This window comes from Loxodonta africana, chromosome X, assembly GCF_030014295.1.
Source record: "Loxodonta africana isolate mLoxAfr1 chromosome X, mLoxAfr1.hap2, whole genome shotgun sequence".
NCBI lineage: Eukaryota > Metazoa > Chordata > Mammalia > Proboscidea > Elephantidae > Loxodonta > Loxodonta africana.
The window spans coordinates 51,930,041-52,002,129 of record NC_087369.1 but is presented as its reverse complement, the minus strand read 5'-3'; positions in this window follow the sequence as shown (position 1 = coordinate 52,002,129).

The following is a 72,089-nucleotide window of genomic DNA, read 5'->3' as shown; positions in this document are numbered from 1 at the left end:
TAGCTTGTCCTCTGTTGTATTTTGAATGTCTTCCAACCTAAGGGGCTCATCTTCCAGCACTTTACCAGACAATGTTCCGCTGCTATTCATAAGTTTTTCACTGGCCAATTTTATCAGAGGTAGACTGCCAGGTTCTTCTTCCTAATCAGTCGTAGTCTGGAAGCTCTGCTATAACCTGTCCACCAAGGGTGACCCTACTGGTATTTGAAATACTGGTGGCAAAGCTTCCAGTATGACAGCAATGTGCAAACCACCACAGCATGACAAATGGACAGACATGTGGTGGCATATGGCCTTAGCTGGTATTTATAACTACCTTCCTATACTGTTATTGTTGTGTGCCATCAAGTTGATTTTGACTATAGCGACCCTCTAGGACAGAGTAGGTCTATCCCATAGGGTTTTCAAAGATGTAATCTTTACAGAAGCAGATTATCAGGTCTTTTCTACCCATTCCATATTCCTTTTGCCCTCAAAAAGCACCTCAGCTCTGCCTGTTGGGGTGATACCAACCTTCATTCCTGAAGAGTCTGGGCCATTAGTAGCCGTGCCTGAATTGGGCTGCTGTAGTTTTTCTTTGACTTTATTCACAGGACATGAGCATATTAAGAGTCACCTTAGAGAATCTCCTGCATTCTCAACCTTTTTTTCCTCACTCTCTTTTGGGCAGCTAGAATCCAGTTTCCCCTTGACAGTCAAGATCGAATACAGTTACACTGTTCTTCATCTTTTGATTCAGAGGCATGAGAGGCCCAATGTGGCTGGGTAGCAGTCTTAACTTTCAGTTGAATGGAATCCCTTTTATGTTCCCTGTGGACACATTCCCCCCTTTGCAAAGAAGACTTCTAGATCAGCAGAGTGTAACGTCATAGGGATAAGAAGCAAATATTTTGCTAGTGAATCACTAGGGGTAATAATGAGTGGAGCTACTCTCATTTTCACCTTTTGATTCCTGGATCTGTGAATCTTTGGCTATAGGAGAAACAGCACTATGTATTAGATGCCAATTTAGAGCATATGGTTTGTTAACGAAAAACATGTGACTTCACTACATGACATTGAGGAAGAGTCAGATTTATTTATTTTGCAGTTGATAGAATAGGTAAAAATACATCACTAGTTCTTGCTGTCTTATACATTGACAAGCCTTAGTAAGGAGATATAGAGCCAGAATCAGACCCATTATTCCTGACACCTGAATGTATACTGTGTTCTCTTGTCTTAAGAGTAACAGCATGGGTTATGTCAAAGTGACCCTGAGGAGCCAAAGAGACTGGAACATAATTAAAATTTTCTGCTCATTTTCCCAGAAGACCTTGAATGTTTTCTCTTTTCTGATGACAATTATGTCAAGTTATCAAGTTTCTCTCTGGATGTTAGCTCTCAGGGAGCTCAAATCCCCCCCCCCCCATACCAATAACTATGGTGGCCCTTATTACTGGCATCCAACACCTGTCTTTCAGTTTGTCATACTGAGGTGGCTTGTGTGTTGCTATAATGCTGGAAGCTATACCACTATTATTTCAAATACCAGCAGGGCCACCCATGTCAACAGGTTTCAGCAAAGCTTCCAGACTAAGACAGACTAGGAAGAAGGGTCTGGTGATCTACTTCAGAAAAATTAGTTAAGGTAAACTCTGTGCATCACAACAGAACATTGTCTGATTCAGTGTTGGGAGATGAGCCCCCTATGGTGGAAGGCACTCAAAATACACAGTGGCCACATCAATGGACTCAAGTATACCAATGATTATAAAGATGATGCAGAACTGGGCAATGTTTTGTTCTGTTGTATATGGGGTCACCATGAGTCGGAGCTGACTTGATAGCAACTAACGTTATTGGCATACTTGTGGTCTCACCTTTTTTCTCAATTGTTTTCCCCATTCTTGCATTTGTCTCTTTTTGTTTGCCAATTTGTATATGTTTCCAGGAAGAGTTAAAGTAGAAATTAAATAAACAAATAGATAATGATCCTAGTTGTAATCAGCTTTTGGCTATCTTTTTACATAATATAGGTTTATAATGGCAGGACATATTGTTTTCCTAAGAACAAAGAAACCCTGGCTGAACAATGTTTACTTTTTAAAGGGGCTTTATCAGCCAGGGCTCAATTCAAGAAGCAGAATCACCAGGAATAAATATATATAAATATAAAGGTTTGTTACAGAGATTTATACTTACGCAATTGGGGGAGCTGGTATAACATTCTCTGTAAGGTTGCTGTCTCCACATCTGGTGCTGGAAATTCAAGTTCACAGGCAACCAGTTAGGAGGAAAAAAATGGATGTAAATTGGGGGAAGAGCAAGAACAAGCTGGGACCTACAAGCCCAAGCTGGAACACACTAAGGTGGACTGAAATTCATTTTATTTCTTGTTGCCTCTGATCTTGATGGAGCAGTTGCAGTCACTGCCTCACATCAACAAGGTGAGCCAGAGGATAATCAACAGCATTTGTGAGTTACAAAAAGGCTGCTACTTTAGCACAAGAATCTCTTTTATGACCCACCCTAACTGGAAACATAGAGGAAAGGGAATACTGGGAAATGTACTTCAGCCTAGCCAAGTTGATAAATTACAAACCCACCATAAATGCTTTTTTTTTTAATCAACTTTATTAAGGTATAATTTATAATAAAATGTACCTATTTTAAGCATACAGTTTGATGAGTTTGGACAAATGTGTACACTTGTATAACCAGTTACCATCAGTACAATCAAGATATAGAACATTTCCATCCCCACGAAGAAGTTCCCTCTTGCCTTTTCTTAGTTAATCACCCTCAGCTCTAGGTGACCACTGATTTGTGTTCTGTCAATATGTTCTAGAATTTCATATAAATCGGATTATATAGAATGCATTGTTTGTGTCTGGATATTTTCACTCAACCTAGTATTTTTAAGATTCAGGCATCAGTAGTTCATTCTTTTTCATTGCTGAGTTACTACAGTTTGCTTATCCATTCTTTATTGATGGACATTTGGGTTCTTTCCATTATTTGACTATTATGAATAGAGCTGCTATGTACATTTATGTATAAGTCATTGTATGGACATATTCTTTCTCTTGGATAAATGTCTAAGAATGCAATTCCTGGTCCTTCAAACATTTTGCCCATTTTTTATTTGGTTGTTTTGTTTCCTTATAATTGAGTTGTGAGAGTTCTTTAGATATTCTGGATAGAAATCCTTTGCCAGATGTATGAATTGTGAATATTTTCTCTTAGTTTGTGGTTTGCCTTCTAATTTTCTTAAAGATGTCTTTTAAAGAGCAGAAGTTTTTAATTTTGATGAAGTCCAATTTATCAATATTTTCTTTTTATGGTTAGTTCTTTTTGTGTCCTAAGAAACCTTTTCCTACTCCAAGGTGCACAAATGTTCTCCTATTTTTTTTTCTATAAGTTTTATAGTTTAACTTTCACATTTACATCCATCATCCAATTAGAGTTAATTTTATATATTGCATGTGGCAGCATCCTTTGTTGAAGAGACTATCCTTTCTCCATCAAATTACTTTGTTACCTTTTTCAAAGATCAAAATTGACCATACACATGGGAGTCTATTTCTAGAACTCTTATTCTGTTTCGTTTATCTGTATGTCTGTCCTTAGGCCAATATCATACTGTCTTGATTACTGTAGCTTTACTAAAAGTCCTGAAATTGGATACTGTAAGACCCCCACATTTATTCTTCTTTTTCAAAATTTCTTTGACTTTTTGTGACCTTTTTGCATTTCTATATAAATTTTAGAATTGCTTAACAATTTCTACAAAAAAAGCCTGCTGGGATTTTGATTGGGATTGCATTGAATCTATAGATCAATTTGGGGAGAATTTATGTCTTAACAATGTTGAATAGTATAGACCATGATCATAGTTATCTCCTCCATTTATTCATGTCTTCTTTAATTTCTCACAGCAGTATTTTATCATTTTTAGTGACAGATTTTACACATTTTGTTAAATTTATCCCTATGTATTTTATGTTTTTGTTGTTATTCATAAATGGTATTTTTTTAAATTTCAGTTTTCAGTTGTTTATTGGAGGTCAATCATCTCTATTCTTTATCATTTCCTTTCCTTTTATTTCTTTGGATTTAGTTTGCTCTTCTTTTTCTAGCTTCTTATGGTGAATATTTCTATCATTTATTTTAAACCTTTCTTTTTTCTAAAATAAGATTTATACCTGTAAATTTCTCTCTAAGCACAGCTTTAACAGCATCTCCAAATTTAATGTTTTATTTTTATTTCCATTCATGCTGAATTTCCTTTTGAGTTCTTCTTTGATCCATGGATTTCTTAAAAGTATTTTGCATAATTTACAAAATTTGGGAGATTTTCCAATATTCCTTCTGTTACTGATTTCTAATTTTATTCCATTGTGGTCAGAGGACATATTCTGTATGATTTCAATCCATTTAAATTTATTGGGACTTTTTTATGGTGCAGCATATAATCTGTCTTGGTTACTCTTCCATGTGCACTTAAAAAGAATGTATATTCTGTTATTCTTGGGTAGAATGTTTTATAAATGTCAATAAGGTCAAGTTGGTCGACGGCATTTAAGTCTTCTATATCTTTACTGATTTTCTGTCTACTTGTTTTATTAATTACTGAAAGAGGAGTGTTGAAATCTTGAATAATAGTTGTGGATTTGCCTATTTCCCCTTAAAGTTTTCTACTTTCACATTATGTATTTTGAAACTCTGCTGTTTGTACACATACACTTAGGATTTATGTCTTCTTGATGAATTGGCCCCTTTGTATTATAAAATATCCCTCTTTGCCTCTGATAGCATTTTTTTTTTAATACTGATGTCTTTGACTATGTTTTCAGCAAGGATCTGTTAATAGTAAACTCTCAGTCTTTGTCTGAAAATGTCTTTATTTAACTTTCTTGATTAAATGATAGTGTAGTTGCATATTTTTTGGGTTTAGTTGGATATTAGATTCCAACATGATGGTTATCATCTCTCAACACTGTGAAGATGATATTGCATTATTTTTTGGCCTCTAATGTTGCTACAGAAATATCTCTTTTCAGTTTAATTCTTTTTTAAGTGCTCTATAATTTCTCTCTGATGGCTATTTTTTTAATCTTCTATTTAACTTTGGTAATTTGGTAATTTGTGTCTAGGTTTGGGTTTCTTTTTACGATTCCTAGTTGACACGGGTGTGCTTCTTAAAATTGGCTATTTATCACTTTAATTAATACTGAAAAAATTGTCAGCCATTATGTCTTAAAATGTTGATTCTTCATTTCCCCACCAACCCCACAATCTTTCTCTTCTCTCCTTGGGGTGTTTCTGGTAGAGATATATTTGACTATCTCATTCTATCCTTGATATTTTATAAGCTCTTTTTCATATACTCCCTAATTCGTATATTCCATCTCTTTATCTTGCTGTGCTGCATTTTTAGTAAATTCTTTAGGTCTATTCTCCAGTTCAGTAATTCTCTTCAGCAATGTTAAACCTGGTTTAAAAGGCCACTGAGTTTTAAATTTCAATAATTATATATTTCATTTCTAGGAGGTCAGATTTATTCCAACTCTTCTTGCTATTTTTAAAATAGTGATTTGTTTTCAGGGATTACCGTGCTTCTTTTATGTATTTAATCATTTCAAACATTTTATCTTTTCCATCAGGTTGTTCTAGTATGTGAAGCACTTTGGGGATATAAAACTGCTGTTCATTTGCCCACTTATACCCATAGCAGAGTCTTTTTCTCTTATGCTTTGTTATTTGGATTTTAAGCTCCATGTCAGTGGAGCTTTACCTGTGTAGTTATGTGTATCTCAGACTTGGGATATGAGCCTTCCAAGAATTTTTTCATTTGTTTCTGCCTTGTACCATAGACTGGGAAGACTTTTATGCTAAATTTACAGTTTAGGGGTTCCTGGATCATGGAGACTGTGTGGCACAGCACATGGTTATACATCTTCAGGAGGGACTTTTTTTCTTTTCCTACCCAGAGGCCAGGCAGTGAAAGGCATTCTTCATTGTCAGCTTGTGCCAGTAGATGGGTTTTTTTCTTTTCCCAACTTTTACTATTCGTTCATCCCTGCAAGGACCTGGATTTATGTAAAAGGTGACAATTCTAATTTCTTTCCTCATGCAAGTCAAAGGAATTCATTACGAAGCTAAGCCATAATCCAATCAAGAAAGTTAAATAAAGACATTTACCTGGTAGAAATGCAAAATGGTACAGCCGTTGTGGAAGACAGTGTGGTGATTCCTCAAAAACTAAAAATAGAACTACCATATAACCCAGTAATTCCATTCCTAGGTATATACCCAAAAGGCTTGAAAACAGAGACTCAAATGGATGCTCGTACACCAGTGTTCATTGCAGCACTAATCATAATAGCCAAAAGGTGGAAATAACCCAAACGCCCATCAATGGCATGAATGGATAAATAAAATGTGCCACATACATACAGTGGAATAACTGCTCAGCCAGTAGGAGAAATGAAGTCTTGATACATGCTGCAGTATGGATGGAGCTGGAAGACACTGTGCTGAGTGAAATAAGTTAATCACAAAAGGACAAATATCATATGATCCCACTTATATAGGAGCCCTGGTTGTGCAGTGGTTAAACGGTTTGAAGGTTGGTGGTTTGAAGCCAACAGCTTCTCCTCAGGAGAAAGATGCAGCAATCTGCTTCCGTAAAGATTACAGCCTTAGAAACCCTATGGGGCAGTTCTACTCTGTCCCATAGGGTCACTATAAGTCGGATTCCACTCGATGGCAATGGGTTATCAGGAGGGAAAGGGAGGAGGAAAGGGGGTTTAATGGTGATAGAAAAATCGCACTGATTAAGGATAGGGTTGCACAGCTGATTATTGTAATTTATGTCAATAAGTTGTGCACCTGTAAAAAGTTTAATTGGCAAAAGTGTGATAGACATATTTACAACAATGAAAAAGAAGAGTAATTGCTGAGGCTGCTTATGTATAACCAAACACTTCATGGGATTTGGTTCCTTGGTTTGGAGGTTTAGGGTTGTGGTTTCATGGAACATCCCAGTTAATTGGCTTAATAATGTGTTTAGTGCTTCTATTCTACCTCCTCCTTGTTGCATAGTGCCTGGGGTCTTAAAAGAATGCAAGCAGTCATCCAAGGTGAAACAATTGGTTTCTATTCGCATGGAGCAAAAGAGGAAGAAGGAGAGTCAGGAATAGGAGGAGAATATAGAAGGTGTGGCTAATTGCCTCCATGAACAACTGTCACCTTTGCCATGAGACCTGAAGAACTGAACAGCACCCACCTACAACTATTGAACCTTTTAATCAAGGATTCTATACAGAAATCCTGATCAAAAGGGAAAAAATGTAGAACAAAAACTCAAATCCTCAGGAATTCCAGATATTCTCGAGCCAGGAAGGATAGATCAACCCCTGAAACTATTGCCCTAAGATAATCTTTAAACCTTAAGCCAAAAATATCCCTTATAGTTTTCTTGAAACCAAACAATAGCTTAGCTTAACTAGTAACAAAGTTCTGCATCATGGACTGAATTGTGTCCTCCAAAAATATGTGTATCAATTTGGCTAGGCCACGATTCCCAGTATTGTGTGATTGTCCACCATTTTGTCATCTGATGTGATTTTCCTATGTGAATAGGAGGAGAATATGGAAGGTGCGGCTAGTTGTGTTGTAAATCCTATGTGTCGTATATCCTAATCTCTATCTCTACCTCTGGTTAATGAGGCAACATTAGATTATGTGAAAGAGGATTAGGGTGGGATGTAATACCCTTGCTCAAATCGCATCCCTGACCCAATATAAGGGGAGTTTCCCTGGGGTGTGGCCTGCACCACCTTTTATCTTGCAAGAGATAAAAGGAGAGGGAGGTGAGCAGAGAGTGGGGACTTTATATCACCAAGAAAGCAGTGCCGGGAGTGGAGCTCAACCTTTGGACCTTGGGTTCCTGCACGGAGAAGCTCCTCGACCAAGGAAAGATTGATGACAAAGACCTTCCTCCAGAGCTGACGGAGAGAGAAAGCTTTCCCCTGGAGCTGATGCCCTGAATTTGGGCTTCTAGTCTACTAGACTGCGAGAAAATAAATTTCTCTTTGTTAAAGCCATCCACCTGTGATGTTTCTGTTATAGTAGCACTATATTACTAAGACTATCTGCTTGGAGCATTATGCTCTTTTAAGAACTACCTGTATGGGATCAACTGTAAAGATTAGATAGGAACCTCTGGGAGCAGTGAGTTTATGTTAGTGGGGGAGGAACAACTAAGAAAGGGATAGTGAGAATGGTTGTACAACTTGAAGAATGTAATCAATGCCACTGAATTGTACATGTAGAGATGTTGAATTGGAGTAAGTTTTGCTGTGCATATTCTCAACAGCTGCTACTACTACTACAAAAAAAAAAGACATTTGCAAAAACTTGGACAAGTTTACCACTAACAGGTCCTTGCTGAGAAATGAAAGGATTTTCATCAGGAAGAACAATATTTGAGCCAAAAAACAAGAATTTGGATGCAAGAAGCACAAGAACAGAGAAATTGGTAAACATATCAGTAAAAGCTAAATATGAAATTGCTCTGTATTTGTAATGATGATTCATTACGGGGGTATTACAGTACAATGGAACTAATATAGTAGGTAATAATAGCATGTACCATGGAGGAGATTTTATCAACTAAGATTAGAACATAGCAGGAAACAACCATAACTGGCTTAAACCATCTAGAAATTTTTTTTTCCCATTAACAAGAAATCTAGAGCTAGGTAGTACTTGTACTAGTTAAATTAGCACCCCCTCAGTGACATCAAGAACCCAGATTCTTTATATCTTTCCATCTGTCCTCCTTCTCTTATACTCATGTTAATGTTAAAACCCAAGCCCAATATTTGTTTCATTTTTCTTTCTAGATTCCCTTTTTCGAAAGATAGATAGATAGATGATAAATAGATAGGCAGGCAGGCAGGCAGGCAGATAGATAGATAGATGATGATAGATAGACGATAGATAGATGATAGATGATAAATAGGCAGGCAGGCAGGCAGATACAGATAGATAGACAGCTGCTGTCAAGTGACTCCTACTCATGGTGGCCTTACATACAACAGAATGAAATGTTGCCCAGCCCTGCATCATCCTCGCAATTGCCAGCACGTTCAAGTCCATTATTGTAGCTATTGTGCCGATCCATCTCACTGAAGGTTTCCCTTGCCTTTTGTGGCCCTCCACTTCACCAATCATGATGTCCTCCTCCAGAGATTGATGACATGTTCAAAGCAAGCAAGTAGGACAAAGCTCTGTTGTGATCCATAAGGTTTTCATTGGCTAATTTTCAGAAGTAGATCACCAGGCCTTTCTTCCTAGTCTGTCTTAATCTGAAAGCTCTGCTGAAACATGTCCACCCTGTTGGTATTTGAAATACTGGTGGTATAGCTTCCAACATCACCAAGCCCAAAAACCCATTGCCATCAAGTCAATTCCAACTCACAGAAACAGTGGACAGTGTAGAACTGCCCCATAGGATTTCCTTTTTTTAATCTTTATAGAAGCAGACTGCCACACCTTCCCATGGAGCAGCTGGTGGGTTCAAACGGCTGATCTTTCAGTTAGCAGCAGAGTGCTTTACCCACTGTGTCTCTCAGGCTCCTCCCAGCAACATGCAAATTACCACAGTACAATAAATTGACAGATAGGTGGTGGCTTTGTTCCATTCATCTGGGGATCTCCAATTCTGACCTGGAAGTACTTCCCTTTCTTCTGTGCATGTGTGTGTGTATATATATATATATAGTTTTTTTTCTCCCTAGGTTAGAATTATTCTGTACATACCATTTTGTTACCTGTCTTTTTTAAATGTTCATCATTAAAATGTTTAGCATTCAATATAAGAAAACCTTTTATTTCATTTTTTAAATGGTTGTTTTGGAATTGCGAAAACAGCCCTTAAAAACTTTGACTCAAACTACATATTAATTAAATTTATTCTCATATGTTCACTAAAATAAAAGTAAGGGAAGAAAAGTCCACCTACAGAAAGTTGAGGGTTAAGAGAATAAACAGTTTTCTTTTCTTCACTACCAAGATTAAGATTGACATTCGTGTTTTAATGTCTATTATAAAACACCATCTGTCAATGGAGGATTGTGTGTTGCTGTGATGCTGAACAGGTTTCAGCAGAGCTTCTGGACTAAGACAGACTAGGAAGACTTCCAGACCTCCAGACTAAGACAGACTTCTGAAAATCAGTCAGTGAAAACCTTATGGATCACAACTGTCCAATCCACAACAGATCATGGGGATGGTGTGGGACCAGGTAGTGTTTTGTTCTGTTGTGCACAGGGTCACCATGAGTCAAGGGCCGACTCCATGGCAGCTAACAACAGCAACAAATAATATGCTTTATCTTTGCATTTCTTATCATTGTCAGAGTTGCACAATAAGATTCTGTGTGTCTTTGTTTAATAACTCTGAAACACTTCATTGATGGGTTCTTTCCATATAGCATGTGACTAAAGAACATAAGAAGACATTAGAAACTTCTTCTGTGGACCTGAGTTTGTTGGGTTAGGGTGGTAGCTGCTGTGGCTGCCTGTTCCAGACAAGTTACTTGGGTCATCAGATACCATGGAAATAGCCTCAGTGTTTTGGGTATCAGTATTTCTATCATGAGAAGAATGGCTAATTTAAGCATAAACTTTCTTTTTTCAAAATCTTGATTTCTATTTTGAATAGTCAACACATACATATGGTACAAAAATCAGAAGGTACAAACGAGCATGCAGTGTTTTCACTATGTGCCCTCACTTGACTCCCAGTCTTCTTATCTGTCCCACAGTCACCCAGCCTATCATCCCTTGGGTATCAATTAATGTGACTTTTTTGATGTATCCTTCCATAGGTATTCTATGACTTGTTCTTTTTAATAGAAGCTGCATGATATTTCAATGAAATGCACCATACTTTCACTATTCCCTGATAGTGGTCATTTAGTTGTTTCTAACTTGATATTTCTTTGAAATCCCACCTTTTAATAAAAAACTACACTTTATTATGCATTTGTTTATTTTACTTGTTGCAATGCAATGAGTTTCTTATATATGACTTTTCTGGCCTTAGCTTTATAATTCTGCCAAAAATGGTTGTTTGGGTTGCAGTCCGCCCTGTGATTTTATGCATCTTACAGGGATTGGTCAATTTGCTATTGAAATAAACAAAAAAAAAAAACAAACCCGTTGCCCTTAAGTCGATTCCAACTCATAGCGACCCCATAGGACAGAGTAGAACTGCCCCATAGAGTTTCCAAGGAGCGCCTGGTGGATTCAAACTGCTGACCTTTCAGTTAGAAGCCATAACACTTAACCACTACGCCACCAGGGTTTCCGCTACTGAAACTATTGTTTTTGTTGTTAGGTGCCGTCGAGTCCATTCTGACGCATAAGAACACCATGTACAACAGAACCAAACACTGCCCAGTCATGTACCATCCTCATAATTGTTGCTATGCTTGAGCCCATTGTTTCAGCCACTGTGTCAATCCATCTCATTGAGGGTCCTCCTCTTTTTTGCTGACCCTCTACATTACCAAGCTTGATATCCTTCTCCAGGGACTGATCCCTCCTGACAAGTCCAAAGTATGCGAGATGTAGTCTCGCCATCCTTGCTTCTAAGGAGCACTCTGGCTGCACTTCTTCCAAGACAGATGTGTTCGTTCTTTTGGCAGTCCATGGTATATTCAATATTCTTCCCCAACACCACAATTCAAAGGAGTCAGTTCTTATTGAGTCTTCTTTATTCATCGTCCAGCTTTCACATGCGTATAAGGCGATTGAAAGAACCATGGCTTGGGTCCAGCCCACCTAAGCCCTCAAGGTGACATCTTTGCTTCTTAACACTTTAAAGAGATCTCTTGCTGCCAATTTGCCCAATGCAACGAATCTTCTGATTTCTTGACTGCTGCTTCCATGGGCATTGAATATGGACCAAGTAAAATGAAATCCTTGACAACCTCAATCTTTTCTCCATTTATCATGATGTTGCTTGTTGGTCCAGTTGTGAGGATTTTTGTTTTCTTTATGTTGAGGTGTAATCCATACTGAAGGCTGTGTCTTTGATCTTCATCAGTAAGTGCTTCAAATCCTCTTCACTTTCGACCACTATTATAAGAACTTGAGAAAAACAGAGAAGAAAATATTCTTTGGTGAGGGAAGGAGAGAGAGGGGTACTCGCTAATTAGATAGTAGACAAGAACTATTTTAGGTGAAGAGAAAGACAACACACAACACAGGAGAGGTCAGCACAACTGGACTAAACCAAAAGCAGTTTCTTGAATGAACCGAATGCTTTGAAGGCCAGCATAGCAGGGTACGGGGTTTGGGGGCCATGGTTTCAGGGGACATCTAGGTCTATTGGCATAATAAAATCTATTAAAAAAAATTCTGCATCCCACTTTGGAGAGTGGTGTCTGGGGTCTTAAACGCCAGCAAGCAGCCATCTAAGATGCATCAATTGGTCTCAACCCACCTGGAGCAAAGGAGAATGAAGAACACCAAAGACACAAGGTAATTACGAGCCCAAGAGACAGAAAGGGCCACATGAACCAGAGGCTACATCAGCCTGAGACCAGATAAACTAGATGGTGCCTGGCTATAACCAATGACTGCCCTGACAGGGAACACAACAGAGAATCCCTGAAGGAGCAGGAGAGGTGTGGGATACGGACCTCAAATTCTCGTAAAAAGACCAGACTTAATGGTCTGAATGAGACTAGAAGGACCCCGGAAGTCAGAAGTTAGCCCAAGACAGGGACCATTCCCAAAGCCAACTGTTGAGACAGGGATTGGACTGGACTAGAGATAAAAAATGATACTGGTGAGGAGTGAGCTTCTTGGATCAAGTAGACACATGAGACAACGTGGGTAGCTCCTGTCTGGAGGGGAAATGAGAAGGCGGAGGGGGACAGAAGCTGGCTGAATGGACACGGAAACAGAAGGTGGAGGGAAGGAGTGTGCTGTCTCATTAGGGGGAAAGCAACTAGGAGTATATAGCAAGGTGTATATAAATGTTTGTATGAGAGACTGACTTGATTTGTAAACTTTCACTTAAAGCACTGTAAAAATTTTAAAAAAGGAAAAAAAATCCTCTTCACTTTCACCAAGCAAGGTTGTGTCATCCGTATAATGTAGGTTGTTAATGAGTCTTCCTCCAATCCTGATGCCCCGTTCTTCTTCATATAGTCCAGCTTCTCAGATTATTAGCTCAGCACACAGATTCAATAGGTATGGTGAAAGGATACAACCCTGACGCACACCTTTCCTTACTTTAAACCATGCAGTATCCCTTTGTTCTATTTGAACGACTGCCTCTTGATCCACATACAGATTCCTTACGAGCACAATTAAGTTTTCTGGAATTCTCATTCTTCACAGTGTTATCAGTAATTTGTTATGACCCATACTGTCGAATGCCTTAGCATAGTCAATAAAACACAGGTAAACATCTTTCTGGTATTCTCTGCTTTCAGCCAGGATCCACCTGACATCAGCAATGATATCCCTGGTTCCACATTCTTTTCTAAAACCAGCTTGAATTTCTGGCAGTTCCCTGTCCATATACTGCTGCAGCCACTTTTGAATGATCTTCAGCAAAATTTTACTTGCATGTGATATTAAAGATATTGTTCAATAATTTCTGCATTCGGTTGGATCAGCTTTCTTGGGAATAGGGATAAATACGAATCTCTTCTAGCCGCTTGGTCAGGTAGCTGTCTTCCAAATTTCTTGGCATAGATGAGCAAGCACTTCCAGTGCTGCATCCGTTTATTGAAACATCTCAATTGATAGTCCATCAATTCCCGAAGCCTTGTTTTTCGCCAATGCCTTCAGGGCAGCTTGGAGTTCTTTCAGTACCGTAGGTTACTTCCTGAAATAGTTGAATGTCGACCAACTCTTTTTGGTAATAATGACTCTGTGTATTCCTTCCATTTTTTTTTCATACTTCCTGTGTCATTTAATATTTTCCCTGTAAAATCCTTCAGTATTGCAACTCGAGGCTAGAATTTTTTCTTCAGTTCTTTCAGCTTGAGAAATGCTGAGCGTGTTCCTCCCTTTTGGTTTTCTATCTCCAGGTCTTTGCACATGTCATCATAATACTTTTTCTTCTCGAGCTGCCCTCTGAAATATTCTGTTCAGCTCTTTTACTTCATCATTTTTTCCTTTTGCTTTAGCTACTCGACATTCAAGAGCAAGTTTCAGAGTCTCTTCTGACATCCTTCTAGGTCTTTTCTTTCTCCCCTGTCTTTTTAAGGACCTCTTGCTTTCTTCATGTATGATGTCATTCCACAACTTCGGGCTTTAGTGTTCAACACATCAAATCTATTCTAGAGATGGTCTCTAAATTCATGTGGGATATACTCAAAGTTGTACTTGTTTTAATTTTCTTCAGTTTCAACTCAAACTTGCATATGAGTAATTGATGGTCTGTCTGATCTGCAGTCGGCCCCTGGACTTGTTGTGACTGATGATATTGAGCTTTTCAACCACCTCTTTCCACAGATGTAGTCGATTTGATTCCTGAGTGTTCCATCTGTCAAGGTCCATTTGAATAGTGGCTGTTTATATTGGTGAAAAAAGGTATTTGCAATGAAGAAGTCATTGGCCTTGCAAAATTCTTATCATGCAGTCTCCAGCATCATTTCTATCACCAAGTTGATATTTTCCAACTACTGATCTTCTTTGTTTCCAACTTTTGAATTCCAATCACCAGTAATTATCAGTGCATCCTGATTGCATGTTTGATCAATTTCAGACTGCACAAATTAGTAAAAATCTTCAATTTGGCCTTAGTGGTTGGTGCGTAAATTTGAATAATAGTCATGTTAACTGGTTTTCCTTGTAGGCATATGGATATATTATCCTATCACTGACAGTGTTGTACTTCAGGATACATTCATCTTTTTGATGATGAATGCAACACCATTCCTCTTCAAGTTGTCATTCCCAGCATAGTAGACAATATGATTATCCAATTCAAAATGACCAACACCAGTCTATTTCAGCTCACTAATGCCTAAGATATTGATCTTTATGCATTCCGTTTCATTTTTGATGATTTCCAATTTTTCTAGATTCATACCTCATACATTCTAGTTTCCAATTATTAATGGATATTTGCAGGTGTTTTTTCTCATTATAAGTCATGCCACATCAGCAAATGAAGGCCCCAAAAGCTTGATTCCATCTACATCATTAAGGTTGACTTTACTTGGAGGAGGCAGCTCTTCCCCAGTCGTCTTTTGAGTGCCTTCCAACCTGAGGGGCTCATCTTTCAGTAATATATCAATGTTCCGCTGGTATTCATAAGGTTTTCACTGGCTAATTCTTTTCAGAAGCAGACTGCTGGGTCCTTCTTCCTAGTCTGTCTTAGCCTGGAAGCTCAGCTGAAACCTGTCCATCATGGGTGACCCTGCTGGTATTTGAATACCGGTGGCATAGCCTCAAGCATCACAGCAACACACAAGCCCCCACGGTACGATAAACTGACAGACACACAGGGGGCTATTGAAGTAAAAAAAACTTGAAAATCCACCCAATAGGACAGCGCTAGCGCAGCTACGAAGGACAGTCTGCTTGTGTGCATTCTAAGAGCAGGTGAGAGAGCCGTTCTGGTTGGAAGCTGTCCTGACTGACGAACTGCGTCCTGTTTCCTGAGTTGTTCTTTTTATTTCCAAGTTGATTCTGATCCCAAGTTTTAGCCTGTTACTTCCCTAATAAGCCATCTAACTATGAGTACGGTCAGTGAGATCTGTGTGGCCACTGCAACAAATTATTGAACCCAGCGGAGAAGTAGAGAGTGCTTGTGGAGGGAAACAGCTGGTGTCGGAAATGGTGAAGAAATTAGAGAGCAGAGGTATGTCTGACCTCTCTGCCTCATAGGAACCAGCTTTGTGCTGATCCTGGTTCTTTTCCCTCGGGAATTTAGATGATTCCTGATGCGAAATTACACATATTTTTTTGTTTTATTTTCTTTATTTTAATAAGGGTTCAAAATTCAGAGAGCACAAGAGGGTAAATATTAAACTGTCTCCCTACCACTGATGTCTCCCAGGTCACCAAATCCCCTCCCGTGCCTGTCATTTGCTTGTTTTTTTTTTCCCACAAATCCATTCCCTGCCTCTTCTGTGCTCTGCTCTGTACTACAGGAAACTACATTTCCTTGCCTGGTGGCTTCTGGGTAGCTTCAGGCAATGAGGGGGAAGGGGCACTGGCAAAGACTGCAGGATTGGAGAAGGGAACACATCAAGGCATTTCTTTCTCCTTTAGTGCTTCAAGTAGTCCGCAGCTGCTGCAAGTTCTCTTTGGCCAGTTTCCCGCGTTCAACCCTGCCCTCTCTGGTTCCAGCTTCCTCTGTGAAACCTCCGCCATGGTTCTACTACTGCTGGACTGGCACAGCTTCTGCACTCTGGTAACACCAACTCCTCTCTATACCCTTCATCCCTAAGGGTGGTAGTCATTTCTTGCTATTAATAACTTCCGGATTACCTCATAGCCTCCTATTGGACTTCTTAATTCTTCTATCATCTGTGTGACCAATTTCCAATATTAAATTCCCTCTGAAATACCCAGAGTGTTTTCTATAACTGGATCCTGCCTGACACATCATCCCTGGAGGAAAGCAATATAATCCATTTCTTCTGTGTGTCCTCCCAGAGGTATTTTATATACATACAAGTAAATTATATATATCCTTTCTCTCCCATTATTTTTTTCACAAATGATAAAATATTACAGATGCTGTTCTGCGCTTTGCTTTTTTCCCTTAAAGCAACAATCCTGGAATTTGTTCGATATAAGATTCTAAAAATCTTCTTCATTTCTTTTAACCCCTGACATGCATGTACCACAATTAAAGAAATTGTTGAAATACAGCCATGCCTACTCTTTTATGTATTGTCTATTGCTGCTTTTGCACTAGTCCCTTTTTTGATGGATAGATATTAAGGTTAAACTTTCCTGCTATTACAAATAATCCTGCTGTGAATAATGTTGAACTATGCCATATCACAAACTTAGGATAAATTCTAGAGTTAAAATTACTGGGTCAGTGGGCATGTGTGTTTGAATTTTTTTTTTTTGGTTTGTTTTTTATTTATATTGTTGTTGTTGAGAATATACACAGCAAAACATATACCAATTCAACAGTTTCTACATGTATCATTTAGTGACATTGATTACCTTCTTCAAGTTGTACAACCATTCTCACCCTCCTTTTCTGAGTTATACCTCCCCCATTAACATAAACACACTGCCCTCTAAGGTTCCTATCTAGTCTTCCGAGTTGCTGTTGTCAATTTGATTCCCACATAATTTTTAAAAGAGCCTAGTTCTCAAGGCGTTCTTAACCAGTTAAGCTATTGTTTGGTTTTAAGAAGACTTCAGGGGACATTTTTGGTTTAAGGTTTAAAGATTATCTTGGGGCAATAGTTTCAGGGGTTCATCCAACCCCGTGTCTCCAGAAAGTCTGGAGTCTATGAGAATTTAAAATTCTGTACTGCATTTTCTCCCTTTTGATCAGTATTCTTCTAGAGAATCTTTGATCAAAAGAGAACTGTGAAATTTGTTGTTTTTTATTGTGCTTTAGATGAAGGTTTACAGAGCAAGTAAGTTTCTCATTAAACAATTAACACACATATTGTTTTGTGACATTGGTTGCCAGTCCCATGATGTATCAACACTCTTCCTTTCTACACCTTAGGTTCCCCATTTCCACTTGTCCAGACTTCCCGTTCCCTCCTTCCTTCTCGTCCTTGCCCCTGGGCTCGTGGGCCCATTTAGTCTTGTGTACACGGTTGAGTTACCTGTATTATTGTTTGTTTCATGGGCCCGTCAAATCTTTGGCTGAAGGGTGAACCTCAGGACTGACTTCAGTACTGAGTTAAGAGGGTGTCCAGGGTCCATATTCTCAGGGTTTCTGTAGTCTCTTTCAGACCAGTAAGTCAGGTCTGTTTTTGTGAGTTAGAATTTTGTTATGCATTTTTCTCCAGCTCTGTCTGGGACCCTCTATTGTGATCTCTATCAGGACAGTCAGTGGTGGTAGCCGGGCACCATCTAGATGTGCTGGACTCAGTGTGGTGTAGGCTGTGGTAGTTGTGGTCCATCAGTCCTCTGGACTAATCTTTCCCTTCTGTCTTTAGTTTTCTTCATTCTCCCTTGCTCCAGATGGGCTGGGACCAGTGGAGTTGTCTTAGATGGCCACTCTCAAGCTTTTAAGACCCCAGATGCTACTCACAAAAGTAGGATGTAGAACATTTTCTTTATAAACTATGTTATGCCAGTTGAGCTCTATGTCCCCCGAGACCATGGTCTCCAGCCCTCAGCCCAGTAATTCAGTCCCTCAGGGAGTTTGGATGTGTCTATGAAGCTTCCATGACCTTGCTTTTGTCAAGTTGTGCTGACTTCCCAGTATTGTGCACTGTCCTACCCTTTACCAAAGTTACTACTTATTTATTGTCTAGTTAGTGTTTTTCCCTCCCCACCTCTCTCCTCCCTAGTAACCACCAAAGATTGTTTCTTTCTGTGTGTAAACTTTTTCACAAGTTTTTATAAGTATAACGACCTTATACTGCATTTGTCCTTTTGTGATGGACTTATTTCACTCAGCATACTGCCCTCAAGAGTCACCCATGTAGTGAAATGTTTCACAGATTCATCGTTGTTCTTTATCCTTGGGTAGTACTCCATTGTGTATACGTAACCATAGTTTGTTTATCCATTCATCCGTTGATGGGCACTTAGGTTGTTTCCACTTTTTTTGCTATTGTAAATAATGCTGCAATGAACATGGATGTCCATATGTCTATTGGTGTGACGGCTCTTATTTCTTTAGGATATATTCCTAGGAGTGGGATTACTGGATCATATGGTATTTCTATTTCTAGCTTTTTGAGGAAGCACCATGTTGTTTTCCAAAGTGGTTGTATTATTTTGCATTCCCACCAGCAGTACATAAGAGTTCCAATCTTCCAGCAGCCTCTCCAACATTTGTTATTTTCTATCTTTTTGATTCGTGCCAGAAATGTTGGAGTGAGATGGTATCTCATTGTGGTTTTGATTTGCATTTCTCTAATGGCTAGTGATCTTGAGAATTTTCTCATGTGTCTGTTAACCACCTGGATGTCTTCTTTGGTGAAGTGTTTGTTCATATCCTTTGCCCATTTTTTAATTGGATCATTTGTCTTTTTGTTGTAGAGGTATTGGATTTTCCTGTAGATTTTAGCAATTAGACCTTTGTTGGATTTGTCATAGACAAAAATTTTTTCCCACTCTATAGCTTCTGTTCTTACTCTTCTGATGAAGTCTTTTGATGGGCATAAATGTTTAATTTTGAGAAGATCTCAATTATCTAGCTTATTTTCTGGTGTTTGTGTATTGTTAGTTATGGTTTGTATCCTGTTAATGCCGTGCATTAGGGCCTCTAGTGTTGACCCTATTTTTTCTTCTATGATCTTTTTAGTTTTTGGTTTTATATCTAGGTCTTTGATCCATTTTGAATTCATTTTTGTGTATGGTGTAAGGTATGGGTCTTGTTTCATTTTTTACAGGTGGACATCAAGTTTTGCCAGCACCCTTTGTTAAAAAGACTGTCTTTTCCCCGTTTAATGGACTTTGGGCCTTTGTCACAGATCAGGTGACTGTAGGCAGATGGTTTCACATCTGGGTTTTTGATTCTGTTCCATTGGTCAATGTATCTGTCATTGTACCAGTACCAGGCTGTTCTGACTACTGTTGCTGTACAGTAGGTTCTGAGGTCAGGTAGTGAGAAGCCTCCTACTTTATTCTTCCAGTGGTGCTTTACTTATCCAGGGCCTCTTTCCTTTCCATATAAAGTTAATGGTTAGTTTTTCCATTTCTTTAAAGAATGCTGTTGGTATTTGGGTTGGAATTGCATTGTATTTGTAGATTGCTTTGGGTAGAATTGACATTTTCACAATGTTGAGTCTACCTCCATGAGCATGGTATGCTTTTCTACTTATGTAGGTCTTTTTTAGTTTCTTGCACTGGTGTTTTGTAGTTTTCTTTGTATAGGTCTTTCGTGTCTCTGGTTAGATTTATTCCTAACTATTTAATATTTCTAGGTGCTATTATAAATGGTATTGCTTTCCTGATTTCCTTTTTGTAGTTCTCTTTATTGGTGTATAGGAATCCAACTGATTTTTGTATGCTTTAACTTGTATACTGTTACTCTGCTGAATCTTTCTATTAGTTTTAGTAGTTTTGTTGTGGAGTCTTTAGGGTTCTGTATGTATAGTATTGTATCATCAGCAAATAGGGATATTTTTGCTTCTTCCTTACCAATTTGGATGCCCTTTATTTCCGTTCCATGCCTTATTGTTCTAGTTAGGATTACCAGCCTTATCATTCTAGTTAGGATTTCCAGCACAATGTTATTTAGGAGTGATGATAGAGGGCATCCATGTCTTGTTCCTGTTCTCAGGGGGAATGTTTTCAGCCTCTCTCCATTGAGAATAATATTGGCTGTTGGTTTTGTATAGATGTCCTTTACTATGTTGAGGACTTTCCCTTCTATACCTATTTTATTGAGAGTTTTTATCAGGAATGGACATTGTACTTTATTGAATGCCTTTTCTGTGTCAATTGAGATGATCATGTGATCCTTTTACTTTATTATGTGGCGGATTACATTGATTGATTTTCTAATGTTGAACCATCCTTGCATACCTGATGTGAATCCCACTTGGTTGGGGTATATTTTTATTTATATATGATGCTGAATTCTACTGGTTAGAATTTTGTTGAGAATTTTGGCATCTATGTTCATGAGAGATATTGGTCTGTAATTTTCTTTTGTTGTGGTGTCTTTGCCTAGTTTTGCTAGCAGGGTAATGCTGGCTTCATAGAATGAATTTGGAAGTATGCCTTCCTTTTCTATGTTCTCAAATAGTTTGAGTAGTACTGGTGTGAGCTCTTCTCTGGATGTTTGGTAGAATTCTACAATGAAGCCATGTGGGCCAGGACTTTTTTTGTTGGGAGCGTTTTTTTTTTTATTGTACTTTAGATGAAGGTTTACAGAACAAACTAACTTCTCATTAAATAGTACTCATATTGCTTTATGACATTGGTTAACAACCCCATGACATTTCCGCACTCTCCTTTCTCAACCTTGGGTTCCCTATTACCAGCTTTCCTGTCTCCTCCTGCATTCTAGTCCTTGCCCCTGGGCTGGTGTGCCCCTTTAGTCTCGTTTTGTTTTATGAGCCTGTCTAATCTTTGGATGAAGGGAGAACCTCAGGAGTGACTTCACTGCCGAGCTAAAACAGTATCCAGGGGCCATACTCTCGGGGTTTCTCCAGTCTCTGTCAGGCCAGTAAGCCTGGTATTTTTGTGAGTTATAATTTGGTTCTACATTTTTCTCCAGCTCTGTCCAGGACCCTGTATTGTGATCCTTGTCAGAGCAGTTAGCTGGGCACCATCTAGGTGTACTGGACTCAGTCTGGTGGAGTTCATGGTAGTTGTGGTCCATCAGTCATTTGGACTAATCTTTCCCTTACATCTTTAGTTTTCTTCATTCTGTCTTGCTCCCAAAGTGTTGAGACCAGTGGAGTATCTTAGATGGCCACTCATAGGCTTTTAAGACCCCAGATACTACTCACCAAAGTAGAATGTAGAACATTTTCTTTATAAATTATGTTCTGCCAAGTAAGCTGGATGTTCGTTGGGAGTATTTTTTATTACCTTTTCAATCTCTTGTTACAGGTCTGTTCAGGTTTTCTATCTACGTTTGTGTTAGTTTAGGTAGGTAGTGTGTTTCTAGAAATTTGTCCGTTTCCTCTAGGTTTTCAAAATTTGTTGGAGTACAGTTTTTCATAGTACTCTGTTATGATTCTTTTTATTTCAGTTGGGTCTGTCATAATGTCCACCATTTCATTTCTTATTTATTTGTTTCCTCTCCTGTTTTTCTTTTGCTAATTTGGCCAATGGTTTGTCAATTTTGTTGATCCTTTCGAAGAACCAAATTTTGCTTTTGTTGATTCTTTCTATTGTTTTTCTATTTTCTGTTTCATTTATTTCTGCTCTGATCTTTAGTATTTCCTTTCTTCTGGCAGCTATGGGATTCTTTTACTGTTCTCTTTTTATTAGTTTGAGTTGTATAGATAACATTTTGATTTGTCCCTTTCTTCTTTTTGGACCTGTGCATCTATAGCTATAAATTGACCTCTGAGCACTGCCTTTGCTATATCCCAAAGGTTTTGGTATGATGTGTTTCATTCTTATTTGAATCTGGGAATTTTTTGATTCCATCTTTGATTTCTTCTATTACCCAATGGTTTTTAAAAAAAAAAAATTTTTTTTGCAGGGTGTTATTCAGTTTCCATTGTATTTGATTTTTTTTTCCTTGCTCGTCCTGTTCTTAATTTCTACTTTTATGGCATTGTGATTAGAGAAGATGCTTTATATTATTTCAATGTTTTGGATTTTGTTGAGGGTTGCTTTGTAGCCTAAGATGTGGTCTATTCTACAGAATGTTCCATGTGCGTTCAAAAAGAAAGTATACTTTGCCGTTGTTGGGTGGAGTGTTCTACATACCTCTATGAGGTCAAGTTGGTTGATTGTGGCCTTTTGATCTTCTGTAGCTTTGTTGAGTTTCTGTCTGCACATTCTGTCCTTTACCAAGAGTGATGTGTTGTGCGGAACTGTCAATTTCTCTTTTCAGGGCTGTTAGAGTTTGCTTTATGTATTTTGGTGCCCTGTCATTGAGTGCGTAGATATTTATTATGGCTATGTCCTCATGACGGATTGTCCCTTTAATCATTATGTAATGTCCTTCCTTGTCTTTTATGGTAGATTTTGTTATAAGGTCTGTTTTATCTGAGATTAGTATTGCCACTCTTGCTCTTTTTTGGTAGCTGTTCGCTCCATTTTTTTTTCTGTCCTTTTATTTTTAATATTTTCATCTTTGTTTCTAAGGTATGTCTGTTGTAGACAGCATATTGAGGGTTTTTTTTTTTTAACTATTCTGTCACTCTCTGTTTCTTTAGAGGTGCATTTAAGCCATTTTCATTCAGTGTAATTATTGATTGGTATGAGTTTATTGCTGTCATTTTGTAGTGCATTTTTTTTGGGGGTGCTGACGTTTTCTTTGTTCCTTTTACCATACTGCACTGAATTCGTTTTGTTTGTGGATTTTTTTCATTTCTTTAATTTTTGTAGATTTTGTGTTTACTAAGGCTTTTATGTTTTTTTTTTCCTTTATTTTGCTGAGTAGGTTTGTTAACTCTCTTGTGGTTACCTTGAAATTTACCCCTATCTTCCTAAGTTTTAGCCAGTCTTTTATCACTTGATATTCCCTTGACTCCTTGACCATTTGAAAGTTCCGTACCTACACTGTTTATTCCCCCTTTTGTTGTTATGACATTATTGTCATTTACAGATTGATATCTATGGTTCCCTATTGTAAATCTTTTAGTTTTGTTTTATCTTTAAGAGCTCATTATCTTGGTTGGTATCTGGCTGTTGCTGTTCTGTATCCTAGATTCAGGTTGCTGTCTGATGTTGAGCTTTCCTTGTTCTATGTTCTCTGGCAGTTTCTTATTCCATTTGGTGCTTGATCAAGTTCTTTATCCCTTCGTTTGATGCTTAGGGTTCCAGGATTGCGGTTTTGATCTCTTTTACCTAGTTTTTTTTTCATCTTTTTTTGCAGAGGGACAGCATGGTGCTTCTGTCTTTAGTGTGCCCTGTTGGCTCCACCTCCCCAAAAATAATTTTAAGAATACAATTTCAAAAATATATTATTGTCATGGGAGTGCAACTTCAAGAGTTCCAGGGAAACACGATGCTGAATTTCATCTTTTGGTTTTATTTTGCATATGAAATCATGATCAAGATGGATTACATTAATTGTTTTTCTAGTGTTGAACCATCCCTGCATACCTGGTATGAATCCCACTTGGTCATGGTGAATTATTTTTTTTTGATATGCTGCTTATTGGTTAGAATTTTGTTGAGGATTTTTCATCTATGTTCATGAGGGATATAGGTCTGTAATTTTCTTTTTTTGTGGTGTCTTTACCTGGTTTTGGTTATCAGGGATATGCTGGCTTCATAGAATGAGTTTGGGAGTATTCCATCTTCTTCTATGCTTTGAAATACCTTTAGTAGTAGTGGCATTAATTCTTCTGTGAAAGTTTGGTAGATCTCTACAGTGAAGCCGTCTAGGCCAGTGCTTTTTTTTGTTGTTGTTGGGAGTTTTTTTGATTACCTTTTCAATCTCTTCTTTTTTTCTGGGTCTATTTAGTTGTTCCACTTCTGTTTATGATAGTTTAGGTAGGTAGTGTGTTTCTAGGAATTCATCCGTTTTCTCAAGGGTTTTAAATTTTACAATACAATTTTTTGTAGTAATCTGATATGATTCTTTTAATTCCAGTTGGGTCTGTCGGAATATCGCCCATTTCATTTCTTATTCAGGTTATTTGCTTCCCTACTGTTTTTCTTTTGTCAGTTTGGCCAATGGTTTATCAGTTTTGTTAATTTTTTCAAAGAACCAGTTTTTGGTCCTGTTAACTCTTTCAATTGTTTTTCTGTTTTCTATTTCATTTAATTCTGTTCTAAATTTTATTATTTGCTTTCTTCTGCTGCCTGAGGGTTTCTTTTATTGCTCTCTTTCTTTTTGTTCAAGTTGTAGGGATAATTCTTTGATTTTGGCCCTTTCTTCTTTTTGGATGTGTGCATTCATTGATACAAATTGATCTCTGAGCACTGCTTTTGCTATGTCCCAAAAGTTCTGATAGGAAGTGTTTTCATTCTCATTGGATTCTATGAATTTCTTTATTCCATCCTTAATGTCTTCTATAATCCAGTCTTTTTTGAGCAGGGTATTGTTCAGTTTCCAAGTGTTTGATTTCTTTTCTCTACTTTTTCTGTCACTGATTTATACTTTTCTGGCCTTATGGTCAGAGAAGATGCTTTGTAATATTTTGATGTTTTGGATTCTGCTAAGGCTTGCTTTGTGACCTTATATGTGGTCTATTCTAGAGAATGTTCCATGTGCACTGGAAAAGAAAGTATACTTGGCTGCTGTTGGGTGGAATATTCTGTATATGTCTATAAGGTCATGTTGGGTGGTTGTGGCATTTAGATTTTCAGTGTCTTTATTGAGCTTCTTTCTGGATGTTCTGTCCTTCACCGCAAGTGGTGTGTTGAAGTCTCCTACTATAATTGCAGAGCTGTGCATCTCAATTTTCAATTCTGTTAGAGTTTATTTTATGTATCTTGCAGCCCTGTCATTGGATGCATAAATATTTAATATGGTTATATCTTCTGGGTATCTAGTCCCTTTAATGATTATATAATGTCTTTTTCCTTATCCGTTGTGGTGGATTTAACTTTAAAGTCTATTTTGTCAGAAATTAATATTGCCACTCCTGCTCTTTTTTCATTGTTGTTTGCTTGATATATATTTTTCCATCCTTTGTGTTTTAGTTTGCTTGTGTCTCTAAGTCTAAGGCGTGTCTCTTGTAGGCAGCATATCGATGGATCACGTTTTTTATCCATTCTGCCACTCTGTCTGTTTATTGTTGCATTTAGTCCATTTACATTCAGCGTAATTATGGATAGGTATGAGTTTAGTGCTGTATTTTGATGTTATTTTTTGTGGGTTGTTGACAGTTTTTTTTTTCCCACTTAATTTTTTGTGCTGAATATTTTATATATTCTCTTTTCCTCTTATTTGTTGTTGTTGATTTTGTTTCTACTGAGTCTCTATTTTTTTCTTGTGGTTTTATTTATTTATTTATTTTGATGAGTAGGGTAGTTAGTCTACTTTGTGGTTACCTTAATATTTACCCCTATTTTTCCAAGTTTAAACCTAACTTTTATTTCTTTATATCACCCTGTCTTCCTCTCCATTTGAAAGACCTATGACTACATTTCTTTGTCCCTCTTTATTGTTTTAATATTTTCTTCCTTTACATAATAACATCCCTCTGTCCCTGTTTTGAGTGTTTTTTCATCTTGATTTATTTTTGTGATTTCCCTGTCTGGGTTTATATCTGATTGCTCTGTCCAGTGTTGTAGTCTTGTGTTGATACCTGATATTATTTTCTAACCTGATACGATTTTCTAACCAAAGAACTCCCTTTAGTATTTCTTGTAGTTATGTTTTGTTTTTTACGAATTCTCTAAGCTTCTGTTTATCTGGAAATGTCCTAATTTCACCTCCATATTTGAGACACAGTCTTGCTGGATAAATGTTTCTTGGCTGGCAATTTTTATCTTTCGGTGCTTTACATAAGTCATCCCATTGCCTTTTTGCATGCATGGTTTCTGCCGAGTAGTCCGAGTTTATTCTTATGGACTCTCCTTTGTTGGTGACTTTTCGTTTATCCCTAGCCACTTTTCAAATTCTCTATTTATCTTTGGCTTTGCCACGTTTGATTATAATATGTCTTGGTGACTTTCTTTTAAAATCTACCTGATGTGGAGTTTGATGAGCATCTTGGATAGATATCTTCTCATCTTTCATGATATCAGGGAATTTTTCTGCCAACAAATCTTTGACAATTCTCTCTGTATTTTCTGTTATCCCTCCCTGTAACTGGGTTGGGTCTGGGTCTCCCTGTCCTGGTACTTCAATCAGTCATAGGTTATTTCTCTTGATAGAATATCATGTGATTCTTAGGGTTTCTTCATTTTTTAAAATTCTTTTATCTGATTTTTCTTCAAATATATTGGTGCCAAGTGCTTTATCGTCAGGCTCACCAATTCTGCCTTCCACTTGCTCATTTCTGCTCCTCTGACTTTCTACTGAGTTGTCTAATTCTGTAATTTTATCATTAATCTTCTGAATTTCTGATCATTGTCTCTCTATGGATTCTTGAAGCTTATTAAATTTTTCACTATGTTCTTGAATAACCTTTTCAATTTCTTCAATTGCTTTATCTGTGTGTTCCTTGGCTTGTTCTGCATATTGTCTGATCTCCTTCCTGATGTCTTGAAGGGTTCTATGTATTTATCTTTTGTATTCTGCCTCTGGTAATTTTTTTTTTTATTCTGCCTCTGGTAATTCCAGGAATGTACTTTCATCTAGAACATCCCTTGATTCTTTGTTCTGAGAATTTGTTGAAGTCATCATGGTATGTTTCTTTGACTGTTGTCTCTGAGCCATCTATAAGTTATTGTATTAGTTTATTGTATGTTTGTTTCCTATATCCTAGCTTCTTGCTTTGTTTTGTTTTGATATGCCCAAATGGGTTGCTTGAGTGAGCTAGCTTGATTATTTTCACCTTTGAAACTCTGACTTCCTGTCATCAGATGGTTAGAGCTGTTATCAGGTATATCAGTCTAGGGGCCCATTCACTTTTTTTGTATAGATTCAGCTCAGGTGTCTAGGTAGTTGGTCATCAAGTGTGTGGTACAGGCTCTGTCCTACAGTCTTAGAAGGGCAGGGGTGATTGGTGTATGTACCGGTATCTGATTTCATTAGGGGGTCATGCTCTGAACAAGGCAGTGGTCTGAGAAAAATCCCCCAAGTGACTCTGAGGAAAGCACGTCCCTCTTCCCTATAGCGTACAGGCGGTGGGTTTTACAGAAGGACCACGGGTACCCAATGCTTTTGGTTTATGGGCTGGGAGGTACCAGTTATCCTTGGACCCCTGTTGCAGGTGGCTGGGTGACCTGAGTGGAGCCACCAGTCCTTAGGCCCCTGATGTGGGTAGGTGAGAACCATTTAACAGACAAAGCAGTGTCAATCATCAAACACCCCCCTCTCCACTGCACAGCTGAAACAGTTGCAATCTGCCAACAAGGGCCTATTCTCCTGAAATAAGCCTACACAAGTCCACGCAGGGGGAAAAGGTATTCAAAAACCACAAACTGTTTATGCCTGGTCAGGAGCTGCTTCTGTCCAGAGCTCCCCAGGTTAGTGGAGCTGGCAAATTATATTTTCCCCCAATTGCGAATTTACTCCTTCTCCAATGCCAGGAGAATGGCTCCAGGCACTCAACACAGCCTGTCTCAGGCCCAGAAAAATCAACAGCCTCTGAAGCCAGCTGGGGGTGGGGGGCATCGTAAAATATACACAAATACTTAGCTTTTGCTGAGAGTGCCCTTATTCTCTGGTTCCAGAGGTGTGAGTCTGCTGTGTGGCTGGCTGCTTTTCCCTGAGGAAACTGCAGCGGAATGCTACCACCAGCCCACTTCAGCCTCTCTTGAGAATGGTACCTGAGAGATCCCGGCAATTCAGGTCCACCAAATCCTCTCCACTTCTGAACCAACTCTCCCACACCCTGCTGCTCAGTCCGTTTTCTAACTTTACCTTTGATGTTCAGGGCTCCTAGCTTGTCATAAATATCATCATTTCACTTGTTTTTTTTTTTCCGGTTTTTGTTTTAAGAGGAATCGCCGGAAGCAGCTGGCTGTTCCGACATCTTGGCCCTACCTCTCTAGGTTGACAGAATTTAAGAGCTATGTCAGGTTCTTTTGATTGTGAATTGGCACAGTGATTACCCACCAAGGATGATCAACTTGCCTATTGAATGATTTTAAAAATCTACTACAACTTTCTCCTTGGAAAGAACGTGAGGTTTGCCTGGAGAGAGTATGTCAGTGAAGGCTAGAGGACAAGTTCAAAAGTACCAAGGGCACAAATTCATTTGCTTTTAAAAGCATCATGTAGATTTGTGCCTTAAAATACTATTACTGAAAGCTTTTCATTCTCTTGCCTCTTCAAGGAATTGTATGGACTGGCCCAAGAACTTGTTGCTGCCAGTTAAAAATGTGAACCCTGGGGTCACTAATTTCTGGAAATAAAATGGTAAAAATGAGAAAGAATGGTATTATTAAACATTATCCCTAGTGCTGGTGTTGGCAAATTTTTTCTGTAAGTGGCCAGATAGTATATATTTTAGGCTTTGTAGGCCTCTGTCACAACTACTCAACTCTGCTGTTGTGGCACGAAGGCAGCCATAGACAATATGTAAATGAATGAGAGTGGCTGTGTTCCAATAAAACCTCATTTACCAAAAGGACAATGGCAGGATATGGGTGCAGTTTGCCCATCCCCCGCAAAAAAAATCCCGTTCCCATAGAGTCAATTCTAACTCATAGTGACCCTATGGGACAGAGCAGAATTGCCCCCATAGGGTTTCCAAGGAGCAGCTGGTGGATTTGAACTGCTGATCTTTTGGTTAGCAGCCAAGCTCTTAACCACTGTGCCACCAGGGCTCCTCTACCTTAGGCATGGAATGCTTGGAGGCCTTTGGTGCTTTGGCTCTCCTTGACCTGGGTCAATTTCTCCAGTGGGACAGCTGTGACATCTGAAATGATCTTCCCTGGTGATGGCCTGGATGAACTCTCTCCTTAGCTCACAGATCTTCTCGATGAGAGTAAGTGAACAGAGAATGTTGATATGATGTTCCTCAATGAACTTGAAGATCCATGGAGAGAATGTCATTCATGACAGAACATTAGAGAATGTGAGAACAAGAGTAACAAAACCAGAGACCCTTGGTGTCATTGTTCCTGAAGTAGTTTGTAATAATGGCTGTCAATAATCCCTCTTATCCCCCTATAGTATCTGAGGCACCTTCTATCAAGTAGTGAGATCTTTTTCCCTCCACTTGAAAATGGGCTGGCCTAGGGACTTGCTTTGGCCAATAGAATATTGTGGAAGTGATGCTGTGCTAGTCCCAATTCTAGGCCTTAAGAGACTTGACAGCTTCAGCTTTCACCCTCTTGGAAACTAGTTGTTATATAAAGAAACTTGGGCTAGACTTCTGAACGATGAGAGAGAGAGAGGTCAAATGGAGAGGAACTCAAGAGCCCAGTTGTTCGTGTCATTCGGGCTGAGGAGCCAGAAATGTAGGTGAAGCCATCTTGAATGTTCCAGCTCCAGCGAGCTCCCAGTTCAATGTAGCCATATGACTGACTCCAGCAGGCATCACGTGAAGCAGAAATGAGTCATCTCTGCCTATCTCCAGCAAAATCGTGGAATGGCAGGGAAATAAATGGTTGTTGTTTTAAGCCACTAATTTTGGGGATGGCTTGTTATGCAGCAATAGTCCCCTTAAGCCCATGACCCAACAGCAGGGGACCCACAATGGAGAGCTTCCAGCCCAAGATTCTCCTGATACTTAACTTTCTGCCTGTCACAGCATCCATGAATAGCCAACTCATTAATCTGGCCTCCAAGGCTCGCATTAACTGTGTGACCTTGATCAAGTTACTTAATCTATCTGGGCTTAGTTTCTTCATATGAAAAATGAATAATAATAGTCCCTACTTCATGTGGGCATCTCTGATTGGTGCCAATGGTTAACATGCTCAGCTACAAAACAAAAGGTTGGAGGTTCGAGTCCACCCAGAGGCACCTTGGAAGAAAGGCCTGGACATCTACTTCCAAAGAATCAGCCATTGAAACCCTATGAAGCACAGTACTATTCTGGCACATATGAGGTCGCCATGAGTAGGAATCAAGTTGATGGCAACTGGTTACTGGTTTTATTTCATATAGGGTGGTGGTGAGCATTAACATGTTACTACATGTGTCTTGGTTATCTAGTGCTGCTATAACAGAAATACCACAAGTGAATGGCTTTAACAAAGAGAAATTTATTTTCTCACAGTTTTTTTAGTAGGCTAGAAGTCCAAATTCAGGCATCAGCTCCAGGAGAAGACTTTTCTCTCTCCATTGGCTTTGGAGGAAGGTCCTTGTCAGCAGTCTTCCCCTTTGTCTAAGAACTTCTGAGTGCAGGAACCTCAGGTCGAAAGGACAGGCTCTGCTCCTGGATTTGCTTTCTTGGTGGTATGAGGGCCCCATGTCTCTCTGCTTGCTTCTTTTATATCTCAAAAGAGATTGGCTTAAGACACTATCTAATTTTGTAGATTTCGTCACTATAACTGGCCCTAATCCATCCCATTAACATCATAGTGTTTACAACACATATGGAAATCACATCAGATAACAAAATGGTAGGCAATCACTCAATACTGGGAATCATAACCTAGCCAAGTTGAAAGATGTTTCTGGGGGACACAATTCAATCCATGATGATATGTAACACACTTAGACCATTGCCTGACATTGTATTGTCTCCGATTTTCGTAGCCTTTGCTCAGCATACTCCCTCCTGCCTAGATGGCCCTCTCTGTTCCTCTTTCTTTCTCTTTCCTTCTCTCTCAGCCCACCTGGAGCCCAACTTTCTATGTGGAGCCTCCTGATGCAATAGCTCTCACTCATCCAGGTCTTCCTTCTCCAGTTTCCTGCCTAAGACACTAATTTGACATTTAGTATTCAATACACTGTGGTCTGTGAACTTTCTGGGGATCCCATTGTTTCTTGAAGGCAGGGACTATCCCTTGTGTAAGATAAACAATTTCATTACTGCCCCTGTGCTGATGAAAATATTCATGAAATTAAAAGCTGACTGAAAGATTAATACGGACTAAAGCCCAAGGTAATGCTTTGGGGTAAGTAAGCCTTGACTTGACCTTGGAGGCCTGACCACTAGGTGAGGGGTGTTGGTCCTTTTTTGGTGCATAGGTTATAGAGGTTATGCAGCCTTTGTCCAAGTCCTCATTCTTCAACTTATTAGTTCTTTGATGTTTGACAAGTACTTATCTGTACTGTGTGGTAAGTATGTATGTAGCAAATTATTTGCCTTTCAACACCCTTTGGTGACATTAGTTATGTTTGTCATGTTGTTCAACCATTACCATTGTTCGTTTCCAAGTTTTCCCATCATCCTTAGAAAAGCTCGATGTCCGCTAAGCAATGAATCCCTTTTCTCTCTCCCACCTACTCCTGTAACCATAATAAACTTCATCTCTATACACTTGCCTATCCTATATATTTCATATAAGTAGAATCATACAATATTTGTCCTTTTGTGACTGACTTATTTCACTCAGCATAACCAAGCACTTAACTTTTCAGTTTCTTCATCTGTAAAGTGAAGAATTTAATAACCACACCCCCTTCATGGAGTTATTGTGAGAATTTAATGGCTTATATTTCTAAAACCCTTGGAACAATGCCTGGCACAAGAAAATACTCCATAAATGTAAAACATTTTTTCATTATTAAGTCCCTCAATTTCCACAAGTTGCCCTTAGCTGTACTGCCTGAAGAGCTGACTACTAAAGGCCATGTATCTGCACTTGTCTGCCACACTGATCATCCCACTCACACAGACCTCCAACAGGACCTAGCTGAGCTTGTGTGTGAGCAATACTGCTTAAGGAGCATGGCCCCAAGGATATTCTATCTGGCCATTCCTTAAAGTGCTGTTAGCTCAGGACTAGGGGAGACCATCAGAGAGATTTAGATCTAAACCATGTCATTTAATCTCGTCGCAGAGTTGCTTTTATTGGACTGTGCTTTAGCATTATGCCTTTGATCTACACTGCAGGACATTATAAAGAATAGCCTCATGAACTATTGACTTCCACTTAAGGACGCTGTTGAGGGCATTAATTTCATTTCAGTGTCCTCTATAGAGGGAGAACTTTCTCTCACGTTTCATTGCTAAGAATAATTGTTCTTTTGTTATAGTTTTTTCATGGTAACGACCATGTGAAATATATGATGGATCAGGTTTTACTCTTGCCTTTACCTGCTGTATTCGTTTTCGAGGACTGCAGGAAACTAAGTGGCTTAAAACAACAAAAATTTATTGTCTCACAGTTCCGAAGACTAGAAGTCCAAATTCAGTGTGTCAGTGGGGCTGCGCTCATTCTGTAGGCTCTAGGGGAAGATTCTTTCTTGTCTCCTGGTAGTCGCAGGCATTCCTTGGCTTTGTGGTAGCATCACTCCAATCTCTGCCTCTGTCATCACATGGCCATCTTCCCTCTGCATCTACCTGTCTCTGTCTCTTCTCATCTTATAAGGACACCAGTCGTATTGGATTAGGGCCCTTCCTACTCCAGTATGACCTTGTGTGAATTACTAATTACATCTGCAAATATCTTATTTCCAAATAATGTCACATTCACAGGTACCAAGGGTTAGAACTTGAACATATTTTTTGGAGGAACACAAATCAATCTATGACAACTACCAAATTTGTGGTCCTCTAGCAAGTAAACAGGTCCTTACAAGGTATTTTGGGAGTTCTAATTTAACTCCTTCCCTCATTTATTTATTTATTTAATCCTTATTTTCCCTTTCCCTTAATCATCTTAATTTTTTTTTAATTGTAATTACACTCAAGTCCTTTTGTTGGACTGAAGCAAGGTAAAAATAAAAATTTAAAAATTGTTACTGAAGACAATTCTAAATCAATACCTTTTTAAAATATATGAAAAGCATAGATACGCACTGTACAATTTTAGAAATCATGTAACCACTGGGTTAGATGATTTGCCCAAAGTCACACAATTAGTAAGCATCAGAGCTGAGATTCAACCCAGGCATTCTGGCTCCAGAACCTGAAATATCGACAACACTTAACTCTAGTTGTAATCATTTCATACATAATTGTAATTTTCAGAAATGGAAGTGAAAAATCATGTCCCTATGTGCTGAAAACGGTGGACATAGCATTGGCGCTGAGGTTTAACAATTACTAGCATTTTAATGATTCTGTGTTTATCAGTTGGGGTCCCAGCAGGAAACAGAAGGCATATTCCAATTAAGATAATTTGAGGAGGGTTTAATAAATCCTGTTTACGAACGCATGGGCAGGGAGTAGGGAAACCACAAGGGAGAGTGCAGTGCCCTGGGACTACTAACAGTAGAGAGACTTTACCACTATTGGCCCAATGAGATGAGGGAAGAGAGAGTTATGGAGAGAGACACCTTGAGAAGAGCCTGATCTTCTGTCAAGGGACCCATTTAACCCAAGGTGTCCCTGCGAGGAGGGTGCCAGGAGACAAAATACCGTAACTTCACTCTCCTCCCTCCCTCCCTCTGATCTTCTGGTGCTGCCAATTGGCTAAACTGAACTGAATGCCGGAGAGCAATTGCGACCACTAATGGAGTCTGCTGAGGTCAGCCTCTGAAAGGCAAAGAGGGAGGGTGTGGGGAGGTATCCAGCACACTGCAATAACATTTCTCATGGGATTTTCATCTATTGACTTTTGAGATTTGAAATGTTAATTCATAAATTTTACAGATTTGTGATTCTTCTTGGTGAAAAGTCAATTTCATCTAATACCTTTGTAGAGATTTTCCATGACCTACCTGTATAGTTGGTTAACCAGCTTGTATAGAATTTGGAGGAGAAAGAGAAACTTACTGTAGTATCTGCTTTAGAAAGATGTCATCAGGATGCATCTGCTACAGAAACATTGGACTAGTCACTGCCTTTTTCCTTTAAATTGTAACCAAGACATAAGGTTACATGTGTTGATGTTGGCAGAGGTTCAAATTTTCTAAGCAGTTGTCTTAGTTATCTAGTGCCGCTGTAATAAAAAAAATGGGTGGCTTTAACAAATAAATTTATTTTCTCACGGTTTAGGAATCTAGAAGGCCAAATTCAGAGCATTGGCTCTAGCGGAAGACTTTCTCTGTGAGCTCTGGAGGAAGGTCCTTGCCTCTTCGGCTTCTATTTCCTGCTTCTTTGGAGATCTCCATTTATCTTGGCATCTATCTTACCCCATCTCTACTAGCTCTCTTGCTTGCTTAATCTCTTATACCTCAAAAGCGATTGACTCAAAACACATCCTACACTAATCCTGTCTCATTAACATAACAAACCCAACCATTCCCAAATAAGATTATAACCACAGGCATAACCCCACCCCACTGCCCTCTAGTGGATTCTGACTCAGCCACCCTACAGGACAGAGTAGAGTTTCCAAGGAGTGCCTGGATTCAAACTGCCGACTTCTTGGTTAGCAGCCATAGTACTCAACCACTATGCCACCAGGGTTTCCACCACAGGCATAGAGGTTAGGAATTACAAAAATTACAAAACATATTTTTGGGGGACACAATTCAATTTATAAGAGCAGTTCTTTGATACATTTGGATATTTGCTTCAAATTTTTTGTCATGTGCTCAATTGATTAAAATTTCATTTTTTAAAGAGTCTGTGTACAGTGTCCCTTAATGTGTGTTCTTTCCAAATGACTTCAAAAGACTGTGTCTACATGACAAAAATGGCCTGTCAATTCAGTAGAATCCAATCAGTTTATGGAAAAAAAAATTTACCACTAAAAAGCTGATTGACATCCTATGTGTGAAACAGCTCTTGGGTTGACCATATTTTTAATTTTTCTCACACTGCATTTTGGCACTACTGGGCACAGCTTGGCTGAGTCTCTTTTCAGCCCACCCGTGAGTGCTTCTGTCTTCTCCGTCCCTTCTGTTATGTTCCTTATATGTTGTGGGTTCAGACCATTGCCCTGAACTGGATGTTCTAGAAACATAGAATGCTAGAGTTCAAAGTGCTGTTAGTAGCCACCTAATTCATTCTCCCTCCCAGTGAGCACCCTCTTGTGTAATGTCTCTGACAGATGGCCACCAGCCTGTGTTTGAGCATCATCTACGACAGGGAACCCTCTGTTTTGCAAGGCAGCTTGTTCCAATGTGGGCGAGCTTATACTGCTAAACAGATCATCTTTTCATTGAGCTGAAATTGGCTTCCTCTAATTTTGACACATTAGGACAAGGCAGTAGAGGGTAGTGGTTAAGATCATAGGTTCTGAGCTAAATGGCCTTTGTTCATGTTCCAGCTCTCTCACTTACCATCTGTGAACAATTTATTTAACCTTCTAAGCCACAGTTTAATTGCCTATAAAATGGGGATAATAGTATAGGGGTGGCTTTGCATTGTATAAACTTAGCTGAGTCGCAACAAACATTCCCAGAATTCCCTTCCTTGGTTGGTTCTGAGTTAGGGTTAGCCACAAGAGAAATTAGAGGGCAAAAGCGAGGCAGGGAGGAGGGTGTAGGGTAGGTGATGTTGCAGTTCACCTACATCACCAGGGATCTGCTGGTTTGCATTACAGTATTGGTGTAGGGCAGCAACTGGGCCTGCTGCTCTTCCAACTCCTTCTTCATCTCAGAATTGTGGGCTGTGTTTGCATGAAGCTCCATGGCAAAGAGTGCCAGCTCTTCTGCAGGTCACCTGCATCTTTGAAGTTGGAGACTTAGAGGTGGTGAGAGACTGGCAAAGGTTCCCATTTGAAACCAATATAACCAATATACGCTCTGATGAGAGACAGACATAGGTTTCAACTCCCTCTTGCTCTCCCCCACTACACGTCCATCTTCCCTTCCTGACTGCTGGTTTGGCCGACTTCAAGCCCAAGGCCAGATGCAACAGTTATAAACTTGTTGTTGTTGTTAGGTGCCGTTGAGTTGGTTCTGACTCATAGTGACCCCATGCACAACAGAACAAAACACTGTCCGATCCTGCGCCATCTTCACAATTGTTGCTATGCTTGAGCACATTGCTGCAGCCACTGTGTCAATCCATCTCATTGAGGGTCTTCCTCTTTTTCGCTGACCCTCTATTTTACCAAGCTTGATGTCTTTCTCCAAGGACTGATCCCTCCGGATAACATGTCCGAAGTATGTGAAACGAAGTCTCACCATCCTTGCTTCTAAGGAGCATTCTGATTGTACTTCCAAGACAGACCTGTTAGTTCTTTCAGCAGTCCATGATATATTCAATATTCTTCACCAACATTTGTTTATCATGATGTTGCTTATTGGTCCAGCTGTGAGGATTTTTGTTTTCTTTATGTTGAGGTGTAATCCATACTGAAGGCTGTGGTCCTTGATCTTCATCAAAAGTGCTTCAAGTCTTCTTCACTTTCAGCAAGCAAGGTTGTGTCATCTGCATATCGCAGGTTGTTAACGAGTCTTCCTCCAATCCTGATGTCCCATTATATATAAACTATATAAAAAAAAATATATATATAACCCTAAGTATTTCACAAGGGAGCCCTGGTGGTGCAGTGGTTAAGAACTATTGTGCTGATAATAATAATAATAAACCAGTTGCCGTGGAGTCTATTCCGACTCATGGCGACCCTATGTGTGCTCTATACAAGTTTCAAAGCTGTGACCTTTCAGAAACAGATCAACAGGCCTTTCTTCCACAGCACCTCTGGGTGGGTTTGAACAGCTTCTGGGTGGGTTCAAACCACCAACTTTCCAGTTAGTAATAGAGTGCTTAACCATTTGTGCGACCCCAGGACTCCTAATTCTCTATAATAAAACCAAACCCTTTGCCATCAATTCTGACTAACAGGACAGAGCAGAACTGCTCCAGAGTGTTTCCAAGGAGCAGCTAGTAGATTCGAACTGCTGGCCTTTTTGGTTAGCAGCTGAGCTCTTAACCACTGGACCACCAGGGCTCCTATTTTCTGTATCTCTTATATTACTCACAATGGTTCTGCTTCTCTGATCAAATCCTAATGATACCAGTATATGCCTCATTGGGCTATTATAAAGAATAAAACAAATAATGTATGTAAAGTGCTCATCTGAATACCTGGAACATAGTTAAGTATCCAGAAGCTGTTAACCTGTATTATCGTTCATATTTGTGGTTCTACCAGCTCCACTCTCCAGGGCACTACAGAATGCATTTAGTCCCTCTTCCATCTGACAGTGAACCCACATATTTAAATCCATATTTGTGAAGATTTTATATACAGAATGATCTGTTAAGTGAAACTTTATGACCAGACAAAGAGATTTAGGTATATTATCTCATTTAATCTGCATAAAAACCCTAGAGATTTTACAAATGAAGTTAGTGAAGTTCATCCCAAGATGACACACCAAGAGGTATGTCAATTTAAGTTTGTTGATGACCAAGGAAGACTCTTGAATGATCTATATTTAGTTGGTTTTTTTTTAATGTTAATATTGTGTTTTTAAAGTTGCATATTTAGTTTTTCTTAAAGTGTTAAGTTCAATTTATGAATATTGTCAGTTATACTATTTATAAGTCATTATTTCTGTATAAAATAAGGGCAATCACTTTCTTGTGTTCTTTGATTAACATTCGACATAATTCAAATAGATTAAATTTACTTTAAACAATCCAACTTAATAAGGTTATTTAATTCCCTTTTTGATCTATTCATAAATTTAATACATAATTGAAATTTTCAAGCCCTTTAAATGCCTGCCAGGGCATAAGTATAATCCTAACAAACAAAATCCTGCTAGGTAGTTAAATAACTCTGCTGAAGCTAATAAAGTCAGTGAGTTTGTTAAATCTTGAGCTCTCCTAAACATTCCAATACTACATAATACTCTAGTGAAATTCTCAGCAGAACTTATATTGGTTGTATTAGACTCACATTAAAACCTTCATCAGTCTCTTATCACCTCTAAGCCTCCAACTTTAAAGATGCAGGTGACCTGCAGAATACTTGGCACACTTTGCCATGGAACTTCACTGAGTTTCTGTAAGGGGTGACGAAAAAATTCAGAAACGGATGGTGGTAATGGTTGTATAACATGTTGAATGTAATTAATGTCAATGAGTTGTACATGTAAAAATGGTTGAAATGGCAAATGTTTTGTTATATATATATTACACCACAATTTAAAAAAAAAAAAAGAAACTTCCACTTGTCCATGGGCCTGGCCTCTTTTTTTCCATTTCCTTTCGATATATTTCTTTAATAAATATATGGCCCTGGTTAGTTACTGTTCATGATCTTCTTAGTCCTTGGTGTTTTGTGATAGAAAAGGTGGCAAATCAGTGATCTTGATACTTTGCTTCTTTTAACAGGTCTCGGGTTTGAGTTGGGTTCAGGAGCCACATCAAAATCTTGGTTCTACTTGATCTTGTATAGAAATAAATAAAATTCCTAATTTCTCATATCCAAACCTCCTTGTCTTCCCTGTTCTGAACTTGTATAATCAAATTATTTAAACTAGTATGGAAATATACATTTAATTTATTCCTTTAAAATTCATCTTGTTAATTGGGCACATCATTCCAGCCTCTAGAATTCTCTCTGTATCCTCACATTGAGGATTCAGTCCTTCTGAGCTTCATTCTTCCTAAACCCTACCATTAAAAAAGCCTTTGCATCTTCATTCAAATTGTTAGTAAAAGTGCTGAAGAATAGACCGAGGTAATGATCTTAGAGATTTCTGCACTGGTTGGTGTTGATGCATTAATTAAAACCTTTTGGTATTATTAGTCAATCAATTACAAACTCACGTATTTCTTTTTGAATGCCATACATATTTCTCCATTTTTGCCCATAATATTGAGAGACCCTGTCAAATGTCTTGCTGAAATTGAGACACTTTATTTCTAGTGCCTACCACGATGTGGGACACACAGCCTGGCACGTAGTAGGTACTCCGCTGAGAGTTAAATTATTGGAAAACTCACAGTATTTCAGGACCACTAAGTGTGTTCTGGAAACCCTGATGGTGTAGTGGTTAAGAGCTCAGGCGCTACCCAAAAGGTTGGCTATTTGAATCCACCAGGCATTCCTTGGAAACCCTATGGGGCATTTCTACTCTGCCCTACAATGTTGTAATGAGTTGGAATTGACTTGATGGCAATGAGTTAAGTGTATTCAGGGGGTCCCTGGGTAGCACAAATGGCTAATCACTCAGCTACTAATTGAAAGGGTGGAAGTTCGAGTCCACCCACAGCTGCCTCAGAAGAAAGGTCTGGTGATCTACTTCTGAAAGGTCACCCAAAACAAAACCCAAACCCGTTGCCATCAGGCCGATTCCAACTCATAGTGACCCTATAGGACAGAGTAGAACTTCCCCAGGGTTTCCAAGGAGTGGATGGTGGATTCTAACTGCCAGGCTTTTGGTTAGAAGCTGTAGCTCGCCGTAGCTCGTAACCACTGCACCACCAGAGCTTCCTGAAAGGGCACAGTCATTGAGAAGTCTACAGAGCGCGGTTCTACTCTGAAACATGTGGAGTCACCAGGAGTCTAGACAGCAACTGGTTTTTTGTTTTGTTACGTTTTTTTAATTTTTATTGTGCTTTAAGTGAAAGTTTACAAATCAAGTCAGTCTCTTACACAAAAACTTATATACACCTTGCTACATACTCCTAATTGCTCTCCCCCAATGAGACAGCCCACTCCCTCCCTCCACTCTCTCTTTTCATGTCCATTTCACCAGCTTCTAACCCCCTCCACACTCTCATCTCCCCTCCAGGCAGGAGATGCCAACATAGTCTCAAGTGTCCACCTGATCCAAGAAGCTCACTCCTCACCAGCATCCCTCTCCAACCCATTGTCGAGTCCAATCCCTGTCTGAAGAGTTAGCTTTGGGAATGGTTCCTGTCCTGGACCAACAGAAGGTCTGGGGGCCAAGACCGCCGGGGTCCTTCTAGTATCAGTCAGATCATTAAGTTTGGTTTTTTTACGAGAATTTGGAGTTTGCATCCCACTGCTCCCCTGTTCCCTCAGGGGTTCCCTGTTGTGTTCCCTGTCAGGGCAGTCATCGGTTGTAGCCGGGCACCATCTAGTTCTTCTGGTCTCAGGCTGATGTAGTCTCTGGTTTATGTGGCCCTTTCTGTCTCTTGGGCTCGTAATTACCTTGTATCTTTGGTGTTCTTCATTCTCCTTTGATCCAGGTGGGTTGAGAACAATTAATGCAGCTTAGATGGCCCTTTGCTAGCGTTTAAGACCCCAGACGCCACTCTCCAAAGTGGGATGCAGAATGTTTTCTTAATAGATTTATTATGCCAATTGACTTAGATGTCCCCTGAAACCATGGTCGCAAACCCCCACCCCTGCTATGCTGGCCTTCGAAGCATTCAGTTTATTCAGGAAACTTCTTTGCTTTTGGTTTAGTCCAGTTGTACTGACCTCTCCTGTATTGTGTTGTCTTTCCTGTCGCCTAAAGTAGTTCTCATCTACTATCTAATTAGTGAATACCCCTTTCTCATCCTCCCTCCCTCTCCCCTCTCGTAACCATCAAACAATATTTTCTTCTCTGTTTAAACTATTTCTCGAGTTCTCATAATAGTAGTCTTATACAATATTTGTCCTTTTGCAACTAATTTCACTCAGCATAATGCCTTCTAGATTCCTCCATGTTATGAAATGTTTCACAGATTCATCACCGTTCTTTATCAATGCGTAGTATTCCATTGTGTGAATATACCATAATTTATTTATCCATTCCTCCCTTGATAGGCACCTTGGTTGCTTCCATCTTTTTGGTATTGTAAACAGTGCTGCAATAAACATAGGTGTGCATATATCTGTTCGTGTAAAGGCTCTTATTCCTCTAGGATATATTCCAAGGAGTGGGATTGCTAGATCCTATGGTAGTTTTATTTTCTAGCTTTTTACAGAAGCACCAAATTGATTTCCAAAGCACCTGTACCATTTTACGTTCCCACCAGCAGTGTATAAGTGTTCCAGTCTCTCCACAGCCTCTCCAACATTTATTATTTTTTGGATTAATACCAGCCTTGTTGGAGCAAGATGGAATCTCATTGTAGTTTTGATTTGCATTTCTGTAAAGGCTAATGATCGTGAGCATTTCCTCATGTATCTCTTAACTACCTGAATGTCTTCTTTAGTGAAGTGTCTGTTCATATTTTTGCCCGTTTTTTAATTGGGTTATTTGTCTTTTTGCAGTTGAGTTTTTGCAGTATTATGTAGATTTTAGCAATCAGGCACTGATCGGAAATATCGTAGCTAAAAACTTTTTCCCAGTCTGTAGGTAATCTTTTTACACTTTTGGTGAAGTCTTTGGATGAGCAAAGGTGTTTGATTTTTAGGAACTCCCAGTTATCTGGTTTTTCTTCTGCATTGTTAGTAATGTTTTGTATACTGTTTATGCCATGTGTTAGGGCTCCTAGTGACGTCCCTATTTTTTCTTCCATGATCTTTATCGTTTTAGATTTTATATTTAGGTGTTTAATCCATTTTGAGTTCGTTTTTGTACATGGTGTGAGGTATGGGTCTTGTTTCATTTTTTTGCAGATGGATATCCAGTTATACCAGCACCATTTGTTAAAAAGACTGTATTTTCTCCATTTAACTGCTTTGGGGCCTTTGTCAAATATCATCTGCTCATATGTGGATGGATTTATGTCTGGATTCTCAATTCTGTTCCGTTAGTCTATGTATCTGTTGTGGTACCAGTACCAGGCTGTTTTAACTACTGTGGAGGTAAAATAGGTTCTAAAATCAGGTAGAGTGAGGCCTCCCACTTTGTTCTTTTTCAGTAATGCTTTACTTATCTGGGGCCTCTTTCCCTTCCATATGCAGTTGGTGATTTGTTTCTCCATCTCATTAAAAAATGTCATTGGAATTTGGATCCGAATTGCATTCGATCTATACATCACTTTTGGTCGAATAGACATTTTTATAGTACTACGTTTTCCTATCCATGAGCAAGGTATGTTTTTCCACTTCTATAGGTCTCTTCTGTTTTCTTGCAGAAGCGTTTTGTAGTTTTCTTTATATAAGTCTTTTACATCTCTGGTAAGATTTATTCCTAAGTATTTTATCTTCTTGGGGGCTACTGTGAATGGTATTGACTTGGTGGTTTCCTCTTCCATGTTCTTTTTGTTGGTGTAGAGGAATCCAACTGATTTTTATATGTTTATCTTCTATCCCGATACTCTGCTGAACTCTTCTATTAGTTTCAGTAGTTTCCTTGAGGATTCCTTAGGGTTTTCTGCATATAAGATCATGTCATCTGCAAACAGAGATACTTTCATTTCTTCCTTCCCAATCTGGATGCCCTTTATTTCTTTCTCTCTTTTTTTTTTCTAGCATTATTGCTCTGGCTAGGACCTCCACCACAATGTTGAATAAGACTGGTGACAAAGGGCATCCTTGTCTGGTTCCTGATCATGAGGGTAATGCTTTCAGGTTCTCTCCATTTAGGATGATGTTGGCTATTGGCTTTGAATAAATGCCCTTTATTATGCTGAAGAATTTTCCTTCTATTCCTATTTTGCTGAGAGTTTTTATCATGAATGGGTGTTGAACTTTGTCAAATGACTTTTCTACATCAATTGATAAAATCATGTGATTCTTGTCTTTTGTTTTATTTATAGGATGGAATATATTAATTGTTTCTCTAATGTTGAACCATCCCTGCATACCTGGTGTGAATCCCACTTGGTCATGGTCAATTATTTTTTTGATATGTTGTTGAATTCTATTGGCTAGAATTTTGTTGAGGATTTTTGCATCTAAGTTCATGAGAGATATAGGTCTGTAATTTTCTTTTTTTCTTTACCTGGTTTTGGTATCAGGGATATGGTGGCTTCATAGAATGTGTTTGGGAGTATTCCGTCTTTTTCTACGCTCTGAAATACCTTTCGTAGTACTGGTATTAATTCTTCTGTGAAAGTTTAGCAGCACTCTGCAGTGAAGCTGTCCGGGCCAGGGCTTTTTTTGTTGTTGTTGTTGGGAGTTTTTTTTATCACCTTTTCAATCTCTTCTTTTTTTATGGGTCTATTTAGTTGTTCTACCTCTGTTTGTGTTAGTTTAGGTAGGTAGTGTGTTTCTAGGAATTCATCCATTTCTTCTAGGTTTTCAAATTTGTTAGAGTACAATTTTTCATAGTAATCTGATATGATTCTTTTAATTTCAGTTGGGTCTGTTGTAATATCGCCCATCTCATTTCTTATTCAGGTTATTTCCTTCCTCTCTCGTTTTTCTTTTTTCAGCTTGGCCAATTGTTTATCAATTTTGTTAAGTTTTTCTAAGAACCAAGCTTTGCTGTTGTTAATTCTTTCAGTTGTTTTTCTGTTTTCTATTTCATTTAATTCTGCTCTAAATTTTATTATTTGCTTTCTTCTGGAGCCTGATGGTTGCTTACTATTTGTTCAAGTTCGAGGGATAATTCTTTGAATTTGGCCCTTTCTTCTTTTTGTATGTGTGCATTTGTTGATATAAATTGACCTCTGAGCACTGCTTTTGCTATATCCCAAAGGCTCTGATAGGAAGTGTTTTCATTCTCTTTGGATTCTATGAATTTCTTTATTCCATCCCTAATGTCTTGTATAATCCAGTCTTTTGAGCAAGGTATTGTTCAGTATCCAAGTGTTTGATTTCTTTTCCCTGCTTTTTCTGTTATTGATTTCCACTTTTATGGCCTATGGTTTTGAGAAGATGCTTTGTAACATTTCAGTGTTTTGGATTCTGCTAAGGTTTGTTTTATGACCTAATATGTGGTCTATTCTAGAGAATGTTGCATGTGCACTGGAAAAGAAAGTATACTTGGTTGCTGTTGGGTGGAGTGTTCTGGATATTTCTATGATGTCGGGTTCATTGATTGTAGCATTTAGATTTTCCATGTCTTTATTGAGCTTCTTCCTGGATGTCCTGTCCATCAACGAAAGGGATGTGCTGAAGTCTTCTACTATTATTGTGGAGCTTTCTATCTCACTTTTCAATGCTGATACAGTTTGTTTTATGTATCTTGCAGCCCTGTCATTGGGTGCATAAATATTTAATATGGTTATATCTTCTTGGTATTTTGTCCCTTTAATCATTATATAAGTGTCCTTCCTTATCCTTTCTGATGGATTTAACTTTAAAGTCTATTTTGTCAGAAATTAATATTGCCACTCCTGCTCTTTTTTGCTTGTTGTTTGCTTGATATATTTTTTTCCATCCTTTGAGTTTTAGTTTGTTTGTGTCTCTAAGTCTAAGGTGTGTCTCTTGTAGGCAGCATATAGATGGGTCATGTGTTTTTAATCCATTCTGCCACTCTCTGTCTCTTTATTGGTGCATTTAGTCCATTTACATTTTGTGTAATTATGTTTAGGTATGAATTTAGTGGAGTCATTTTGATGTCTTTTTTTGTGTTTTGTTGACAGTTTCTTTTCCCACTTAATTTTATGTGCTGAGTAGATTATCTTTATATATTGTTCTTTCATCATATTCATTGTTGTTGATTTTGTTTCTGCTGAGTCTCTATTTTTTTCTTGTTTTTTATTTTGATGAAGAGGATAGTTTGTCTCCTTTGTGGTTACCTTATTATTTAGTCCTATTTTTCTAAATTGAAACCTAAGTTTTATTTCTTTGTATCGCCTTATCTTCCTCTCCATATGAAAGATCTATGACTACATTTCTTAATCCCTCTTTATTGTTCTAATGTTGTCTTCTTTTACATAATAACATCACTCTTTCCCTGTTTTGAGTGTTTTTTCATCTTGATTTATTTTTGTGATTTCCCTGTCTGGGTTGATTTCTGATTGCTCTGCCCACTGTTCTAGTCTTGGGTTGATACCTGATATTATTGATTTTCTAACCAGAGAACTCCCTTTAGTATTTCTTCTAGTTTTGGTTTGGTTTTTATGAATTCCCTAAACTTCTATTTATCTTGAAATGTCCTAATATCACCTTCATATTTGAGAGAGAGTTTTGCTGAATATATGATTCTTGGCTGGCAACTTTTTTCCTTCAGTGCTTTATATAAGGCATCCCATTGCCTTCTTGTCTGCGTGGTTTCTGCCGAGTAGTCCAAGCTTATTCTTATTGACTCTCCTTTGTAGGTGATTTTTCCTTTATCCCTAGCTGCTCTTAAAATTCTCTCTTTATCTTTGGTTTTGGCAAGTTTGATTATAGTATGTTTTGGTGACTTTCTTTTAAAACGTACCTTATATGGAGTTCAATGAGTATCTTAGGTAGATATCTTCTCATCATTCACGATATCAGGGAAGTTTTCTGTCAATAAATCTTCAACAATTCTCTCTGTATTTTCTGTTTTCCCTCCCTATTCTGGTACTCCAATCACTTGTAGGTTATTTCTCTTGATAGAGTCCCACTTGATTCTTAAGTTTTCTTCATTTTTTTTTAATTCTTTTATCTCTTTTTTCTTCAAATATATTAGTGCTAAGTGCTTTATCTTCAAGTTCAGAAATTCTGCCTTCCAGTTGCTGAATTCTGCTCCTGACTTCCTATTGAGTTGCCTACTTCTGTAATTTTACTGTTAATCTTCTGAATTTCTGATTGTTGTCTCTGTATGGATTTTTCCAGCTTATTCATTATGTTGTGAATAATCTTTTTAATTTCTTCAATTGCTTTATCTGTATGTTCCTTGGCTTGTTCTGTGTATTGCCTCATTTCCTTCCTGATGTCTTGAAGGGTTCTGTATATTAACCTTTTGTATTCTGCCTCTGGTAATTCCAGGGAGACACTTTCATCTAGAAGATCCCTGGATTCTTTTTTCTGAGAGCTTGTTGAGGCAATCATGGTCTGTTTCTTTATGTTACTTGATATTCACTGTTGTTCCTGAGCCATCTATAAATTATTGTGTTAGTTTATTTTATGTTTCCCTACTGTGTTGTAGCTTCTTGCTTTGTTTTGTTTTGATATACCCAAATGGGTTGCTTGAGTGAGCTAACTTGATTATTTTCACCTTTGGTGCTCTGAAAACCTGTCCCCAGATGGCTAGAGCTGTTATCGGATATATTAGTCTAGGAGTCCATTCAGTTTTCTTGTATGAATTCAGCTCAGGTTTCCAGGTAGCTGATCATCAAGTGTGTGGTACAGGCTCTGTCCCACAGTCTTAGAGGGACAGGGATGATTGGTGGAGGTACCGGTATCTGGTTGCAGCAGGGAGTCTCACTCTGAACAAGGCAGGGGGCTGAGAATCATCCCCCTCGTGTCTCTGAGGAAAACGTGTCCCTGTTCCCTAGAGCATACCGGGGGGGGGTTCTGCTGATGGACCATGGGCACCCAAAGTTTTTAGTGGTAAGGACTGGGAGGTACCAGTTATCCTTGGACCCCCATCACCAGTGGCTGGGTGACCTGAGCGGAGCCCCTGATATGGGTAGGTGAGGACCCTGTTTAATAGGCAAAGCAATGTCAAACGTTAAACACCCACCTCTCTGCAGCACAGCTTAAACAGTTGTAGTCTGCCAACAAGGGGGTATTTTCCTGAAGTAGACCCACACAGGTCCATGCAGAGGGGAATGGTACTCAAAGTCCACGGACTGTTTAAGCCTGGACAGGAGCCACTTCTGTCATGAGCTCCCCCGGTGAGTGGAGCTGGCAAATTATCTTTTCCCCCAATTGTGAATTTATTTCTACTCCAAGGCCGGGAGGATGGCTCTAGGTGCTCAACAGTGTCTATCTCAGGTCCAGGGAAATCAGCTGCTGAAGCCAGCTTGAGAGCGGGGGTGGGGTGGGGTGGGGTGGGGTGGGTCACAGTAAAATATATGCAAGTACTTAGCTTTTGCTGGGAGCGCCATTCTTCTCTGGTTCCAGAGGTGTGCGTAGGTTGTGCGGCTGACTGCTTCTCCCTGAGGAAACTGCGGCCGAAGGCTAGTACCAGCCCACCGCTGCTGCTCCTGGGAATGGTGCCTGAGGGCTCCTCCACAATTCAGGTCTGGTAACTCCTCTCCACTTCTGAACCGTCTCTTCCTCCCCCTGCCACTCAGTTTGTTTTCTAAGCTTGCCTTTGATGTTCAGGGCTCCTAGCTTATCATAAATATACTCATTTCACTTGTTTTCTTGGGTCTTTGTTGTAAGAGGGCTCACTGGAAGCATCTATCTATTTTGCCATCTTCGCTCCGCCTCCTTGTTTTGTTTTTTGGTTTAAGTGTATTCAGGAACATTTTATGCATTCTCTGTTTCTATGTTCTTACTTCTAAAGTAAATTAAAATATATTGCTGATTATTGGTTGGTAAGATGATAAGTGGAAAATGTGATTGCTATATTACTCTTAAGAATACAAAAGGTCTGCAGTATAGAGGACAGACATGGATTTCAGTTAACCACAGCTCTTTGACACACATTGCTGTTCACTGGTGTGGTCTTGAATTGAATGAACTACTGGTTTGTTTTGAGTATATCCTAATCTTTTTTTCTTCCAGTTCACTGATTTTGGAAAATAAAAAGTGGTTCATTTCCAAGTCACAGTTGTTCATTAATAGGTTGGTTTGTTTTATTGGAAAGGGGGAGGTTGCTCCATCCTAGTGTGATTCAGAGCTTATGTCAACATAAGTCTTATGTGAAATATTTTATCTCAGAATGATTCTCCCTTCCCCCAGCACACTCCAGGTTGTCATGATTCTTTCATTTGATGTTTGACTAGAAAATCCAAGGAAAGTTTAAGGAAAATATGAGACAAATATCATTAGGAATGATAGTACATTCCAAGCCTAAAAATAAACTACTTTTTTCTTGTCTGTTTCAGGTTTTCTTTGATATTACATTGTACATTGAATCAACCAAACTGGCGTCAGGTTGTATATTTGGGTAGCAACTTTTCAGTGGAGGGGACTAGTGGCATTTAAGATAGTATAATTCTTTATATGTAAGACTTCCTCTGATGCAGCACTTTTAGCATCAGTGGCTGCTAGGCACTAAACGCCATTAGCAACCTCTACTCATTGTGACAAGGAAACCTAATGGCACAATGGTTAAGTGCTCAGCTACTGGGTAAGCACAAGATTGGGGGTTTGACCCCACCCAGTGGCTCTGCAGGAGAAAGACCCAGCGATCTGCTCTACGAAGATTACAGCCAAGAAAGCTCTATGGGGTAGTTCTAGTCTGTCACATGGGGTCGCTATGAGTCAGAATTAACAACAGCAACTCATTGAGAAAATCCAAAGCCTTTACATCCATAACACATTGCCAAGTGTCCCCTAGATGGTCCTACTAGTTGAAAATCATTGAGTACTGGAAGGAATAATACACTGAGAATCAGTATACCTGGTTCCTGATCTCAGCCCTGCCAGTGTAAGAGTTGATCTTCCTATGCCTATATTTCTCTTTAGTAAAATGATGGGGTTGAATTAGACCCTAAGAATCCAAATACTCAAGCCCAGGACCGTGTATGGCTTATTTGACTCTGCAGAGCAGCCCACTTGAACCTTTTACACATACACAAAGACACACACACGCACATTTTGACTCAAGGTGGCCCCATGTGTGTCAGAGAACTGTGTTCCACAAGGTTTTCATGGCTCATTTTTGAGTAGCAGATTGCTAAGCCTCTCTTCCAAGGTGCTTCCGGATGGACTCAAAACTTCAACCTTTCAGTTAGCAGCAGAGCTTTTTAACTGTTTGCACTGCCCACAGACTCCAGATACTTATTTAATGAAAAGTTATTAATGAAATGGAATACAGATAATTATGTCACTAAGAGTTGATCAACTTTAATTTTCTTGACCACCACTTGTTTGGTCAGTTTGTTATACTGTGGTGGCTTGTGTGTTGCTGTGATGCTGGAAGCTATGCCCACCCGTATTTCAAATATCAGCAGGGTGACTCATGGTGGACAGGTTTCAGTGGAGCTTCCAGACTAGGACAAGCTGGGAAGAAGGACCTGGCAATCTACTTCTGAAAAAATTGGCCAGGGGAAATCTTATGGAAAGCAGAACATTGTATGATATAGTGTTGGAAGATGAGCCCGTCACATTGGAAGGCACTCAAAATACAGCTGAGAAAGAGCTGCCTCCTCAAAGTAGAGTTGACCTTAATGACTTGGATGGAATCAAGCTACTAGGACCTTCATTTGCTGATGTGGCACGACTCAAAATGAGAAGAAACAGCTAAAAACATCCATTAATTATTGGAATGTGGGATGTATGAAGTATAAATCTAGGAAAATTGGAAATCATCACAAATGAAACAGAACACATAAACATTGATATCCTAGGCATTAGTGAGCTGAAAGGGACTGGTATTGGCATTTTGAATCAGACAATCATATGGTCTCCTATGCTGGGAATGACAAATTGAGGAGGAACAGTGTCACATTCATCATCAAAAGGAATATTTCAAGATCTATTCTGAAATATAGGCTGCCCACTAGTGATAGGATAATACTCATACACCTACAAGGGAGACAAGTTAATATGACTATTACTCAAATTTATGCACCATCCACTAATGACACACATGAGGAAACCTTTTTTGCCAACTTCTGGAGTCTGAAATTGATCAAATATGCAATCAAGGTGCATTGATAATTACTGGTGATCGGAATGCAAAAGTTGGAAACAAAGAAGAAGGATCGATAGTTGAAAAACATGCTCTTTATGATAGAAATGACACCAGAGATCTCATGACAGAATTTTGCAACACCAACACCTCCTTCACTGCAAACACCTTTTTTCAACAAAATGAATGGCAACTACACACATGAACCTTAATGGATGGAATACAGAAGAATCAAATTGACTACATCTGTGGAAAGAGATGATGGAAAAGCTCAATATTATCAGTCAGAACAAGGCCAGGGACTGACTGTGGAACAATCAGTTGCTCATATGCAAGTTCAGGTTGAAGCTGAAGAAAATCAAAACAAGTCCTTAAAAGCCAAAGTGCAACCCTGAGTATGTCCCACCTGAATTTAGAGACCATCTCAAGAACGGATTTGATGCATAAAACACCAATGACCAAAGACCAGATGACCTGTAGGATGACATCAAGCACATCATACACGAAGAAAGCAAAATGTGATTAAAAAGACCAAAAAAAAAAAGACCAAAACGGATGTCAGAAGAGACCCTGAAACTTGCTCTTGAATGTAGAGTAGCTGAAGCAAAAGGAAGAAATGATTAAGTAAAAGAACTGTGCAGGAGATTTCAAAGGACAGCACAAGAAGATAAAGTAAAGTATTATAGTGAAATATGCAAAGACCTGCAGCTAGAAAACCAAAATGGAAGTATGCGTTTGGCATTTCTGGAGCTGAAAGAAATGAAGAAAAGATTCAACACTTGAGTTGCAATATTGAAGGATTCTATGAACAAAACATGGAATAACACATGAAGCATCAAAAGAGGATGAAAGGAATACTCAGAGTCACTATACGAAAAAGAATTGATCAACATTCAACTATTTCAGGTGGTGGCATGTGATCAAGAACTGATGGTACTGAAGGAAGAAGTTCAAGCTGTACCAAAGGCATTGACAAAAACAAGGCTCCAGGAATTGAAAGAATACCAAATGAGATATTTTAGCAAACGGATGCAATACTGGAAGCTTTCACTTGTCCATGTGAAGAAATTTGGAAGACAGCTACCGGGTCAACTGACTAGAAGAGATCCATATTCATGCCCATTCCAAAGAATGGCGATCCAATGGAATGTGGAAATTATCCAACAATATAATTAATATCACACTCAAGTAAAATTTTGCTGAAGACAATTCAAAAACAGTTGCATCGGAGGTGGGGCCAAGATGGCTGACTAGGTAGACGCTACCTCGGATCCCTCTTACAACAAAGACTCGGAAAAACAAGTGAATCGATCACATACATGACAATCTATGAACCCTGACCAACAAACACAGATTTAAAGAGTTGACCTCAGTGACAGAGACTGAGAATGAACAACCACGGGGAAGCAGAGACTGTTTTCGGAGCCTGGAGCCAGTGTCCCAGTCAGGAAACCTTGGCGCCGGGCTTTGGACTGGGCGCAGGGGAGCTGAGCACAGCATCCTGAGACAGCACAATCACGGGGCGCAGCCCTAACCCCCTGAACTGACCTCAGGGGAAGCCCAGCCAGTGCACGCAGGCAGCGCAGCGAAGCAGCTGACAGGAGGAGAAGTCACCGGGAGGCAGTGACTGGTATTGGAGCCGGGAGTGCGGCGTCCCAGCCGGGGAACCTTGGCGCTGGGCTTTGGACTGGGAGCGGAGGAACTAACCATGGCTTCTGAGACAGCACAAGCACGGGAAGCGGGCCTGACCCTCGGGGGCAATCTCTACCCAGCCAGCGCACACAGTCCACAACGCGCCCCTCGGGAATCTCAGATAAAACAGTCATCCCAAGCAAGATAAGTAACTTTCTCTATATTCCTGGGTGCTACTCTCTCCTATTTATCTGAACCCTTCCTTCCCCTTCCCAGGCAGATTCATTAACATTGGAATTTCCTGAGCCAGAAAGTAAACTGCTCTGTGGTTTTTCTTTCTTTAGTTTTATTTTTGTCTTTTCCTAACCTATTCTCCTGGCCTGAGAGAATCAACTACAAAAAACCCAGAGACCAAAAATCCGTCCCTAATTGGACTAAAAACACAGAACCAGCTCCAGCCAAGCATATGTAATCCACAGTCTTTGACTTTCATCCCTACAGGGAACAAGGTGGCTATTATAATGCAAAGGCATTTCTGATAGGGATCTGACTGCAACTGTTTTAGCGGATTTACTGGAAAGACAAGTTTCCTAGATCTGATATCTCTGCGTATTCAACAGAGCCCTCACTGACCCACAACAGGGAACTGAGGGCTGAAGCTCCCCCAGACCACCTAGCCTCCAGCCTTAGGGGTCTAAGGAGGGTGACACCTACCAATCTGTAGAGGTACTTGCACTGGGGGCCTAAGGTAGAGCTGCAGAGCCCACCCACCAAGGTGCTTTAGGAATAGAGACACACCTACCTTACTGACACTTGGGGGAAGCCTGTCAGCATCCTGACCCCCCTGGAGTGTGAACCCCTGCTGCTACTAGAATCTGGTGCACACAACTATCACCACTACTTCTCGAGGTGGATAGGTGACAGTGTGCATCACACACTTGATGACCCAAAATCAGATTCTACTCAAGAATAGTGAATGGACTCAGGCTTACATATCTGGTAACAGCCCAAACCAGCTGGTAATAGGACATAAGTGAGTCAAGGGCTACAACACTCCAGACAGCGCAATCTAGTAGCCCATCCACGTATATTGAAAGAAAACAAAACAAGATAAGGCTCAGTGAGCAAATATAGAATAAATCACTACAATATCTTAGTGATGGCTCAGAGACAGCAGTCGATATCAAACCACATAAAGAAGCAGACCATGACTGCTTCTACAACTCCCCAAACTAAAGAATCAAAATCTTTCCCAAATGAAGATACAATCCTGGAATTGCCAGATACAGAACATAAAAAACTAATTTACAGAATGCTTCAAGACATCAGGGATGACCTCAGAAATGAAATAAGGCAATCTACAGAAAAAGCCAAGGAACACACTGTAAAGCAGTTGAAGAAATCAAAAAGATTATTCCAGAACATAGTGGAAAAATTAATAAGTTCCAAGAATCCATAGAGAGACAGCATTCAGAAATTCAAAAGATTAACAATAAAATTACAGAATTAGACAACGCAAGAGGAAATCAGAGGAGCAGACTCGAGCAATTAGAATGCAGACTGGGAAATCTGGAGGACTAGGGAATTAACACCAATATAGCTAAAAAAAAATGAAATAAAAGAATTAAAAAAAAATGAAGAAACCCTAAGAATCATGTGGGACTCTATCAAGAAGATTAACTTGCATGTGACTGGAGTCCCAGAACAGGGAGGGACAACAGAAAACACAGAGAAAATAGTTGAAGATCTGCTGACAGAAAACTTCCCTGACATCATGAAAGACGAAAGGATATCTATCCAAGATGCTCATCAAACCCCATTTAAGATTGATCCAAAAAAAAAATCACCAAGACATATTATCATCAAACTTGCCAAAACCAAAGATAAAGAGAAAATTTTAAAAGCAGGGATAAAAGAAAGGTCTCCTACACTGGAGAATCAATAAGTTCAGACAACTCAGCAGAAACCACGCAGTCAAGAAGGCAATGGGATGACATATACAGAGCACTGAAGGAGAAAAACTGCCAGCCAAGGATCAGATATCCAGCAAAACTCTCTCTCAAATATAAAGGTGAAATTAAACCATTTGCAGATAAACACAAGCTTAGAGAATTTGCAAAAACCAAACCAAAGCTACAAGAAATACTAAAGGAAATTGTTGGTCAGAAAATCAATAATATCAGATACCAGCACAACACAAGGTCACAGAACAGAACATCATGATATCAACTCAAGTAGGGAAATCACAAAAACAAATTAAGATTAATTAAAAAAAAATAAAAAAACACTCAAAACAGGGAATCATTGAAGTCAATATGTAAAAGATCACAATAATCAAAAAGAGGGACTAAATACAGGTGGCATAGAACTGCCATATGGAGAGGGATACAAGGCAATATAGGACAATACAAGTTAGGTTTTTACTTAGAAAAAATAGGGGTGAATATTAAGCTAACAAAGAGGTCTAACAACTCCATAACTCAAAATAAAAACCAAGAAAAACATAACGACTCAGCAAACATAACGTCAAATACTATGAAAATGAGGAACACACAAGTTACAAAGAAAAACGTCTCAGCACAAAAAAGTAAGTGGAAAAATGAAATTGTCCACAACACACATAAAAAGGCATCAAAATGACAGCACTAAACACATACTTATCTATAATTCCGCTGGATGTAAATGGACTAAATGCACCAATAAAGAGACAGAGAGTCTCAGACTGGATAAAGAAACACGATCCGTCTATATGCTGCCTACAAGAGACACACCTTAGACTTAGAGACACAAACAAACTAAAACTCAAAGGATGAAAAAAAATATGTCAAGCAAACAATAAGCAAAAAAGAGGAGTAGCAATATTAATTTCTGACAAAATAGACTTTGAAGTTAAATCCATCACAAAGGATAAAGAAGGACACTACATAATGATAAAAGGGACAATTGACCAGGAAGATATAACCATATTAAATATTTAAGCACCCAATGACAGGGCTGCAAGATACATAAATCAAATTTCAACAGAACTGAAAAGTGAGATAGACACCTCCACAATTATAGTAGGAGACTTCAACACACCACTTTCGGAGAAGGACAAGACATCCAGTAAGAAGCTCAATAGAAACATGGAAGACCTAATTACAACAATCAACCAACCTGACCTCATTGACTTACACAGAACTCTCCACCCAACTGCTGCAAAATATACTTTTTTTTCTAGCGCACATGGAACATTCTCTAGAATAGACCACATATTAGGTCATAAAACAAACCTTTGCAGAATCCAAAACATCGAAATATTACAAAGCATCTTCTCAGACCATAAGGCCATAAAAGTGGAAATCAATAACAGAAAAATTAGGGAAAAGAAATCAAATACTTGGAAACTGAACAATACCCTCCTGAAAAAAGACTGGGGTATAGAAGACATTAAGGAGAGAATAAAGAAATTCATAGAAAGCAACGAGAATGAAAATACTTCCTATCAAAACCTCTGGGACACAGCAAAAGCAGTGCTCAGAGGGCAATTTATATCGACAAATGCACACATACAAAAAGAAGAAAGAGCCAAAATCAGAGAACTGTCCCTACAACTTGAACAAATAGAAAGTGGCCAACAAAAGAATCCATCAGGCACCAGAAGAAAACAAATAATAAAAATTAGAGCTGAACTAAATGAATTAGAGAACAGAAAAACAATTGAAAGAATTAACAAAGCCAAAAGCTGGTTCTTTGAAAAAATTAACAAGATTAATAACCATTGGCCAGACTGACTAAAGAAATACAGGAAAGGAAACAAATAACCCGAATACGAAATGAGATGGGCCACATCACAACAGACCCAACTGAAATTAAAAGAATCATATCAGATTACTACAAAAAATTGTACTCTAACAAATTTGCAAACCTAGAAGAAATGGATGAATTCCTAGAAAAACACTACCTACCTAAACTAACACAATCAGAAGTAGAACAACTAAATAGACCCATAACAAAAAAAGAGATTGAAACGGTAATCAAAAAACTCCCAACAAAAAAAAGCCCTGGCCCGGATGGCTTTACTGCAGAGTTCTACCAAACTTTCAGAGAAGAGTTAACACCACTACTACTAAAGGTATTTCAAAGGATAGAAAATGACAGAATACTGCCTAACTCATTCTATGAAGCCACCATTTCCCTGATACCAAAACCAGGTAAAGACATCACAAAAAAGGAAAATTACAGACCTATATCCCTCATGAACATAGATACAAAAATCCTCAACAAAATTCTAGGCAATAGAATTCAACAACATATCAAAAAAATAACCCACCACGATCAAGTGGCATTTATACCAGGTATGCAAGGCTGGTTTAATATTAGAAAAACCATTAATGTAATCCACCATATAAATAAAACAAAAGACAAAAACCACATGATCTTATCAATTGATTCAGAAAAGGTATTTGACAAAGTCCAACACCCATTTATGATAAAAACTCTCACCAAAATAGGAATTGAAGGAAAATTCCTCAACATAATAAAGGGCATCTATACAAAGCCAACAGCCAATATCACTCTAAATGGAGAGAGTCTGAAAGCATTTCCCTTGAGAACGGGAACCAGACAAGGATGCCCTTTATCACTGCTCTTATTCAGCATTGTGCTAGAGGTCCTAGCCAGAGCAATTAGGCTAGACAAAGAAATAAAGCGCATCTGGATTGGCAAGGAGGTAGTAAAATTATCTCTATTTGCAGATGACATGATCTTATACACAGAAAACCCTAAGGAATCCTCCAGAAAACTACTGAAACTAATAGAAGAGTTTGGCAGAGTCTCAGGTTGTGGGATAAACATACAAAAAAGCACTTGGATTCCTCTACATCAACAAAAAGAACATCAAAGAGGAAATCACCAAATCAATACCATTCACAGTAGCCCCCAAAAAGATAAAATACTTAGGAATAAATCTTACCAAAGATGTAAAAGACCTATACAAAGAAAACTACGAAGTATTACTACAAGAAACTAAAAAGGACCTACTTAAGTGGTAAAACACACCTTGCTCATGGATAGGAAGACTTAACATAGTAAAAATGTCTATTCTACCAAAAGCCATCTATACATATAATGCACTTCCGATCCAAATTCCAATGAAATTTTTTAATGTGATGGAGAAACAAATCACCAACTTCATATGGAAGGGAAAGAAGTCTCGGATAAGTAAAGCATTACTGAAAAAGAAGAAGAAAGTGGGAGTCCTCACTCTACCTGATTTCAGAACCTATTATACAGCCACAGTAGTCAAAACAGCCTGGTACTGGTACAACAACAGGCACATAGACCAATGGAACAGAATTGAGAACCCAGATATAAATCCATCCACATATGAGCAGCTGATATTTGACAAAGGCCCAGTGTCAGTTAACTGGGGAAAAGATAGTCTTTTTAACAAATGGTGCTGGCATAACTGGATATCCATTTGCAAAAAAATGAAACAGGACCCATACCTCACACCATGCACAAAAACTAACTCCAAGTGGATCAAAGACCTAAACATAAAGACTAAAACGATAAAGAACATGGAAGAAAAAATAGGGACAACGTTAGGAGCCCTAATACAAGACATAAACAGAATACAAAACATTACCAAAAATGACAAAGAGAAACCAGATAACTGGGAGCTCCTAAAAATCAAACACCTATGCTCATCTAAAGACTTCACTAAATGAGTAAAAAGACCACCTACAGACTGGGAAAGAATTTTCGGCTATGACATCTCCGACCAGCACCTGATCTCTAAAATCTATATGATTCTGTTAAAACTCAACCACAAAAAGACAAACAACCCAATCAAGAAGTGGGCAAAGGATATGAACACACACTTCACTAAAGAAGATATTCAGGCAGCTAACAGATACATGAGAAAATGCTCTCAATCATTAGCCATTAGAGAAATGCAAATTAAAACTTCGATGGGATTCCATCTCACTCCAACAAGGCTGGCATTAATCCAAAAAACACAAAATAATAAATGTTGGAGAGGCTGCGGAGAGATTGGAACTCTCATACACTGCTGGTGGGAATGTAAAATGGTACAACCACTTTGGAAATCTATCTGGCATTTTCTTAAAAAGTTAGAAATAGAACTACCATACAACCCAGAAATCCCACTCCTCGGAATATACCCTAAAGAAATAAGAGCCTTCACACGAACAGATATGTGCACACGCATGTTTATTGCAGCTCTGTTTACAATAGCAAAAAGCTGGAAGCAACCAAGGTGTCCATCAACGGATGAATGGGTAAATAAATTGTGGTATATTCACACAATGGAATACTACGCATCTATAAAGAACAGTGACAAATCTGTGAAACATTTCATAACATGGAGGAACCTGGAAGGCATTATGCTGAGTGAAATTAGAGGCAAAAGGACAAATATTGTATAAGACCACTATTATAAGATCTTGAGAAATAGTACAAACTTAGAAGAACACATACTTTTGTGGTTACGAGGGGGGGAGGGAAGGAGGGTGGGAGAGGGTTATTTACTGATTAGTTAGTAGATAAGAACTACTTTAGGTGAAGGGAAGGACAATACTCAATACACGGAAGGTCAGCTCAACTGGACTGGACTAAAAGCAAAGAAGTTTCTGGGATAAACTGAATGCTTCAAAGGTCAGCAGAGCAAGGGCGGGGGTTTGGGGACTATGGCTTAAGGGGACTTCTAAGTCAATTGGCAAAATAATTCTATTATGAAAACATTCTGCATCCCACTTTGAAATGTGGCGTCTGGGGTCTTAAATGCTAACAAAGCGGCCATCTAAGATGCATCAATTGGTCTCAACCCACCTGGATCAAAGGAGAATGAAGAACACCAAGGTCACACGATAACTGTGAGCCCAAGAGACAGAAAGGGCCACATGAACCAGAGACTTACATCATCCTGAGACCAGAAGAACTAGATGGTGCCCGGCCACAACCGATGACTGCCCTGACAGGGAGCACAACAGAGAACCCCTGAGGGAGCAGGAGATCAGTGGGATGCAGACCCCAAATTCTCATAAAAAGACCAGACTTAATGGTCTGAGTGAGACAAGAGGAATCCCGGTGGTCATGGTCCCCAAATCTTCTGTTGGCCCAGGACAGGAACCATTCCCGAAGACAACTCATCAGACATGGAAGGGACTGGACAATGGGTAGGAGAGAGATGTTGATGAAGAGTGAGCTACTTGTATCAGGTGGACACTTGAGACTATGTTGGCATCTCCTGTCTGGAGGGGAGATGGGAGGGTAGAGAGGGTTAGAAACTGGCAAAATTGTCACGAAAGGAGAGACTGGAAGGGCTGACTCATTAGGGGGAGTATAAGTGTGAGTATGGATGGAGTAAGGTGTATATAAGCTTATATGTGACAGACTGACTTGATTTGTAAACATTCACTTAAAACTCAATAAAAATTATAAAAAAAAAAAATTTGCATCAGTACATCGACAGAGAAGTACCAGAAATTCAAGCTAGATTCAGAAGAGAATGTGGAACAAGGTATATCATTGCTGATGTCAGATAGATCTTGGCTGACAGCAGAGAGTACCAGAAAATACCAGAAAGATGTTTATCTGTGTTTTATTGACTATGGAACTGTGTGGATTATAACAAATTATAGATAACATTCCGAAGAATGGGAATTCCAGAACACTGAATTGTTCTCATGCAGAACCTGTACATAGACCAAGAGGCAGTTCTTTGAACAGGACTTCCTTAGAAGCAACGATGGCGAGACTACGTCTCACATGCTTTGGACGTGTTATCAGGAGGGATCAGTCCCTGAGTAGGATATCATGCCTTGGTAAAGTAGAGGGTCAGAGAAAAAGAGGAAGACTCTTGATGAGATGGATTGACACCATGGCTGCAACAATGGGCTCAAGCATAACAAGGGTTGTGAGGATGGCGCAGGACCAGGCAGTGTTTCATTCTGTTGTACCTAGGGTCACTACTAGTTGGAACTGACTAGATGGCATCTAACAACATAACAACAAATTATTAAGGATGCTAACTTTGTTCATTGAATTAAGGTATGCCATGAGTTGGAATCGACTTGACGGCACTGGGTTTGGTTTTTTGGTTTATGTTTGTTAAAGGGCAAATTTTGAAAAGGGTAAATTCAGGACTCTTACACAAATATAAAATGAAAATGTGTCAAAGATTTTATTTAACTCATTAACGAGGGAATCAGTAAGATATTACAACAGGTTCAAATAAAAATCAAAATAGAACAATTGCCTCCACTGTTGTAAGAAGAACTGGATGCTGCCCTGCTACCATTAGTGAACATTTTGATTAAAGTTCTATAGCCAAATCCTGATCAAAAGGAGGAAAAATGTGGAACAGAATTTCAAACTTTCAACAGAATCCAGACTTTCTGGATTCATTGAGGCTGGATGAACCCGTGAAACTATTGCCCAGAAATAATCTTTAAACATTAAACCAAAACTCTTTCCTGAAGTCTTTTTTGAACAAAACAATAGTTTAGCTTAACTATTAAAATATGTCTGCCTTCAGCATTGTGCTCATTTAAAGAATTATCTATGTGGGATCAAATTGTCAACAGCAACTCTAAAGATTAGACAAGAAGCTTAGGGGGAGTGAGTGTATGTTAATGGTGGTGGAATAATTTGGAAAAGGATAAGGAGAATGGTTGAACAACTAGAATGATGTAATCAATGTCACAGAATTGCACATGTAGAAATTGTTGAAATGGTGTATTTTTTGCTGTGTATATTTTCACAAAATAATAATACAGTAAAACCTGCAAAAATCAAAACCTGTGTAATGCAGAAACCTGTCAGAGAAGGAAAACTCAAATGTTTCCCACTAAAATGAGCAATAGGAAAGTGGTAAAATCGCACCCTGCCAAAGGTGAAATACTTTCAAGACTCAGAAAATAAGTCAGTCCCACCGAGTTCTAGCTCTCACAGGTTTCACTGTAATAAATTAAATTTTTAAAAAATCCGAAGAGCAGACACATATACAGTCTGGATGAATGCAGAAATGAGTTTGATTAAATTTGTCAATATTGACTAGAAAAATAATCAACTGCATCTCCACCCGATAATTTCCATTGCTATGGAAGAGTCATTATTTTCAATATTCTATAACCTGAAGAGCTGTAAAATAGCTTAAAGTCAATGAAAGGCCCAGAGACCCAATGGAATAAGATAATCTGAACAACACTTAGTTTTCCCTTGAAGAAGGGAATTTTTGGTTCGTTTCAAAGTCTTTCACTATTTTTCCCCACACTCTAGATATTTCCATTATAAATTTAACATTTTTTCCTTTTCAACTCACAACTTACCTGTGGAGTTATACTTTGGTGCCATAGTTATATCCAGTTCTCCATGATGAAAGGGTGATGTAACGGTTTCATGTAATGATTTTAGCACCCATTGATAATCTTTGTCTGAAACAATTATTTCATCAAGGGTAGCAAAATGATGATTGTTCCAATGCTATCATTTTTTTCTCCACTTATTAGCAGACATTCTTCAGGGAAGAAGAGCCTTCCTTCACAACAAGTGACTATTTTATTGCCCCCCAAATTCAATTCCTACTGAAAAAGCAGAAAACATGCATAGATCTTCCCCTTTAATTATCAATGTCCAGAGTTAGGGGTATGTATAATAATCACCTCTAATGTTGCTTTTTTTTTTTTTTTAATGTTGAGAGTGATACTTAGGACATGTTATCAGGAAGGTCCTCAAGGAGATGGACTGACACAGTGGATGCAACAACGGGCTCAAGCATAACAAGGATTGTGGAGGATGGTGCAGGACTGGGCAGTGTTTCATTCTGTTGTACATAGGGTCACGATGAGCTGGAACAAACTCGACGGCACCTAACAATGTTGAGGAATAAGGTTTTGTTTTGTTTGGGGCTTTTTTTGATATGTTATTATTTTTCATTTCATGTATTCCATTCAATAATAGTATTTTTTTTGTATTGTACTTTAGACAAAGGCTCACAGAACAAACTAGCTTCTCATTAAACAGTTAGTACACATACTGTTTTATGACATTGGTTAACAACGCCACAACATGTCAACAATCTCCCTTCTCGGCCTTCGGTTCCCTATTACCAGCTCTCCTGTCCTGCCTTCTAGTCCTTGCCCCTGGGCTGGTGCACCCCTTTAGGTGAAGGGTGAACCTCAGGAGTGACTTCATCGCTGAGCTAAAAGGATGTCCAGGGACCATACTCTCAGGGTTTCTCCAGTTTCTGTCAGGCCACTGAGTCTGGTCTTTTTGTGAGTTAGAATTTTGTTCTGCATTTTTCTTCAGCTCTGTCTAGGACCATCTATTGTGATCCCTGTCAAAGCAGTCAGTGGTGGTAACTGGGCACCATCTAGTTGTGCTGGACTCAGTCTGGTGGAGGCCATGGTAGGTGTGGTCCATTAGTCCTTTGGACTAGTCATTCCCATGTGTCTTTAGTTTTCTTCATTCTCCCTTGCTCCCAAAGGGGTGAGACTAATGGAGTATCTTAGATGCTACTCAACGAAGTAGAATATAGAACATTTTCTTTATAAACTGTATTATGCTGACAATAATAGCATTTTTGATGCTCAGCTTGTCCCAAATTTGACCAGTGGAAGCCCCTTCAATCTAGTTCTTTATCTTTTCAACATGCCTCCATTAATCTTTGAGCATGTCTTTGTTTCTGGCACAAAAAAAGATGCACCAGACTGATCAAGGAAAAATGAGAGAATACACAAAATACATTATCAAGAGTTAAAGTGGGCTCATCGTGATAGTCTATAGGCCTTAGAGGGTTAGTAAAAGAATACTATGAACAACTTTATGCTAATATATTTGTTAACATAGATGAAATGAAAAAATTATATTTTATTGATCTTTTCAAAGACCTAGCTTTTGGTTCTATTAATTTTCTGTTTTTCTCATATTCATATATCTAAATAAAATGTAAAATTTTAGTATTTTTACATGTATCTTTTTTCTCTTACACTGAAAATCTTGATTCCTAATCATGTTAACATAATTATTTATTTGCTCTATCTTACAATATACAAAAAATGGTTTAAACAACAATATTCATACTACTACTAACAAATAATAAAAAAAAAGTTAAAGATTTCTTTGCAGTTCTTTTAGTCTTAGAACACTTACCAATAAGGATGTACAGATTTCAGCATTCTAGTATCACATCAAGTAATTATCTTCTGTATATAGATACAGTACCTAATATAGAGTTAGTTTCATTTGTTCAAGTTTGTTTTCAATTTTAAGTGATTTAAAAAAATTTAATTTTATATCTGGATAAGTAGAACATTTACATGTTTTAAAAGCCATAACTATGTAAAAAGGTATACTCAAATGTCTCCCTTCTGCCTCTGTCTTCTCATTTCCTTCCTCCCTCACCCCCAGAACTAACCACTTTTATTAGTTTCCAGCGTTACTTTTTGAAAATATATGCAAATATACATAAACACATATACTTGTGTGTATTCTTATTTCTTCCTTTCTCACACAAAATGTAGCACACTATAAACACTGTTCTGTATCTTGCTTTTTTTAACTTAATGACATATTCTGGATAGTAATTGATATCATTACATGGAGCTCTTCCCTCTTCTTTTCTTTCTTTCTTTTTTAATGGCTGCATAGTATCCCTTGTGTAGTTGTACAATGGCCTATCCACTCAGTTCCCTATTGATGGACATGTGGGTTGTTTCCAAACTTTTTTTGTACAAATAATGCTCAACAAATAACCTTGTGCAAATGTTATTTCAAATCTGTTCAGGTGTGATTTACATTTGATTCTTAGAAGTGGGGTTGCTGGGTCACACTGTAAATACATTTGCATTTTTCTTAGACACAGCCAACTTCTTCTCCATGAGGACTATGACAATTTGCCCTCCCACTAACAATAAATAAGAATGCCTATTTCCCCCACAAGCTCAACAACAAAGTGCATTTTCAAACTAGAATTTTTGCCAATCTGTTAGATAAGAAATGGTATTTCAGTGTAGTTATAATTTGCATTTCCTTTATTATGAGCATTTTTTTCATATATTTGAGATACTTTTACTTTTATTCATCTATGAACACTCTGATCATGTCTTTTACCTACTTCTTTTTTTTTTGGTCTCATTTGTTAAAAGCTTTTGCAATGTAAACATAATTTGCAATTTTTCCCACAGTTTGTTATGTTTCTTTTGCCTATGTCTATAACTTTTTAACATGCAAAAGTTTTTGGTTTTCTTTTCATTTTTAACACACAAGGATTGTTCATGCTCCCAGCCTAGGGAACCTTCCTGAGCTGTATACTTCTCTGAGTCTCTCCATCTATACCTTTGCTCAATAGTGTCTGACTCCTCTCTTCCTTGAATCCAACTCATGGCTACTCCATGTGTTTCAGAGTAGAGCTGTACTCCACAGGATTTTCAAGGCTGTGGCCTTTTTGGAAGCAGATCACCAGACTTTTCTTCTGAGGCACCTTTAGGTGCATTCAAACTGCCAACCTTTTGGTTAGTAGTTGAGTGCTTAACTGTGTGCACTACCCAAGGGCTCCTAGAGAAGCCTTATAAACTCTGTCCCAGAACTTCCCTGGTTGGTGGAGGCAGGGGGCTAAGAAAGGACAGTGAATTTATCCACTGGCTCCTGTCTCTCATGGGTCAGAGGTTTGCCCCACAAAGTATTGACTCCTTTGAATGTCTAGGTTGTGTACACATGGGCAGGGCAGTGTACACCACCAAGGGAAGCTCTGGGGCTAAGGTGAGGCAGAGTTAGGTTGCAGCTATGCGTAGTGAGGCTGAACAGAGCTGGAACAAGAAGTAGGTGAGGCTGAAACGGTCTGAGAAGGTACAGAAGAGGTGTCCGATAGACTGTATTTCAACACATCTTGCTCACCTCTTTCTTTTGGACCTCCTCTTACTGTTCACTCTGGCTTCATCTACCTTTTGTTGGTTAAAATGCCCGAAGTCCAATACTAACAATTTTATGGGAGACAAAAAAGGAGCATCATTTACCAGCCCCTTAACCCTTCCTCCTACCATGTTTATTGGCGTGCTTGAAATCTGATATCCCTTTAACTTTCATATACTAAATGAAAAGAGTATTTTGGTTATCTATAAATACATTTCTGTATATGATACACACCTCCCTCCACACACATGCATACCATTTTTTGTTTTTTACTGTGGTTAAAAAATATATATAACAAAACATTTGTCAATTCAACATTTTTTACACGTAAAATTCAGTGACACTGGTTACGTTCATCATGTTGTACAACCATCACCACTACCCATTTCCAAATTATTTCACCACCATTAACAGAAACTTAGTACCCCTAAGCAAAGAGTCTCCTTTTCCCCCTCCCTCCCACCCCTGGTAACCAATAATAAGCTCTGGTCTCTATACATTTGCCTATTTCATATAAGTGGGATTATACAATATTTGAGGAGACTTGGTGATGCGGTGCTTAAGAGCTCAGCTGCTAACCGAAAGGTCGACGGTTCAAACCCACTAGCCACTCGAGGGAGGAAGATGTGGCAGTCTGCTTCCGTAAAGATTACAGCTTTGGAAACCTTATGGGGCAGTTCTACTCTGTCCTATAGGGTCGCTACGAGTCGGAATTGACTTGAAGGCAGTGGGTTTTTGGTTTTATAAAATATTTGTCCTTTTGTGATTAACATTTTACTCAGCACATTTTCAAGATTCATCAATGTTGTAGCAACACATACCATTTTAACAACTTAAGCCTCACATAAAACTCCTGGGTATGATTTCTGTCTGCGAGCTCTTTCTCCCTCCATAGTTATACTAGGCCACTATGGCTACTCAGGGGTATAATGTTGGAGTCATCTCTGGAAGCATCGATCACCACCAGTGTGCCATAAACAACATTTGTCTTTGCTCCTTTTCTGTTCCCCTCTTCTTCTGTCCAGGCAACCTGGGTGGCACAAATAATTAAGCACTTGGCTACTAAGCAAAAGGTTGGTGATTCAAACTCTTCCAGAGGCATCTTGGAGGAAAGGCCTGGCAAGTAGGTTCCAGAAGTTCACAGCCTTGAAAACCTTATAGAGTGCAGCTCTACTCTGCACACATGGGGTCGCCAAGTGTTAGAGTTGACTAGGCTTCCAGTGGTTTGGTTTTTTGGTTTCTTCCTCTGTCCAGTATCACTCCCTTCAGGGCCTTTGTGAGGCCCCAATGCTTGCTTCCCAGAAAATACTCTGGTAATGCACCATCCATCCCTTCCCTTTCTGATGCCTTAGAATGAGTCTCTTACTTCAAAAAGAATCTTTTACATCCCCCTGAGGCCTTCTTCTCTGAAATTTATAAATAATCCACCACATAATGAATTTCTGAACGGGGATTTCAGTTAAACACTGCCGTAAGCAAAGGACCAACATTAGTGGTGGAAATTTGAGGAACCAAGGCACACCTAGTAATAAATCCCTCTTCTGTAGGGGGCCTTTGCTCACGCTCCACGCCCTCCTTGAAGGCAAAGTGCTGAGTGCTCTCCTCCCACTGTTCTCTAATCATGTGTCTACACAAAGAATGTATCACTTGTTTCTTTACTCTTTCCTCATGTTGAGAAAATTCCTGAATTTTCAAGTCTGATAACGGAAATGTGGCCTGGTGTCATCGTGCTGTTTGTTGAATAAACTAACCAATAACTAACGAGCTAGCCTTAATAATAGATAACTGTTATTTAGTTAATTGACCTTACTAAGACTTTAGATTTGATGGTTAATCAGTGGTAGCTATTCCAAAAATATAAATCTGCACCTTGGGCTCCTTTGGAAACATTTAATCTCTCTAAATTAGATCAACTCAGGCATCATGCTTGAAGCTTTAGAAGTTTTAACCTTTTTCAGCACATGAATGACTAGAAAAGTGCACTAAGGATGCCTTCTGTCTTGCACCACCCTCTGCCTCCACCCCACAGCCTTCTGGGCTTTTAACGAGGTCAGAGGTACCTTAGCCCCAATAGATATTTCACAGGACACCTCAAAGGCTTAAGACAGGGACTTAATGTGGAAGACATTTTTCAGCAGTGACTCTCACTTGTTAACATCATAATCCAATACACTGAGAGGGGGAAGTGATGACTTAGAAACACAGGGCCATAAGAAATGAAAACATGTTAAAATAGAGGAAATTAGAGAGTTCATGATGTTAAGAAATAAGTAATTTTGATTAGGCTACTAGCGGTTCACAAAAAAAATGTGGTTCCAAAACCCCAGCTACTTCAAGAGTTGAGAGCATAATATGTGTATTCTCAAAAAGAAGACCTTGAAATATTTTCAAACCAGCAGATGCATAAATTCTTTTAAAGGGTAAAGAATAAATGTTTTGAAAGGGAAGAACTACAAAAAGAACCAGCAAAATATAGTTTAAAAAATCCTCAGAGGGATGAACTTCTATTTAAAAAAAAATAATTTCTTGTGCATTGCAAGAAAAATACTTATTTTTATTATTTTGTATTTAAATGGAGTCTTTCCTTTGGGAAAATTATTACACAGGCTTAAAAGTAATGTCAAAGATAACCCAGTTATTAAATCAAAGCACAGTAAACACTTTTCAGTGTTAAGAAATAGTTTTCCTTTTTTTCTACTGCATGAAAAGGAGATGATTTTATTTTGAGGTCCGATTGCTGTACTACGAGAGAATATAGTTTTATTAGACTTACAGAGTTGCTATCATGCTGAGAATACTTAGGTATAATCTTCTCAGGAACCAAGGTTATACAATATTTAGATATACAATAAAATTAGCTTTTTTTTTTGGTTTTGTTTTGCTTTTAAACACTAAACTTAATGTCAGAAATAAATGGAATAATATAAATGATATTTGTTATAGCTAGGATGTCAGTTATCATTTTGCTTTTATATTCTACTTGGTCAAGCAATTAAGGCTTATTGGAAGATGACCTTTATGAACTCTTCAAAGAATAAAAACACTCCCACGCATGGCTATGCTAACAGGTGGCCTCCCTAATCACAGCACAAACAAGATACCTACTGTATTTTTACGCAAATAACGAGTGCCTTCTTTGTTTGTTTGCTGACACAGTTGCCAACATTTTTACAATGTTGTTGTAAAAAAATTAGCATAGTGTGCTTACAAAAATTCCTCTCAGGGAGGGGGAAAGGGCAAGGTCGGCAAATAATGTAGAAGGTGCACGTTATTTGCGTAAAAATATGCTACTCATCTTGAACACATTTTAGCATAAGATGTGAACAAATGATACATTAGTGTTGAATGTTCCTGGGTACATCCTGATGGGAAATGAAGATTTATATGTATCAGGCTGAATGGGCAGTTGTTATAGCAGTACTAGATGACTAAGACAAGGTCTTTCTTAGAAGAAGTACAGCCAGAGTGCTCCTTGGAAGCCAGGATGGTGAGACTTTGTCTCACATTCTTTGGACATGTTATCAGAAGGGACCAGTCCCTGGAGAAGGACATCATGCTTGGTAATGTAGAAGGTCAGTGAAAAAGAGGAAGCCCCTCAAAGAGATGGACTGACACAGTGGCTGCAATAATGGACTCAAATATAGTAACGATTGTGAGGATGACGCAGGACTGGGTAGTGTTTCATTCCGTTGTACATAGGGTACATAAGATCAAAACAGATTGGACGGCAAGTGTCATGGATTGAATTATGTCTCCCCAAAAATGTGTGCATCAGTTGGGCTGGGCCATGATTCCTGGTATTGTGTGATTTTCCTATAGGTTGTAAATCCTGCCCCTTTGATGTTAATGAGGGAAGATGAGAGGCAGTTTTGTTAGTGAAGTAGGACTCAATTTGCAAGACTGGATTGTGTCTTGAGGCAATCTCTTGAGATATAAAAGAAAGAAGCGAGCAGAGAGGTAGGGGGACCTCATACCACCAAGAAAGCAGTGCCAAGAGCAGAGTGTGTCCTTTGGACCCGGGGTCCCTGAGCAGAGAGGCTCGTAGTCTGGGGGAAGATTGATGAGAAGGCCGACAGAGAGAGAAAACCTTCGCCTGGAGCTGACACCCTTGAAATTTCTCTTTGTTAAAGCCACGCATTTGTGGTATTTCTGTTATAGCAGCACTAGATGACTAAGACAGCACATAACAATAAGGTTGGCTAAGATAAAAAAAAAAAATGAAAACATTAAATAACAAGTGTTGAAGAAATTGGAAACCTTATCTGTTGCTGGGGGGAATGCAAAATGGTATAGCTGTTGTGTAAAACAGTCTGGCAGTTCCTCAAAAAACTAGAGGTAGAGCTGCCATATGACCCAGCAATTCCACTCCTGGGTGTATACTCTAGGGACCTAATAGAAGTGACAGGAACAAACATATGTATAACTCTGTTCATTGCAGCATGATTCACAATAGCAAAAAGATAGAAACAACCTAGAAGAAAAATGGATAAGTAAAATGTGGTACATACATACAATGGAATACTACTCAGGGATAAAGAAAAGTGAGTTCCAGAAACATCTTAGAACATGGATGAACCTGATGGACATTATGTTGAACAAAATAAGCCAATCACAAACAAAAATATTGTATGTTCTCACTTTTATGAAATGATATGTGTAAGTAAACATACAGAAACTAATGAATGGGCTTAAACATAGCAAAGATTGTGAGGATGGCACAGGACCAGGCAGTGTTTCATTCTGCTGTACATAGGGTCACTATGAGTTAGAACTGACTCCATAGCACCCAACAACAACAACAACAATATTCATTAGTGGTTACCAGGGATGGGGCGGAGGAGGGGGGAATTCACTCTCTAGAGAGTAGACACTTGTTATTTTCGGTAATGGGAAAGGTAACATCAAATGAGAGTGAAGTGTACACAGCTTGACAAAGTTAAACAATGTCACTAAAAAGAAAAAATGACCTGTTGGTAATTGCTATAGCATATATAATTTTGAAACAATAGCAAAAACAACCAAAAAATATATGTGTGGGTATATTTGTATGTATATAGGCATATATGTGTATGTATATGTGTATATATAGGTGTATGCATATGTATATACAGCCATGTGATTGTATGCACACATACTCATATATATACTAAAGCACATGGGGGGGCACAGTTACGGATACTTCTTAGACATAACCAAACACCTCACAGGATTGGTTTTCTGGGTTTGAAGGATTAGAACCATAGCCTTGTGGGACAGCTTGGTCAATTGGCATGATATAGGTCAATGGCAATTTTTTTTTTTTTTTTTTAGATCATAAAGTTATGTTCTACATTCTGGGGTCTTAAAAGCTTGTGAGTGGGCATCTAAGATACAACTATTGGTCTCTGCTCATACGGAGCAAAAGAGAAAGAAGGAAACCAAAGACTCAAAGAAGAAACTATTCTACAGGACAAATAGTCTGTATAAACCATGGCCTCATCTACTTTGAGACTAGAAGAACTAGATGGTGCCTGGCTACCACTATTAACCTTTCCAATCAGGGCCACAATAGATGGCCCTGATATAACAGAACCTCAAATACAAAACAAAAACAAAAAACAGACCTCTTACTGGACTGATTGAGACTAAAGGACTCTCCAAGACTATTGCTCTGAGATACTCTTCAAACCTTGAACTAAAACTAACCCCTGAGGTTACCTTGTAGCTAAATAACAAATTGGCTCAAAAAATAATGAATATCACCCGTAAGTACTGTACTCCTTTAAAAAATTACCTCTATGAGACCAAACAATGAACAATTTAAAAAGAGATGAGAGCATAAGGTGGCCGGGAAACTAGATTAATGGAAATGGAACAACCAGAACAGATATAATGAGAGATGTTCACACACTGAAGAATGTAACCAATGTCACTGAATAATTTGTGTAGAAATTGTTGAAAGGGAACCTAAACTGCTGTGTAAACTTTCACTGAAAACACAATAAAACATTATTATTATTTTTAAAATAACCTACATTTTCTGGATTTTTCTTCCTTTTTGTGACAATATACACAGCAAAACCTGCTCCCATTCCACAGTTTCTAGACATAATGATCAGTTACACTCTTCGCACTGTGTCAACATTCTTGTTATTTCTGTTCTAGTTGTTTCACTTCCATTTAATCTCCCTTACCCTTCTTCAATCTTCTAATCTATGCTTTAGAATACTTGTTGACCCTTTTGTCTTATATAACTTTTTTTTTTAAAGAAACACGATATTCAAAGGTGACAATCTTTACTGTTTCGGTAAACTGTTACTTAGTGTAAAGGTGACCTCAGGGAATAGTTTTCATTCAGGATTTAAAGAGCAACTCAGAGCCGTAGTCTCAGGGATTCCTCCAGCTTCAATAGGTCCAGTAAGTCTGGTTTCTTTTAAGAATTTGAAGTTCTGTTCCACATTTTTCTCCCATTTTTATCAGGATTCATCTACTGTATCCCTGAATAGAACATTCAGTAGTTGTAGCTGGGCATCATCTAGTTCTGGTCTCAAGGTGGAGGAGGCAGTGGTTCAAGTAGACAGTCCTGCAGTCCAATTCCTTCTATTGTTCTTAGGTTTCCTTCTTTCTCTTTTGTTCCAGATGAATAAAGACCAATAGTTGCATCTTAGATGGCCACCTGAAAGCTTTAAGACCCCAGACACTACTCACTGTAATGGTAGGTAGAACATAAACTTTAAGAACTACATAATGCCAATTGGCCGGATTGTCCCACGAGATCACTACTATTTTACAGACGTTTTATGCAAAAAAATTATTTGATATGAGTAGGTGTCTTATGAATACTCAGATTAGGGGCTCCATGCTCCCTGTTTAAAGATGGCAGCATCTAGGCAGCCTCCTTTCCCTCCACCCCAAACCACTGCCCACCTCCAAACCCCCACACATACTGCCTATTGCAGTTTTTTCTTTCCAGGGCAAAATTTCTCTAAGAGGTGGGGACCAAAAAGTTCTTTGCTGAGAGTCTGGGAGTCAGCAGTAACCCTCCAAATTCTTTCCCCTCCTTACCCTCAGTAACACGAGCCTCCCCTCCTAATCTTTTTCTCTATAAGCATTCTCACCACAGCTGGAAAATGATTTGTTGCTCCAGTTCACTCCTTGCCCATTTTTCTCTTCCAACTCCCATGGAGTTGGGCTTTCAACTCAGTGATTCCTTCTTTAACAAAAAGATGATTCACCTCCTTAATCACTGTACAATCTACAATCATTCTTTTATTTCTAACTTTGAGTTGGTGAGAGATCTTTATGACACACTAATACAAGAAATTTCACACCTCTATTCAGAGAGTTGAGACTCCAGTGGCTTCTGGATACGTTGCCTGTTTCACAACATCAGAAGTCCTGTAGCAAAGTGGTGAGTCAGGGGGACATGGTGGTTGTGGTGGGGTCTGATGAATGCACATTTACTTGCTGTCTTAGTTAACTACTGCTGTTATAACAGAAAAACCACAAGTGGATGGCTTTCACAAAGAGAAATTTATTCTCTCACAGTCTTGGAGGCCAGAAGTCCAAATTCAGTGTGTCAGCTCCAGGGAGAGGCTTTCTATCTCTGTCGGCTCTGGGGGAAGATCCTTGTCATCAATCTTCCCTTGGTCAAGGAGCTTCTCAGCACAGGAACTCCAGGTCCAAAGGACATGCTATTCTCCTGGCTCTTATTTCTTGGTGGTATGAGGTCCTTATGTCTC